Source organism: Brachypodium distachyon, chromosome 1, assembly GCF_000005505.3.
Source record: "Brachypodium distachyon strain Bd21 chromosome 1, Brachypodium_distachyon_v3.0, whole genome shotgun sequence".
NCBI lineage: Eukaryota > Viridiplantae > Streptophyta > Magnoliopsida > Poales > Poaceae > Brachypodium > Brachypodium distachyon.
The window spans coordinates 44,618,211-44,688,571 of record NC_016131.3 but is presented as its reverse complement, the minus strand read 5'-3'; the positions used below and the strand labels follow the sequence as shown (position 1 = coordinate 44,688,571).

The window sequence follows — 70,361 nt, the reverse complement described above, 5'->3', positions numbered from 1 at the left end:
ACAATTTAGTATGAACAACATGAATACATAGTTCCACAATCAAATCACATATTCAATGATACATATCAGATGTTCAAACAAGGACAACTCAATAATATTTATGAATACATTGGGAATTACATCATACATGATTGCCTCTAGGGCATATTCCCAACACTTGGCACTTCGCAGGGAGGTTGCTGTGTGGAAGTCAAAGGCTCGCGCCGCTGCCACCCGAGAGGAATTTCTCCTGGGGGAGTTAGTGTCGATTAGCTCTGATCTGCGTGGTAAGCACTGTCCATTGTGACTACGTGTTATGCATTGCTTTCCGTCTTGAACAAGCTGTTTTGTGTTTGCAGAGATTATCCCCGAGTCCCATGAAAGAGGCTGGTCGTGTTTGTCATCGCCTGAACACGCTTCAACGGGAAGGGCCAACTGTCCCTTCCTTCTAGTTTGATTCCGATAGGGGGTATGTACTGGCGCGTTTGCAGGATCGAGCTGCCCGAGCCAAAGCTTCTCTGAGCTCATGCCGCCAGATTATGACTGATATTCACCTAGCTCTATTTCCGAATACACCATTTCTTGAAGGTCTTCGGGGTTTGGTCCGCTTGTTTACGGATTCGGCTGTTATCAAGAGTTGTATACATGAGAAGCTTGTAATTGGTGCCACCGTTGGCCTGGCTTTTGTTAGGCTTCGATATCCCAGCCTCGATCTGGGGGGACTGCATGTGGTGCCGTTTCTTGAAGATGGCGAGGTCAACATGGAATACTATTATGACGCCGGCGAGTGGCATGCTCGAGAACTGGTCAACCTTGTCGAGATGATATAAACTTGTGCTGCGTTGCTGAGCTTTAGCACTTGAGTTTCTTCTTCTTTGTCGTGTTCTGCAACCAAAATTCTGTTAGTTAAATAATTTGAATACGTACCTTTATCTACTGATCTCGTTTGCGGATGTTGAGTATCTTGTATCGCGACGAAGGGTGATAGATTTGCGCCTGAGTACCGTTCGTTGATGAAGGTGTCGGGCTAGTGGGTTGGAGTTCCCTCCTGGAGGGGTATAATTGTGATTTGTATGATGTTTGTTTTCGCGGGTGCCTCGCGCAGCCCCCGAGTCCTGATTGACTGTCGGGTGAGTGCCGCCCACGGAATTTTAAACACGGCGATGGAGTTGCCGTACTCGAGCGGTATCATATAGATGCATCCCTCAGGTCTTTGGAAAGACGGAGGTTCCTTAATGTAGTAATTCAGCTCATGTGCGTGGGAAAAACTAATCTTTATTCAATGACGTCTGATGAAAATAATATTACTGGATAGGAACTGAAGACGATAAAAAACGAGTCTGTTTGCATAAAGAAAACTAAGCGTAAAAACGCCGTAGCTGTGCGGCGTTCCACGGCGTGCCGAAATCGACGCTGGTGGCTGGATCCTTTCGGATGTAAGCTCCGCCAAGAATTACTTTGGATATGATGTAGGGTCCTTCCCAGGGCGATGCCAATTTGTGGTGACCTTTCTGTTTCAACCGAAGGACTAGGTCGCCTTCAACGAATGAACGACGGCGTAGTCGACGGTCGTGATAATTGCGGAGACTTTGTTGATAGACTGCTGGCCGAGCCAGGGCGATGTCATGTGCCTCGTCTGCCGCGTCGAGTGCATCTTCCATGCCTTCTGTGCAATCTGGTCAAGCGTATGTTGTGAACCGAGGTGCGTTGTACCTTACTTCGGATGGCAGCACTGCTTCTGCTCCATACACCATGAAGAAAAGAGTAAACTGCGTTGAAGAATTAGGTGTAGTCCTCAGGCTCCAGAGTACTGAAGGGAGTTCTTCAACCCAAGCGCCAGTTGCTCTTCGCAAGGGCGTCATCAACCTTTTCCGCATTCCTTCGGTGAGAAGACCGTTGGCCTTTTCGACTTGGCCATTTGTCTGCGGGTGCGCGACTGCAGCATAGTTGATTCGGATCCTCAACTGCGCGCAGAAATCTTGAAAATCGGCAGCTTTGAAGTTGCTCCCATTGTCCGTGATGATACTGTGAGGAACGCCAAAACAGAAGACGATAGACCTGAAGAACTGAATGGTTGTTGCAGATGTAGCACTTGCAATTGGCATGGCTTCGATCCACTTCAAAAATTTGTCGACTGCAACTAGCAGAAAGCGTGTCCTCCATGACGCAACTTCCTCAACGGGCCTACCATGTCGAGTCCCCATTGCGCAAAAGGCCAGGCGATGGGAATTGTCTTGAGTTCGAACGCTGGGGCATGCGGTTTCGTGGCGAACATCTGACATGCCTCACATTTGCTGACAATAGCCTGGGCGTCGAGTAGGGAAGTGGGCCAGTAGAAACCAGCTCTGAAGGCTTTGGCCGCGATTGTCTTGCTTCCGTCGTGGTGCCCACACGTGCCCTGATGGATATCTAGGAGGATATCATGTCCCTTTTCTGGTGAGATACATCTCTGAAAGATACCGGAGATGTTGCGCTTGTATAACTCGCCATTGATTACTGTGAAAGCTTTCAATCACCGCATAACCCTTCTAGCCTCAGTTGTATCCTCTGGCAACTCCTGCCGTAGCATGTATGCGAGTAAAGGCTTCATCCATGTTGGTTCAATTGCCAGAACTTCGACTGCGCCGGCCACTACTTGATCATTTGCGGTACTGTCAGGTGAAACTACTGAATCGAATGTGGGATCTGAGTTGGGCACCTTCTTGACTGAAACTGTCGCACTCTTCTCTTTGATGCTTTGCTGCAGGATGATTTCAATGAAAACGCCGGGCGGAACTGCTACCCGTGTGGATCCCAAGTTAGCCAAATGATCAGCCTCTTCATTACTGGCTCGGCTGACATGCGCGAGTTCACAACCGTCAAAATTGCCCTCCAGTGTGTTGTACATATCTCGCTAGGCAATCATGGTGTCTGATACTGCGTCATAGGTTTTCATTGTTTGCTGCACAACCAAGTTTGAGTCACCATAAATCATCAGGTGAGTGGCGCCGCACACTTTTGCCATCCGCATGCCATGCAACAGGGCTTCATACTCGGCTTCATTGTTGGAGGCATTGTGGAAGTGCATCTGAAAAACATAGCGCATCATGTCTCCTTTTGGTGAGATCGATATTACTCCCGCCCCAGTGCCTTCTGCCCGCTTGGACCCATCAAAGTACATGGTCCAGGCACTCGACAAGTTGGGTGGGCTTGGAGTCTACATCTCTGTCCACTCGGCGATGAAATCTGACAACACCTGCGACTTGATTGCTTTCCGGCGCTCGTATGTGATATTCCTGGGTGAAAGTTTGATTCCCCACTGGGCGACTCTTCATGTTGCCTCTAGGTTGTTGAGAATGTTGGCGAGTGGAGCCTCACTTACTACGACGATCGGGTGTTGTTGAAAATAATGTTCCAGCTTCCGAGCCGTCATGAATACTCCGTATGCCAGCTTCTGATAATGTGGATAACGCTGCTTTGTGAGAGACGGTACCTCACTAACGTAGTACACTGGCCTTTGGACCGGCTGTGCTTTCCCTTCTTCTGCTCTTTCGACTACCAAGGCCGTACTGACCACTTGATTTTTGGCGGCGAGGTATAGCAAGAGAGGCTCATTCTCGAGTGGGGCTACGAGGACCGGTGGAGTTGATAGCATGCGTTTTAAATCGGCGAATGCACTGTTGGCTTCAGGTGTCCACATGAATTTGTCCCCTTTCTTAAGTAGCTGGTAGAATGGTAGGGCTTTTTCTCCCAATCTACTGATGAAACGGCTGAGAGCCGCCACTCGTCCTGTAAGCTTTTGTACTGTATGGATGTTTGTCGGTTCCTTCATCGTTACTATTGCTCTGATCTTGTCTGGATTGGCTTCGATTCCTCTTGCAGAAAGAAAATAGCCCAAAAGCTGACTTGCAGGTACTCCGAAGACGCACTTCGTCGGGTTAAGCTTGATCCGATACTTATCAAGATTCTGGAATGTCTCCTGAATATATCCTCTAATAAAGTATCTTCAGTCTTTGTCTTGATAACGATATCGTCAATGTAGACTTGAACATTTCTGCCAAGCTGCGCCCCAAGACATGCCTGCATGCAACGTTGATACGTAGCGCCTGCGTTTTTCAGTCCGAAACGCATAGTTTTGTAACAGAAAACGCCATAAGGCGTAATGAATGTTGTCTTATCTTTGTCCTCCTTCTTCAATCGAATCTGATTGTATCCAAAATATGCATCAAGGAATGACAACTGGGCGCATCCCGCAGTCGAATCGACGATCTGATCAATTCGAGGCAGGGGAAAATGATCTTTCGGGTAGTGCTTGTTCAACGAGGTGAAGTCCACACACATGCGCAAAACTTCCGTATTCTTCTTCGTGACAAGGACGGGATTCGCCACCCAGGTAGCTTGTTTTATTTCCCGGATAAACATTGCTTCGAGCAAACGATTGACCTCATCGCCAATGGCCTTTTGCTTTGGTTCTGAAAAACGCCGCATCGGATGCCTGATGGGCTTGGCATGCTCGTCCACATGCAAAGAGTGCTCGACGAGTTCCCTGGGGATACCCGACATATCGGATGGTACCCAGGCGGAAATTTTCCAATTCTCGCGCACGAACTCGACGAGCGCACTTTCCTATGCAGGAGGAAGACTCGAGGACACCAGCACTGTTTTACTGGGGTCCGTCAGGTGTACCCGATGCTCCGTCGTGTCGCTCTTCGTGCTGAACTCCATCTGCTGTGGTGCTGTCTTCGTCATGAGAAGTACATCATTATCCATCGTTTCCTTTAAAGACGCGAGTTCTGCCTGCATGCCGAATGACTCAACAAGTTTATGGAATTCTCTGTCACAATTGTCCGATCTTGTAAAGCTTCCCCGGATGGTGATGATGCCATAAGGTCCGGGCATTTTCATCATAAGATATGCATAGTGGGGGATGGCCATAAACCTGGCGATTGTCGGCCGTCCTAGAAGCACGTGGTACTGTGATTTCCAGTCGAGTACTTCAAAATCGATTCGTTCCTTGCGAAAATTAGCGGGGTTGCCAAAGACGACGTCGAGGCTGACCCGGCCCAATGGTACCGTCGGTCTTCCCGGAACAATCCCGTGGAAATATGTGTCTGCAGCTTCAAGATTTGTTACAGATATGTTCATTGCCCGTAGTGTATCCGCAAATATAATGTTAATGCCACTGCCTCCATCTATGAAGACTTTGCTCATCTCGTAGCCTCCCACCTGAGTTTCTAGGACTAGTGCTGACTGTCCTGGTCAGGGGACCTGAGGTGGGTGATCTGCCCGCGAGAATGAAATAGCGACGTCGGACCAGTTGAGGTATTCTGGGGTGGCGGGTGGTGCGGCCACAGCCAGATGAACTTGTCGAGTGATGACCTTTTGATGTCGGTTGGACGGTCTTCCTTTCTGTATCAAGCAGATATTTCCCAAAGGCGTTGGATACGCGTTAGCTGCGGTTGTTGCTTCTGATGGCCGTGGCGCAGGCTGCACGTGATGCACAGATCCAGCGAAATTTGATGGCAATGGAGGGGGAGGTGCTGCATTGTGCACGACCATCCCAGCTCGAGTAGCATGTGGCAGAGCCAAAGTATTGGGATTATACCTCGCTGACTGCTGACCTGGCCCTCTAGGATAGTCCCTGCTTGCCGTTGAATTTTGAAACTGATTGCACGTGTCCTGTAATTCGTGAAAACGGCGACATTCGAGTAGTATATGACCGCACCTTATATTTCCATTGACATCTCTGGTACCATGTAAGGGGTAGGGAGATTGCAACTGCTACGACAACGATAAAGCAGGTTGCGCATCTCGCCGCAACCTTCGAGGCTGCCATTGCTGATTCTTACTGCTATCCCGGTAATTGCCACGGTAATTTCTATCATGCTGCCCTTCATTATTTCCTTCACCTCGTCCCACTGCCGTTACGGTCGAACTCTGCCGCTACGAACTCGGGAGCGTTAGGCTCCCGCTCCTTTCGCTTCTTTCATCTCTCGGTGCTACGGCTGTGTCCTCTCTCGGCTTCTTCATCATCGGGTAGTGCATTGTGCTCGTTCTGGATTGAGTCTTCTCCGTCCTGCTCCGTCCCAGTTCTTCCTTAAAAGTGACGCATTTCAAACCGCGTTTGAAGGCGTCGACTGCACTTTGGTCTGATATTTCTTCTGCTGCGTTTTTAAGGGCTATCCATCGTTGTATGTATGAGTGAATGGACTCACTCGACCTCTGGGTGCATGCTCGGAGCTCCTCCAACGAGACTGGCCTTTTATATGTTGCTTGAAATGTGCGGGTAAAGACTTGACAGAGCTCGTCCCACGAGCCGATTTCACCCTCTGGTAGACTCGCCAGCCATGTGCGAGCGTGCCCCTTGAGCTGCAACTGCAAACACTGCATAGCCGTGTTCTTCGTTCCTCCCTGCAGTCGCACCATGGTAAGGTAATCTTCTAACCAAGCTCGCGGTTCCTGAGATCCGTCAAACTTGATCACACTAGCCGAAACCGAAAAGTTGCTAGGCATCTTCGAATTGTGAACGCGACGGCTAAAGCAGGCCGCGCCGCAAGGTTCATCCTCTTCTTCTGTGATGCGGTCAGCACGGGCTGATCGCACGCGATCGATTCTCTACTGAGTTATAATGTCACAAGCATCTCCTAACACGAGGGTGTTACGGCGGCGATTAGACTGTTCTTCCAGTCCCCGTCGTGGAGGAGTCGTGCGATTGTTTTGCCGTTGGGCGCCGTCGTCCCTATGCCGCCTGGCCTCCATCTGGTTCGGGTTGGGGCCCATGAGGGCATTCCCGCTGAGGCCTAAACTGGCCAGGACCTGCTTGTGAATGGCTGTGTCGTCGCGCGGTGCTCCGACACCGAGGGCGTGCGGCCACGGCCCCCTTTTAGGTTCGGTGGGGGCGTCGGGGTTCGCCCCGGCGATCGCCGGCACGGCTGATGCGGCCCTGTTGGGCCGGCGAGATGAAGCACTAGAGGTGCGCGCTAATCCAAGAACAAACACAAGCACGTTTTTTACCCAGGTTCGGGCCACCCGGAGGTGTAAAACCCTACGTCCTGCTTGTCTGAGCTGGTATTAGTTTAGAATCGGGTGTTTACAAGTTGCCGGGCAAGTTCCCGGGCTTCCTCTCACTGGCTAGGTACTCCTTACTACTCTTTGCTAGTGCTGGAAGCTGACTATGAGTTGGTCGAACTCCGCCCAACCGTCTACTGAAGCCAACTAATCATATGCCGAACCCTTTGACCCTTGGCGAGGGTCCTCCTTTTATACTCAAGGGGTTGCCACAGGTGCCAAGGTGCATGAGCTACAAGTGTCGGGCGGGGAGGCATACAACTCCCCCCGGTGAGCTGGTGGCGCGCATGGATGCCACCTCCGCCGCTAGGGGTCTAAAACCCTATAGTAGGATTGGACAGCCACTATTCCTTTGATCGGACGTGTAACGCCCCGTCGGTCGGCTCATTTAATGAGCCGTGCGCCTTACTCCTTGCCCTGGTGGGACCGCGCATCCCATGCCCGTCACGCGTCCTCGTGGCGCTGTTGATCTGGCTACTGGGCCCCACGCCTGAGGCGGGGGCATGCGCCCGGGAACCCCTTGTCCCGGCAAGTCGACCCCAGGAAGCGTCCGGGCCCAACGCACTCGGGAACCCCCACCCCCCGGGAAGCAGCTTCCCGGGAGGTGCCCAGGCGGGAATATTCTTCGAAGCCCCGCTAGCCCCTTCCGAGCTGGTAGCTTGCCGGGATGCTCATAGACGCTCCCCGGGATGAAACCTTCCCGGGAACTCGGGAACGGGGCCCACGCGTCGCGCGGCGGTGGTACCCCGGGTGCCACTGTTGCGACAGTAGCCCTCGGGCGTGGGCCGGCATCACCTTTTCCCGGAAGAGTCTTCCCCCTGGTCGGTTGCCAGGCTACGCCCTTAACCGACGCGCGGGCCCCAATCTGTCACGAGCCCGTGTCCGTTCGCCGCCCCGTGTACGCCGCCATTACAAACGGAGTAGGGGACACGTGATTTCCGCCCTAACTCCGCCCCTAAATAGGGAAGTTAAGGCCACTCCGCGCATTAATCCTAATGATTAGGAGTTATCCCCGCGCACCCGTAGGGTACGGAACCGGCCGTTACCAAACGGCCGGGCGTTATAAAGCCATCACTGTTGCCAAAAGGGGAACAATACGCTGCCGTACTGCCTTCATCTCCATCCCCTTATGCATCTCGCATCCCTGCGCCCCTGCTAGCTTCCGCCCTCGCTTTCCATGGCGCCCCCCACCACCAGAAAGGGGAAGGAGGTCCAAGTCTGGAAGAAGGCCGCGACAAGCAAGAGCGAGGCGGCAATCAAGGCAGCCGCCGCCAAGGACCAGAAGAGGCGGGACATGCGCGCCACAGTCGACTTCTTCCGCCCCGGATATAATAGCGAGGCGCTGGGGAAGCTCCGGCATGCCGTCGCTTCCAATTTCAACGAACACGGGGAGACGCGGATCTTCCCGACGGGCGTCGAGCACCAGGACAACGACTTCCGGGTGTTCGCGCGCTTCCTCCTCTGCGGCATGGTGCCGCCCTTCTCCCTATTCCTCCATGCATTGATGGAGTCCTACCAGTTGCGGGTGGCGCAGCTCCACCCCACGTCGTTGTTCCTCCTCGCCACCTTCCAGTTCCTCTGCGAGGCGTTCGTGGGGGTGATTCCGTCGGTAGGGCTCTTCCGCCACTACTTCTACCCCCGCATTGACAACGCGAAGGCGATGTCGTCGGGGGTGGTATTCCGTGCCCGCGACCAGATGACGTCCGAGTTCATCGTCCGGTCGGGGAAGATGATTGAAAAGGAGTGGCGGAGCGATTGGTGCTGGGTCCGAGTGGAGGACCCCCAGGAGTTCATCCAGTCGCTGACGGAGTTGCCACTACCCCAGAACGGCTGGCAGGACAGATACCACCGCGACGCCGACCTCTTCCCCATCGTGGAGAAGATCAAGGCGCTGCGGCTAGCGGAGCTCACCGATGTGGACGTGGCACGCACCTTCGTCCATCGACGCATAGCCTCGCTGCAGCTACACTCCCGGCCCGCGTGGATGTACACAGGTCCCGGGGACGGGACACGCCTCCAGGAGGACGGCGTGGACTTTGAGACCCTCAGGACATGGGTGAAGGGGATCTCCGACGAGACCTTCCAATCAACGGAGTTCCCGCCGGGGGTTTCCACTCTCCACGCCGGCGTCCAGGCGCTCAGCGACACCGTCGGTGCCTTCCCGCCCTGCAACGAGTGGGGTTGATGGACGACACCCCCACCCGGGTCCCGCACGCTCCCCTGCAAGCACCCCGTGAGAAGCAGGTGCTCGAGGAGAGCGTGGGCGGGTCCGAGCCCAGCTGGCCCTCCCTCCAGTCGCTGGACGACGAGGCGGGCCAGGTGGCTGCGTCCCCGGAGGTGGTCGCCGTAGACGACGACGACGAAAGCAGCGACAACGCACCCTTGATCATGAGGAGATCGAGGGCGTTTGCAGTGGCCGCAGCCATCTCCTCGACAGCAACGTCCGCCCCGGCAGCGGCCACCAACCTTGCGGCGGCGGCTGCTTCAGGGGCGCCCGTTGGCACCTCGACGGCATCCGCGGCAACAGGGGCCGTGGGTGTCTCAGCGGCGGCCTCCGCCTCAGCGGCAGCCGCCAGCACTATGGCGGCAACCGGTCCCGGGGCGCCCGCCGGTACTCCGGCAGCGCCAGCGCCAGCAGGGATCGCCGGTGCCCGACAACGGCCTTCGCCCCGCTAGCGGGGGCCTCCGCGAGTTCGGCTTCCGGCGCCGCCGCGGCATCACCGTCGACACCCGGGGTTCTCTGGGTCACGACGACCCCGCGGGCGCCCATGGCGCCACCCGCTCGGGGGGTCTTCCGGGGCTTCGCGCTCCGGCGTAACCCCCCGAGGTCCTCATCGCCGGCAGGTGCCAGCAAAAGGGCGAGGAGCGATTCCCCGCCGGGGTACCAAGCAAGAAGGCGCGTGCCGATGCCGGCGGCGCCGCCGGCCCCATCCCCGCAGGGGTCGGCAATGACACGGGCGCGCCCCTTGGCGACCCAGCCCCCATGGAGGCAGGGCCGGCAGGCGGTATGTCTTCTTCACTCCTCTGCAACTGCAATTTCTGTTAGCTAAACTCATGAGCGTACCTTTCCTTTTTCTTTTGCAGTGAGCAGCAGCTCGCCCGCGGCAAGCCTCTTGGACGCTCCCGCCGGCACAGGCGAGGCAGGGGAGGCTTCCCCGGCAAGCTCGGCGGCCGCACAAGGTTACCATGCCGGTCACCCTTGCACGTCTTCAATAGCACCATCCTTCGCCGAAACCGGCTCTCACGTCCAGCCCCGCTGCGGCGGACACAGTGGCAGCAGTGGATACCGCCGCCGTCGTGACTGCACCTGTCGACGCGCCCGCAACTGCGGACGCGGCCGGCGCGGGCTCACCTGTCGCCCAGCGGGGGGCAGCCCCCGCCGGAAGCAGGGAGACTTCTCCAGCCCCAGGGTCCCCGGGTGCAGGCGAAGGGGAAGTTGCCGGGGGAGGACAGCAAGACCCTCGAGAGCAAGTTGGCGACCCCGTGCCCAGCCCCACTTCGGCAGCAGGGGCTTCGTCGTCCTTGGCATCTCTCCCCGGTATCGACCTCGGCACCCTCGCCGGGGTCGCTTGGAACCCCTTTACTTGGGATCCGAGCATCTTCGAGCGGGGGCATCGATTCCTGGACGCCGTCAGGGACCAGCAATTGGCCTTCGTCACCTCCTTCAATGAGGTGAGGGAGTGCCACACCGCCGCCAAGAATCAGCTCCACAAGGTGCGGGAGGCCGTGGAGAGAGAACGGCGCGAACTGTCCCGGCTGCGAGAGGAGACGCGCCTCGCCGAAGAGGAGGCGCGGCTGGCCCGGCAAGCCCTGAGGGCCCCCGGGAGCCGGTGGTCCCGGAGGCCGAGCTCCACCGGCAACTGGAGGCCCAGCACGTGGAGCTCCAAGGGAAGCTCGACTCGATGTCGGCCACCCTCGAGGCGACCAGGAAGGAACACGCCGAGGTGGTCGCGGCGGCCCAAGCCCGGCTGGACGAAAAAAGCGTCCTGATCGCCAACTACCGCGGTGAAATCCAAGGCATCCACGTCATGCTGGAGGTGCAGGTCAAGGCCACCGAGGACGCGGCGGGAGCGGCGGCCCGGCACGAGACCGAGCTCAATTCTGCCAAGGACAAAGCGGCCAGGCTCGAGACCGAGCTGGCCGCCGTCCGGGAGGAGCTTGCCAAGGCCGTCAACGAGATCGCGGCGAAGACCGCGGAGCTCACGGCGATGGAGGGCAACGTCCGCAAGGCTAAAAAGCCTGCGCACGACGCTCGACTCCATCACGGTACGCTGATCGGGCAGCGGCAGATCGAGACGGAGAAGTTGCTGAAGATCGCCCAGTCGCTGCGCGACCTGCTGCCCAAGTTCGAGCTGCAGGCAGCGGAAGTGGACGGACAGACGTCACGACGCTGATCCCCTTCTTCTCCGACTTGGTGGGGAAGCTTGGGGCGCTCGACGTCTGGATCGCCCGGTACGGCGCCAACGAAGTCGCCAACTGCGCCCGGGAGGTTGCCGCGAAAATCCTCCCGCGGATTCATCTCCGGGACCCCGAGTTTCCCTTCGAGTCCCTGCTGGACGCTTGGTCCGACAGCGAGGACGAGCCCACGCACACCCAAGCAGTGCGCAAATTCGTCGACGAGGTCGTCGAGCGGATGCAGATGAAGCCGGAGCCTGATCTCCCCACCGACCCACCGGCCGAAGACGGCGACAACAAGTTGCCGCAGCCCCCAGCTGTGCTCGTTGCTCCCAATGTAGCTTTCTAGTTTGTTTTCCCTGCAAGTATGGCGCTTAGCGCCGTTTGAACAATCATATTTTGGATTAGCCCGTGTAATCGTTCAACTCTTAGTTAATTAAACTTTTTCGATATGTTCATTGTTCCCGGTGCTGTCTAGCAGGGTGGCCCCTTTAGTCTTTGCGTGTTTTGCCTTGTGTTGCGGGGGACTCGCACGCCTCGCCCTTGACCAGACCAGGGACCCGGGACGGACCCGTGGTGCCGACCTGGGGCCAAGCAGCAGCGTGGAGCCACTCCACTTGCGGGGTAACTACTCCAAGCCGTGCCCTTCCGGGACGGACCCGCGAAGCCACACGGGGAGCGCACTCCCCCCGCAAGCATCCTTTTAACACTTCGGCTACGCGCAGGATCTGGGACCACACCCAACGAGACAGTGCTCAATTTCGTTCAGTCCTTAGTGAATTCACCGTTCATGCTCAGACACTTAGCTTTTCCGTTCAGTCCAAAGCCTCGTGACGCTTGGCGGTAAAGTGCAGCTGGGGCGCTGCCTTGGTAGGGACCCACCTCGGATACCTGTTCAAGGAAAACGGTCCCTGAGGGATGCGGCAGGAGCGCGGGGGCAGGATCGCCGCCAGCGGCAACCGTCGACGACGATGCTACCATCACGCTCATGCGGCGACCCTCGCCTTCAGGGGGGAACCCTGGCTTAAGAGGACTCCGCCCTGGGAGTAGCCTCAAGACGGCTATAACGTCCTCGCCGCCGGCTGCGCCCCACCCCGAGCGGCAGGCACGGGTGGCGAGGAAGTTATAGCCTCCACGGCGACAGCCCCTGCAACTGGGAGACCTGGTTTTTCTAGGGAGCTCGTCCCGCGGGGCGTAATAGCTCTTGTTGCCCGGGAGCAAAACTGCTCGAGGGCCGCGGCAGGGACGCGGTGATGGGCAGGAGCGGGCGACGGGCGCCGGCACCGGCGCCATCACAGCGTCCTCGCAACGACCCGCGCCCGAAAAAAGGCTCTCTCAAAGGAATGCAGCCGGGTCTCTATGATAGTGCACCCGTCGGCACAAGGCACGGAGGGCATGCACTACCATAGAGTCTCCGCGGCAGCCCCTGCTCCTTGCGGAGGTGTCTTATGGAGGGGCGCGGCAAGGGCACTGCAGCAATGCACCCCGTCAGCGCCGGACGCTGATGGGATGCACCACCACAGTGCCTCCACGATGACCCTCGCCCAGGAGCGACCCACTTGAGGAAGGCGCGGCAGGAGCACGGCGGCAGTGCACCCATCGGTGCAGGACGCCGATGGCATGCACTACCACCGTGCCTCTGCGACGCCCCTCGGGGCGGGCTCGATGGGGTGATGCGGTAGGGGCGCGATGGCAGCGCACCCGTCGCGCTAAGCGCTGATTGGATGCACCACCATCGCGCCTTCGTGGCACCACCCGCCTTAACAGCCCCGGACCCGGCTTCGCTCTGAGACGTTCCATGGCTGGAGCGCGCCTTTTATAGGCGCGGGAGGGGGGTTTGCCACCGCGCGCGACGGACCCGTGCAGCACCCGTGGCACCCCTTCCTCGAAACGCGGTACAATCTCCGCCGCCATGTTTACCAGGCAACTGTGGCACACGTGGCGGCGTCCTCCCGAGTCAGAAGCCTCGGAGTGCGGTGAGCCCCTTGTGTTGCGGTCATCCCGCACCACAAGGCACCGGTGCATAGCGCGACCCGTGGGCAGCCCACGGGCATCACAGTGCACAAAATTCCACCCTTTCCTGCAGGTTAGATTACCAGGCCCGAGGTGCTGCAAAAAATTTCGAAATTTACGAAAATACACAAAGCAACACAGAGAAACTCTTCCTGCCTCCCAGCCCCCGAGCACAAAGGGGTCGATGTCAGGCTTGGATGTGAGCATTTCCTTTCCCAGGCGCAGCGGCTCCGCGGTGCGCGTTGTGGGGAGCCTAGCAACTGCACGTCCAGTGATGCACGTTGCGAGAAGCCCGACAACCGTATGTCCAGTGATGCACGTTGCGGGAAGCCCGGCAACTGCATGCCCCGTGCCGGAACGGTCCGGCAACGGGTTAACGTTTTCGAGGCTCCAACAGCCCCCCTCCTCACAACCAAGTATGGAAATGACTCCTTTGTGCACTTAAAGCAGGAGACAGAATAGGGAGGAACACGCAAATAAATAGGGCAAATTCAAAGCTCAGGTGCGAAATACTTATCTTTATTCACAATCACTAGTGGTTTACACACGGGGGCTGCCCGGCTACACTAGTTCGAGAGGTATGCATCGGCGGCATCACCTGACGGTCGGGCTCCACTCCTTCACGGGTAGAACTTGCGCAAGTGCTCAATATTCCACCTATTGGGCACCGGCAAGCCGTCTTCGGTTTCAAGCCGGACAGCCCCCGGCCTGGTCACCTGCACTACCCGGAAGGAGCCCTCCCATTTCGGAGTCAACTTGTTCCCGGCCTTCGTTCCTTGTATCCGGCGCAGGACAAGGTCTCTGTTCTCGAGCCCCCGGGGACGCACCCGCCTGTCGTGATAACGATGGAGTCCCAGCTGGTAGCGCGCGGCTCACACAGCACCCCGGCATCAAAGCTCTTCGATGAAGTTTAGATCGTCGACCCTTTGCTCGTGTTGGCTGGTGTCGCCGTACGCGCGTACTCGGGGAGATCCGTGCTTGAGCTTGAGGGGCAGCACCGCTTCCTCCCCGTAGACATGGGCGAATGGAGTTTCGCCCGTTGCCCGACTAGGTGTGGTCCGGATGGACCACAGCACGGGCTGGAGCTCTTCGACCCAGTGTTTCCCATGGCCTTTGAGCTTGTCAAAGGTTCTCGTCTTGAGCCCCCGCAACACTTCTGCGTTGGCTCACTCCGCCTGTCCGTTACTCCTCGGGTGAGCCACGGACACGAAGCGCAGCTTAGTACCCATGCCTTCATAGTAGGCTTGAAACGCCGCGCTCGTGAATTGCGTGCCGTTGTCGGTGATGATGCTGTTAGGCACACCAAACCGGCACACAATGCTTCTGAAAAACTTGATGCCCGCCTGGGCGGTCACCTTCCGCACTGGTTCCACCTCCACCGACTTGGAGAACTTGTCGATGGCCACGAACAAATATTCGTAACCGCCAACCACCCTCGGTAGCTTGCCGACGATGTCGAGCCCCTAGACCGCGACCGGCCATGAGGACGGGATGACATGTAGGGCCTGCGCCGGCTGGTTGCTCTTTTTCGAATGGAATTGGCACGCTTTGCACGTCCTCACCAACCGCTCCGCGTCAGCCAGGGCCGTGGGCCAATAGAAGCCATGCCGAAATGCCTTGCCGGCTAAAGCTTGGGAGGCCACATGGTGTGAACATGTGCCCCAGTGTATGTCCTCCAACAGTGCGCGCCCTTCATCCTGCAACACGCAGATAAGCTTGACACCGTTCGCACGCCTGCGGTAGAGGTTCCCATCCACCACAGTGTACATCCTGGCTTGCCGCGCTACCCGCTCCGCGGCGACGTCATCTTCCGGGAGAGCTTCCCCTTTCAAGTAGTGGGCGATTTCCTCCGCCCAGGGGGGAATCTCCCTGCCAACGCATGCCGCTATATCAACGGCATGGACCCCTGCTGCCGCAGGGGTTCTTTCGGTTGCCGGAGGGGCGTCCCCGGCAGCCGGCTAGGGGGCGACTGAAGGAGCTGCTTGCTTCTGACAGAACACCCTCGGCGGAGGCTTCCAGCGCTCTACTGCCATCTTGGCCAGCTCGTCAGCAGCGAAGTTATCCTTCCGCTTAACGTGCTCAAAGCGCAAACCTTTGAACTTTCGTTCTAGCTTGCGGACCTCCTCCACGTACGGTGTCATTTGAGGGCAGTCGTAGTCCTTGTTCACCTGGTTGATCACGAGCTGTAATCGCCGCGAACAACTAGGCGCTTAATGTCGAGGCGACCGCCGCCCGCAACCCGGCAAGCAGGCCCTCGTACTCCGCCGTGTTGTTGGTGGAGTTAGCGAAGTCGAGTTGGACAGCGAACCTCAGCTGGTCCCCTGTCGGTGACTCGATGACAACTCCAGCGCCTGCTCCTTGAAGACTGAACGCACCGTCGAAGTAGAGGACCCAGTTGTCATCGTCCAGCTTGCCGGGCAGGTTGGTCTCCGGTTCACTTTCTTCTACGCCAGTGGACTTCCATTCCGCGACAAAGTCTGCCAAGGCCATGCTCTTAATGCTTTTAGAGTTGGCGAAGTGGAGGTCGAACTCTGACAACTCCATCCTCCATTCGGCCACTCTCCCGGTGGCTTCACGGTTGGTGAGGGCTCGCTCAAGGCAAAACCCTGACACCATCGTGACGCGGTGCGCCTGAAACTAGTGGCGCAATTTGCGGGACGCAAGGAGAATCCCCAGAAGAAGCTTCTGCACTTGCGGGTACCTCGTCCGCGCGTCGCGCAGCACCGTACTAACGAAGTAAAAACACCGGGTGCTGCACCAACCGCTTCCGCGGCAACAAGGTCACCGACTCGGGGGTGGTCCCCGGGTCCGAGGCGGTTGCCAGGGGCCGCTCAACCCCCTGCCCCGCAGCCCAAGTCCCTGGGACGTCCTCCTCCCTCTCGGCAACCAGCACCGAGCTGACCACCTGGTCAGTCGCCGCTAGGTACAGTAGCAGCGGCTCGCCCAGCTTGGGGGCAACGAGGACGGGCGGCGACCTCAAGTACTGCTTGAGTTCCTGGAACGCCGCCTTGGCCTCGGGAGTCCAGTCGACTGGACCCTTCTTCTTCATTACTTTGAAGAAAGGCAGGGCACGTTAGCCCAGCCTGGAGATGAAACGTCCCAGCCCGGCGACACAGCCGTTGAGGCGCTGGACGTCCTTCACCTTGTGGGGGGCCTCCATCTTCTCGATGGCTTCTATCTTGGTCGGGTTGGCCTGTATACCCCTGTGTGAAACCAAGAAGCCCAGAAGCTGCCCGGAGTTAACACCGAAGGTGCACTTATCAGGGTTCAGCTTGAGCTTGATCCTACGGAGGTTGTCGAACGTCTCCCGCAGGTCATCAATCAGTGAGTCCCCACGCTTCGATTTGATGACGATGTCGTCCATGTAGGCCTCCGTGTTGCGGCCTAGCTGGGGCCCCAAACATTCGTGCAGAGCGCGCTGAAATGTGTAGCCCGCGTTCTTCAACCCGAAAGGCATGCATGTATAACAATAATAGCCAACCGGAGTGATAAACGTTGTCTTTTCCTCATCCTCGACCGCCATCTTGATTTGATGGTAGCCGGAGAAAGCATCCAGAAAACTCAGCAAGTCACAACCAGCCGTAGAATCGACTATTTGATCGATACGGGGTACAGGGAAGGGATCCTTGGGGCATGCGCGATTAAGATCAATAAAATTTACACACATGCGAAGCTTATTTCCTGCTTTAGGCACTACTACAGGGTTAGCCAGCCAAGTGGGGTACAGAACTTCCCTGATTGCCCCGGCATCTTTGAGCTTGTCCACCTCTTGCTTGATGAAATCTTTACGCTCTTGTGCTTGCCGCCGGATCTTCTGCTTGACGGGGTGCACCTCCAGGCGCACCGCAAGCCGATGCTCAATCACCTCCCTGGGAACCCCGGGAAGATCCGACGGTTCCCAAGCGAACACGTCGGCATTGTCCCGGAGGAAGGTGATGAGGGCGCTTTCCTATTCGGCAGTAAGGTTCGCACCGACGGTAACGGTGCGCTCCTTGTCGCCGGCTTGGAGGGGCAGCTTCTTCACCTTGGGGGCCTCCTCCCGGAGCCCCTGCCCCTTGCCGGGACGCGAGCTCGAGCCTGCGCCTCCCACGGCAAGCTCTCGCTGGGTAGCGTGGGCCTTCTTCGTTGCTGGGCATCGCCCGGCAAGCTGTCGTCCCCGACAGCATCCTCGTCGCCAGCGTCAGCTGCGGCAGCGGCCCGGACGACCTCACCAACGCACCAGGCCGCGTCCTTGAGGTCACACCAGATGGAGAGGACTCCATAGACGGACGGCATCTTCATCACGCCATAGGCGCAATGCGTGGCCGCCATGAACTTGATCAGCACGGGCCGACCAAGGATCCCGTTGTAGGGCAACGGGGTATGCACCACGTCGAACACTATGTGCTCGGTCCTGAACGCTTCCCGGGACCCGAAGGTGACCGGCGGCATGATGCGTCCCAGCGGGCGCACGATCCCGGGATTCACCCCCCGGAACGGATCGGTGGGCTTCAGCTGCTCCACCGGCAGCTGGAGCTTTTCCACCAGCCTGGCGGACAGGAGGTTAAGCCCCGCTCCGTTGTCCACCAGCACCTTGGTCACCGTCATATTGCTAATGATCAGCGAGACGACGAAGGGTATTACCCCTGAACCCAACTGTCGTGCTGGGTGATCGTCGGCGCTAAAGGTGATCGGCACGTGCGACCAACTCAGCAGCTGTTGCAGCTCCGCATCCGGCAACAGCGCGCACACGTCGCGGGAGAAGCGCTTCACCACGGCGTGGGATGGGAGAGCGTAAACTCCCCCATGGATGCAGGCGATGCCGCGAGGCTCCTGGAAGCCCGGCTCGTCGCCGCCAGTACAGTCGGACTTGCGCTGCTCCTCAGCGCGTGCCCTGGCGCGTCCCCGGGGAGGGCATTCTCGGCCAGCGCGGGGCTGACCGCGGCCCCCTTGGGGTTCATCCCTGTCCCCGTCTCCTTGGCCTCCCTGAGGAGGGGGAGGGTTCTCCCCCTGTCGTGAGGCGGGTGGCGCGTCCCCACGCTCCGGGTTCTGCCCGTGGCCGGAGCCTACCGGGGCGCCCTCGCCTTGCGGCTGCTGGGCGGCCAGGGCGAGAAGCGCTTCCAACTCCTCGCCCCACGTCTCATTCGTCGGTGTGCCCTGCTGTAGCTCGTACCGCACCATGATGCGCGCGGCGACGATGGCTTCCGCCGGGGTTCGGGCGGGGGCCAACCGGTTTCCCGAGCGCCTGCTTCCCGCCCTGGCCCCGGACGCCTCTGGGCGCTCAGGGTGCGAACCCCCAGGGGTTGCTCGCGACGCGGTGTGCTCCTGGTGCCGCTGCCACAGAGCATCCTCGGCCCGCGACTCGACTCGCTGGCCGGCGCGGGCGGCACCAAGCCTGCTCGCGCGACTGGCCCGGGCACTGGGGGCAGCCGGTCCCCTCGGCCGATTGTCCGTAGATGGCCGAGGAGGCGGGGGAGGCAGCTGTGGTTGCTGCACTCTCGAGGGCTCGGGGTTCTCCTGAGCCCCCGACTCGGGCCGCACGTCGTGCGACCGCGTGTGTGCCACTGGGGCTTCACGCGAGTCTATCCCTGGATCACCAGCCCGCTTGGGGGGCATGGCGACTAGTCCCGTCGGCGAAGAAAGCGAGGCCGACGTCGATGCTAACGCCGCTGCAGGCGGTTACCGAGGAGCTCAACTCCCGCACCCCCTACCTGGCACGCCAGATGTCGTCGTGCGGTGCTTCGACACCGGGGGCGTGCGGCCACGGCCCCCTTTTAGGTTCGGTGGGGGCGTCGGGGTTCGCCACGGCGATCGCCGGCACGGCTGATGGGGCCCTGTTGGGCCGGCGAGATGAAGCACTAGAGGTGCGCGCTAATCCAAGAACAAACACACGCATGTTTTTTACACTGGTTCGAGCCACCCGGAGGTGTAAAACCTACGTCCTGCTTGTCTGAGCTGGTATTAGTTTAGAATCGGGTGTTTACAAGTTGCCGGGCAAGTTCCCGGGCTTCCTCTCACTGGCTAGGTACTCCTTACTACTCTTTGCTAGTGCTGGAAGCTGACTATGAGTTGGTCGAACTCCGCCCAACCGTCTACTGAAGCCAACTAATCATATGCCGAACCCTTTGACCCTTGGCGAGGGTCCTCCTTTTATACTCAAGGGGATGCCACAGGTGCCACGGTGCATGAGCTACAAGTGTCGGGCGGGGAGGCATACAACTCCCCCCGGTGAGCTGGTGGCGCGCATGGATGCCACCTCCGCCGCTAGGGGTCTAAAACCTCTAGAGTAGGATTGCACAGCCACTGTTCCTTTGATCGGACGGGTAATGCCTCGTCGGTCGGCTCATTTAATAAGCCGTGCGCCTTACTCCTTGCCCTAGTGGGACCGCGCATCCCACGCCCGCCACGCGTCCTCGCGGCGTTGTTGATCTGGCTACTGGGCCCCGCGCCTGAGGCGGGGGCATGCGCCCGGAAACCCCCTGTCCCGGCAAGTCGACCCCGGGAAGCGCCCGGGCCCAACGCACCCGGGAACCCCCACCCCCCCTCCCCCCCCGGGGAAGCAGCTTCTCGGGAGGTGCCCAGGCGGGAATATTCCTGGAAGCCCCGCTAGCCCCTTCCGGGTTGGTAGCTTGTTGGGATGCTCATAGACGCTCCCCGAGATGAAACCTTCCCGGGAACTCGGGAACGGGGCCCACGCGTCACGCGGCGGTGGTACCCCGGGTGCCACTGGTGCGACAGGCTGCCCTCGGGTCGTCATCCGGTGGCATAGTAGATAAGAGGTACGTGTTTGCAGCAACCACGGCTCCCTATGGCGTTCGGGGGAGCCTCCCCCTGGGTATTGACTGTCATCAGTTCATCATCTAGACTGCGTGTCATGCCGATGCGATCTCTCTCGGGGATATTGTTCAACCGAGATTGATAGCGCGGCGCTCTATATCTGGGGGCGCTTCGGGAGCACGCACTGCGACTCTGCACTGAGAGCTGTCGGCGGACACTCGAAGCGTCGGCGGTCTCTCGCCGTCGCTATAGCTCCGCCTGCTCATCTCGCAGTCGAGCATGCGTAGTGTTCAACGCATGGTGATATGCCATCATCTCGTTGCGCGTGGCGTCTGCCGGCAGAGGGGCAGTGCCGTTAAGAGCAGCCTCGACCCGCACTTCCTCTTCCGGCGTGAGAATGATTGTTGGGTGATCGGTGGCCTCGCCTCCTGCACGCGCCTCGGCGAAGATGGTTCTACCAGCACGGCGTCTATCTCCACTACTCGCCTACTTCCGCCACGAAAACCTGTGCTAGGGTTTTGTGAGGAATCGCGATTGTATCCTTGGGGTTGATTGCTGCACTCCAACAGGTATTAACGATGTAAGGAGTGGGATCTTTAGCGAGCACCGAGTGATGTGAATCGCACTCGGTGCAAAAAAAATTGGCCAAAATTGGCCCTGCCTCACCCAGCGAACGCATCGGGGGTGAGTGATCCGTCGATGATGCCTTTGAAGAATTGCAGATTTGCCTTGTGGGTGACGGATCTGCGAAGCTGACAATTCCTTCGCGGCTGACTCGGAGGTTAAAGCCTCCGAACGACATGTCCAAAAGACCGTCGAGGTTGCGGAAAGTGGAGCGCAATTCCGGCGGGTGAGCTGAGAAGCTCAAGGACCGGAAGCGGATCGACCCCTCCGTGATTGAATCATTGTGGATTGAGAACAACATGGTCAAAAATATCGTAGATCTGATGCACTTTTTCCCCACAGTCGGCGCCAATGTCGAGGGGCTACCTCGGCAATACCCTGATTCGAGGGTTTTCGACTGAAGGAGAGCACGAGGTGCACCAGCGATCTTGTCGACTAACAAAGACTAGGGGAGCCGCAAGGTTTACCCAGGTTCAGTGCCCTCGGAAGGTAAAACCCCTACGTCATGCTTTTGGTGTATTGTATTGATCGGGATTACAGAGGAGCTATGAAGCTACAATGCACAGATGAATCTGGCGTGAATGTGTAGAGGTTCCCCTTCCCGACTCCCCCTCCTAGCCTTATATACTGGCGGCTAGGTCTCGGGCGTGATAATCGGGAAGGTTACAATCAAATCAGTTTATTCTGGTACGATAAGATCACGTTCCTTGACTTGAACCGCACTTTGAGCACTACTACAAAACACAACATAAGTGACGGGCCTTCTCCGACCGCCACTGATGAACCTCATCAGTAACGGGCCTTTCCCGCCCGCCACTGAAGACCCATCATCAGTGACGGGCGCACAAAACCCGTCACTGATGACCCCTCATCAGTGGCGGGCAGGAAAGACCCGTCACTGATGACCCCTCATCAGTGACGGGCACAGGACACCCGTTACTAATGGTCCAATGCAAAAACTTGTAAAAATCACCAAAACACACATCATTGCCGGCCTTATGTCTGTGCCCGCCACTGATGTCCCCAGTAATGCTGGGCCGAAAAGCCAATTTAAGGCCCAGTCCAGTTCCAGTCCTAGGGTTTTGAGGGAGGGTATAAAAATCCTACAGCAGGGAACTCCCTCCCCAGCCACCGCACATCTCTCCCTCCTCCCTGCTCCCCGCGATTCTCTTCCCCTCCCCGGCCGCACGAATATCTCTCTCTCCTCTTTCCTTCCTCCCGATCCCCTCCACACCAGCTCCTGCCTCTGCCTTCCTCCACACCGGCCGCCGCCCCTCTCCTTTCCTCCATACCAGCCGCCGCCCCTCCACACCAGCCCCAGCCCACACCGGCCGCCGCCCCTCTCCTCTCCGTCTCGCATGGCGTCCAGAGAAGCAACAGTGGCCCGTGGCGCCCAGATCTCTCGGCCCTCTCACTCGCTGAGTCTCTTCCTGCAGCCGTGGAGAGGAGCCACCGCCCTCAAGCCCTCCTGCCGCTGGATCCGCCGGTGGTGCCCGGATCTCTCGGTGAGTCTCTCTCTCTCTCTCTCTCTCTCTCTCTCTCTCTTATTTCTCTCTCCCTCTCACTCGCTGGGTCACTTTCTGCAGCCATGGAGCACCGCCGTGGAGAGGAGCCACCGCCCCCAAGCCCTCCTTCCGCCGGATCCGACCGTGGCGCCCGGATCTCTCGATGAGTCTCTCTCTCTCTCTCTGATTTCTCTCTCCCTCTCACTCGCTGAGTCTCTTCCTGCCGCTGGGTCACTTTCTGCAGCCATGGAGCACCGCCGTGGAGAGGAGCCGCCGCCCCCAAGCCCTCCTGCCGCCGGATCCGCCTCCGTCGATCGGCGCTCGAGTTTGGAAGCAAGTTGATTTTGCGAGCAGATTTGGTATTTGGTTTTGATTTGGTGTTTGCGAGTGGATAACGCCGGTGCGGTGAGGTCGACGGGCTGCTGTGTGGATTTGGGGCTGGCCGGGGGCCGGCCACTTTTTTTTTATTTTCTTCAAATTCACATCAGTGTCGGGCGTTATGGTGTGACCGTCGCTGATGGAGAAAGCATCACTAACGGGCAGCCGGCCCGTCACTAATGGTGCACACATCAGTAACAGTAAGTTAGTAAGGGGCGGCCTGCCCGCCACTGATGTTGTTTTTCGCCCGTTACTAATGAAGGATTCTACAGTAGTGGAGGGACTCACCTGCATATAATTGTTGGGCCTTCGAGTGGACCCCTTGATGGGCTGCATCAGGTATATGAAGGCAGAGTACTCCAAAAGTTATTCCCTCGTCACCCGCCCGAGCAAGGTGGCCGTGCCGAGGCTGGTGTTCCACTGGAGGGCGCCGACTGGGACCTGCCGAGGGAGAGCTACGTGCTTGATTTGCTCGAGGACGAGGACGGCTCCGGCAGCGGGCTGTGCTTGGTGATGAATTCCGCGGGGGATAGCGATCTGACCATCATAGGTAACTTCCAGCAGCAGAACATGCACGTCGCCTACGACCTGGAGAAGAACAAGCTGGTCTTCGTGCCCGCGCGATGTGACAAGATGTAAAATCGTCGTCTAGAGTTCATGCATGCGCCAATGCGCGCGTGTAGAGTTCTACGTACATATACCTACTGGTTCTATAGGTAAAATCGAGCGCATCGATGGAATTACTTACGCGTGTGCTCCGAGACTCCCTCCCATCCAAAAATATTTTCGTGTTTTAGTTCAAAATTCTTGTCGTGATTTTAGTGGTACACAACAAGAATTTTGTATCGGATCAGGGAGTAATTATCGTGGCACCGTGTGGTCGAGGACCTCTGGCATGGAGAGCCCGCAGCCCATGCAGCGTGTAGCAATGTACTCTGTATGTTTCTAAATATAATTTATTGAAATATAGGTTTTGATAGTTTTTTTTTATAAAATTGATCAAAATTTTAAAAAAGTTCAAATAAGAGGTTGATAATTATCTTTAAGAAGTTTGACTTGAGACAAAGGTAGAAAATCTTGTGCTCTCTCCGTCCAACAAAAGATGTCTTGGTTTTGTCAAAATTTGGATGTATCTAGACATGACTTAATATATAGATGCATTCAAATTTAGTTAAAGTTGAGACATCTTTTATTGGACGAAGGAAGTATTTAGAAATGGAGGTAACAGTCGTCTTTATTTTATCTTCTTCTTTTCTCCATGTAATGAAACCGACAGAATGCGCACCTTCCTTTACAATCAAAAAATCAAAAAAATACATGAATAATTTAGTGAAATGTTAGTGCAATTTTTATTTTTATTTTACAACGAAATTTTTGTTTTGTAGGTTATACATGTTGAGTCAATATGAGATTCAGATGGTTTGCAGGAAACTGCACCCGACTAAACAGTCAAAAAATATATGAAGAATTTTGACCTCCAAGCCTCTCCATCCTCGGATGTAAATAACCAATTTTTGTTTCTTCCTCCGTTCAACAAAAGATGTCTCAACTTTGACTAAATTTGAATGCATCTATACATTAAGTCATATTTAGATACTTCAAATTTTAAGAAACTTAAGACATCTTTTGTTAGACGGAGAGAGTATGAAATATGACAGACAACACTGCCAAAATATCAACTTAAAAGCTAAGTACATCTGTACATTGTACATGGAGTGACCGAGTGACAATTAATGGCAGAACAACACCTATGACTAAGTTGTCATTGATCCAATGCAACGCCTTCAAGAAGGAGATCACGCACGCGCGCGTGCCGACTTTGCTGGACAGGACGCTCCCACCCCCGCACCGTCGGACAGCCACTGACATGTCAGCATGAAACGAAATTCCTAGTCGTAGCCACTGACAACTAGATCTACACACCGGTCCTCGGTATATCCAGGGGCGGGTCCAGAGCACAGTGAGTGGGGTCCCGGGCCCCAAGACAATTCTTTTGTTTACACTAAAGAGTAAAACACACCGTTAGTCATCTAACTTGTGTTGACGGTCCAATCTAGTCCTCGTACTCTCAAAACGTTCATCTAGGTCATTAAACTTTAAAATACGGTGCAATACGATTCTATACGATGGAGACGTGCGTATTTTGCTGATGTGGCATGTATCTGACGTACAGGACCCACTAGCTGACATGATGTAAATTGCAATAACCCCCCTAACATCCCCACCCACACAAACCCATCATCTTCATCCTTCAGCTCCGCCTCTTTGCTCTTTTCTTGACTGCGGCAGAGCGGAGCGGAGCAAACATCGTGAATGCCTGCATGACGCGCGCTACAGCCACACGATGTCGCTTCTGGCGTCAAGCACCATGGGTGACGGCATGGCAGGGTTCCCCACCCTGCGGGCCGGTGGCCGAGCTCCGTGCCGCTCTCTCCCTCCTGCTGCAACAGCTGCAGCCGTCGGTGAGGGACTCGGCGAAGAGCGGGCGTCGCAGCCCTTCCTCTCCGATGCCGGCGACGGTGCATACGAAGGACGCGTGGAGCGGGAGGACGTCGTGTACTGCTGCGGCCTCCGCACAGACAGGCCGGCAGGATTGCATCTCGACGATGGTCACCATGAGAGCCATTCTCTCCATCCCCAAGCTCGCCTCGCCGGCTTCCCAATTCCTTGGCCGCCGTCAGGGCCCCATCGTCGATCCTCCTCCGCCACCTTCATGCTGACTCCACAGTCCACACCACCTCCTTCTCAAGCGCCACAAGCCACACTCCTTCATCTCACGCATCCTCCAATCCGAAGAGAACTTGAGGCTGAGCACTGGTATGCAGCAGGATTAGCTCGCTTCTGACCCCGTCCTCGATGAATTCCTCGCCCGCTCGGTCACCGCGCTCCGTCCAACTCCTGCCGCTGCTTTCCACACCCACACCCGCCATGTGCTCGACGAAATGCTCCATCGAGCTGCAATTGCAGACGAAGATGGTATTGTCCACCGAGCCGCTGAACAGGAGCGCCTCGGGCGCCGTGAGGCAGAACACGACCTTCTTGTGGCCCTTCAGTACGCTGCCGTGGACGAGGTGGAGGTTGCCCTGCCAACAGTTGACGAGCAGTCCGACGGGCCGCAGTAGAGCACGGGCGGCAGTGCGCCACGAGTCCACGATGCTCATGCCAACGCGTTCACCGCGTGCTCTGGCTGTCAGAACCATCACTAATGCATGCTGTTTGATGGCCCCACCTGTCAGATACGTGCCACATCATCGAAATACGTATGTCTCCGTCGTATAGGACCGTATTGCACCGTATTTTAAAGTTTGGTGATGTAGATGAGCGTTTTGAGAGTACGAGGACGAGATTGAACCGCCAACACAAGTTAGATGATTAACGGTGCATTTTACTCTACACTAAACAATGCTATATTTCACCTTTAATACCCCACTTAGCCTGTTAAAAGGCCCCCATTCTTCCTCGTATTATCTAGTTTTGCTTTAGTTTTCTTAAGACTGCCCCTGCCATCTTTTGCCCTGGGTCCGCCCCTGGTTATATCCAGATTCCATCCCCTAAAAGCTTGAAAAAAGACCCCACCGTCGATGCCGTCAACCGCAGGTTTCGCCGAATGGTAATTGTCGGTGCCGGCGATGCACTACGTCACGGTAGATTACCGCACGCATTTCAAAGTACGTCAATTTGGCTTCAAAGTGTATCAAATTTATATTCATGGCATTTTAAAAGTGTTGAATATACTCGTGTTGGCAAAATTATTTGACGCACTTTTATGGGCAAAATCTGCGGTTGAAGTGTCAAAAGTGCGGTTAAAAATCAAAATTAACTACATTTGAACAAAGTGCGGCTAGCATAGTGCGGGAAAATATCTACCGTGAGATAGTGATGGGAGGGAGATGGAGGAAGAGGCTATGGTCAAGAAGTGTGTTCTTTAAATTCTTTTGTTTATAATTGTTTAAGTCTCTAGTGGCCATAAAGCACATGCACTCGATCGATCACTGCTCTAAATTAGTTGAAACCGAGCATCATATCTCTTTCCATAGAGCATTGTCGATGAAAAAGGAAATCCATTACCTGGTGACTTAACCATAAGCCTAGCTGAGGCCTAGCGTGCTAGATTGCTGGGTAAGGTTAAGCTCAAAAAGAAAAAGATTGTTGGGTAAGGTCAAGGGATTCCGTGGTGCATGTTTTCTCCTGGGCCCAACAGAACAGGTGCGCACAAGTAAAAGTTTGGGCTCTCTCAAAGAAAAAAAAGAAAAGGTGCGGGCACGCATCTGAGTTCTCAGAGGTGCGGGCACGCATCTGAGTAGGCCGCAGCACGTAGGGACGGTGAAGCCTGAAGTGCTGGTGGAATTTCGGATTGGCGTTGCGTGGTTCTACCCGAATGCGGGGCTTTTGTTTTAGCGAACGAAGTGAGGGCCGAGGGGGCTTTTTTTTTTAGGGGACTGTTGGGCGCCCTTGGAGTCATTGGACGACAATGGGCTGTGGTGGTTGTACTCGAGCTCGGCGCTTAATTGGGCAGCGGATATTCGTCCCAGGCTCGCAGCCCACACACGAAATCTAGCGCGGGATTATTCGAAAAAAAGAAAAGAAAGCTAGCCCGGGAAGCTGTGCGAGCGGCTGTGGGCCGTTATCGAGTTGTTTGGGTGTTTACGTAGTTCGGCTTTCACAGTTCACATTGATAAGCCCCGACGCGTGGAAAAAGGCCTAAAGCGGTGTTTGAAACTCTGGAGATGCATAGGGCTGTATGCTCATCTCACATACTGTATTTGTTCCTCCTCTCTCAAAAAAAAACATACTGTATTTGTTCCCCTCAAAAAAAAACATACTGTATTTGTTCCTCTAAAAAATACTGTATTTGTATTCCTATAAAATAATACTGTATTGTTTTTTTTTGCAGGGTAAAATACTGTATTGTTGATTCTCAACAAAAGAAAAAACGTACAGTATTATTCAAAAAAAAGAAAAAACATATTCCCTCTGTTTCTAAATTCTTGTCGTGGTTTTAATACAAATTAGGAACGGAGAGAGTACTGTATTTGGTGTCAGTTTCGGTTTGGTTCTTATGCTCGCCCCCACATATGTCCCGGCTACAAAGCACGGAAGCAACTGATTGTTGGTGCAGGTCAATTTACGAGTTCTTAACTTGCTATTGACTGAACGTTTTTTTTTTAAACCGAACTGAATGGTTAACGTAAAGCATCTCGCTGCTTCGCTGGTGTGTTCTTTTTGTCCGGCGTGTCGTGATAACAAGAAAACGGAATATACTGACCTGCCCAGCTCACGACCGTTGGGTATCTTCATCCCATCGAACTCAAAGCTCAGTTTGCATGCCCCGTTCTTTTTTTCTTTTCTTTTTTGGCGCGGCAGACACACCGAGCAATTCATTTGCACTTTAACTAGGATCACACGCTTAATGAGCATCGCACGATCTGTCCGTTGAAATCGTACGTGAAATATTTTGCACGTAGGCAGGCCGCCAAATGGAAAATGGTTCACCTCGCTTTCCCTTTCCGTCTTTCACCGGCGGAATCCCCAAACCAGAGTAAAGTTTCCGGCACGGCGCCATTAGCAAATCAGCACTACTCGTGCTGGTTAAATTATTCGGGGACTTGGATGTCAACACTTGCGGCCCTGCCTTCCGGCCGGCAAGGATGCACTTCTCTAGCCAGGTAGTACCTGTTTAGGGAGGAGTAACGAACGTCGACGAGGCCTGCGAACTTGACATTGACTGTAGCGGTGGACTTGGCGGTACCCTACAAAACGGTAGGCTCCAATGTCCGATTCTGCCACTGCAAAGATGCTCCTGTACCGACTCCAACGTACGCAGAGTCCAAATACGTTCTGTCTCCTTTCTTGCCTTCCATCATAAAGAAAACTTTAATTAGGTGGATTTACAGTTTTGCCCCGACCCTGTGGCCTGTGCTGAGGCATGGTTAAGATATCGGTCAATGAAATATCCGACGTACTACTCCATTATTTTGACCAGTACAGATTTAGAAGTCTCGTGCCATTAATCCATTATGCATGCATGGAGCGAGCCGTGAGAGATGAAAAAGACGAACTTGCTCAAGTAGTCATTGGTTCGGTACCCCATCGAACTCGATTTCGCATACCCATTTTCTTTGCAGGCCGGCCGAAAGACACACGAGCGAATCATTTCAGATTAACTAGTGTAAGTCCGTCACTGGCCACGTACGTCCTCATCTATCGAACCATCTTGTCCTACTCGGCGGTGACAGATTTCATTTTCAGTGTTGCTAGATGCTAAGGTGCCAGCGTATGGGTTGCTAGCGGATGGATGGACTCTTCTCCTGACAGCAGTTGGCGGTGTCACACTTGGAAGCTGCGGCTCCGAGTGATCCCATGGTTTCGTATCTGTACTTGTATTATTGTTCAGCTGGTTCGACATGCAATTCGGATATTATTTTTAAAACATGTAACCAGCGTATGCATCGTCAAATTAAAAAAGAGAAGACCAGTTTACAACACCGCGTAGCAGTTGCAACACCACCAAATGGCCAAAACAAAACAAGAAAGAACTAAGAGGCGGCCTCGAGCAATGACCCGCTCTTAAGGTCCTGTTTGTTTGAAATTTTGCTTCAGCTTTTGGTGCTGCTTTTAATTCTCTAAAAAACACTTCTTCCGTTTACACATGAAACTGAGAAGCACATACGGAGGTGCTTCCCCCGTAAACGGGACATGTGTTTTTTAGAGAGCTGGAAGCATCAAAAGCTGAAACAGAAGTCCAAACAAACAGGGTCTAAGAAGCCCGGCACACTCCCACCTTGTCGCCTCCTCACGAACAAAAAGGAGCACCGCCCGAACCGATGGAGAGGCGCCGTTGAAGACCACATCATTTCTGTGACGCCAAATGGCCTAGAGCACAAGGGTGCTCGCCGTCCGATAGCTCTTAATCACCGCTCGAGGTCTCGTAACTCCGGCCCACCACGCTCGAAGGCTAGAATCCGTGCTACGCCTCCAACCTTTGCAGTTCGACGCAACGAGGACGGTTTCTCAGATCTGCCTCGCCACAACACATCCCAGCAGGAGATGAGAGAGGATCTCCGGCACCTGAGCACAGAGCAGATACTGAGGAGGGTGAGGGACCCCCTCCTCTGCAGACGATCAGCCGTCTAGCAACAATCTTTCGACGCCAGCCAAGCAAAGAATTGGCAATTGCCAGGAGCTCTGGTCTTCCAAACTTGAGCCGCAAGTGGGCCAGCGGTCATCCCGGCAAACTAATGCTTGTAAGCCGACTGCGCCGAGTATGTTCCGTCTGCAGTCCAGTTCCACACCATGCTGTCCTCACGTCCCCCTCCACAAGCAGCGCTGAATCCTCGTCCAAAGGTCAAGGAACTCACCGAGAGCCTCCTCTCCCAGGTCCAGAAGGAAAGGAGAGGAGAGGGGCTTTCCACGAGGCCACTCTGTTTCCCACCTTGTCCACCACCGAGCTCAATTGATTGGCTGTGACCTTACGGACATCCAGTGGCAACCCTAAATAAGTGCAAGGGAAGCCGCCCACCTCACAATGAAGCAAGGAGCCAACAAGAGCTTGCTGCTCCGATGAGCAACAGATGAGGTGAGCTGAGCATTTGGAGAAGTTGGTGAAGAACCCGGACGCCACCTCAAAGTCGTTGATGATAGCCGAGCAAGCCTTGAGATCCTTCCGAAACAGTCTCAAGAAGGTAACCACGTCATCCGCAAAGATGGAGGTACGGTGACGAAAACCACACTCCGCGAGGCGGAAAAGTAGCCCCTCCTCCCCTGCAATTCGGATATCCACGATGCAGCCTTAGTACCACCACTGCTCAACAGGTGCTGTCGGTTGAATTATAGTCCTTTGACATGGAAATGTAGGTGATCAAAAAGGTGTAAACCGCTGTTGCGTGACTTGAGTGCTAAATACTCAAAGTAAAGCAAACAGTGAACTTCTTGATTGCTTAGTAAGAAGTTCCAAACGAGCGACAACGACAACTTGACCGAAATGGCAAATGAAAGAGCAGACCAAAGAAGAGAGGGGATCTGGCGGAACGATAAAGAAACATTTATTCATGGAGAAACTAACCTTTATACTGTACATGACTTGTCATCCTGATTTATGAATGAAACCAAAGCAAATCACCTATGATTAGCTACTCATTTGAGAATAGCTAGCTAGTGGGAGCACACACGCTTTTGGTTTGGTTTGCTGACTGTGCGGTTTCCGGTGTGGATTAAGACGCTTCCACCTCCAGGTAGTTGGCGAAAACTACTTGGTACTGGTAATTTTATTGCAACAAAAGCAGTGGTCATGTCAGGACTAATTGAACCAGATTTAAATAAAATACGACTTTTATTGATCCTTCCAGTTTAGACGTAAACGACGATGTACACAGTCAAATTGAAGAGTGCCTCGTGAAGATTATGACCTTCTCGTGTCGGATCAATGCTTACGGCGTGTTCATATCAGTTTTCAGGAAATTCATATGTTCTCACCCGCCAACCTGTAGAGCTGTGTGCTTTCAGTTTCTCACTTCACCGTCGCACGGATTCAACAGACAACAGGCCAGCCGAAGTGCACATCAGTTAATTTGCACTGCAATGCAGTGGAGGAGGCGTCAACAAAGTCAAACCACAAGCGTCCCGTTGCCGTCCTTGGCTGACTTATGTTTGACACCACACTTAATCCGAGCAGCAGCGAAAGGCGTTGCAGGCTTTTTTTTGGTTATCAAGCGATCTTATTTTAAGAATGTTGTTACTACTGGTTTCTGCCAAGAAGTAGCCATCGGTAAGCACACCAGTCACCCAACTACTGGCCCCGTGCTGTGTTATCCAATTATACGACTGCTTAAGTTAGCAGTCCCTAATGGAGCATAAATAAGCAGAGCGATCGCAGTACTGGCTGTCAGTGCCCGCAAGGACGACCAACGGACCAACCAAAGCATGAAGTGGCAGCTCGCGGCGCTGCTGCTCCTCCTGATCGCGCTACTACCAGCGTCCGGCGCCTTGTCTGTCCCGGCTGGCGCCGGGATCGTGGCGCGGCTCACGCACGTCGACGCGGGGCGCGGGCTCGCGAGGCCCGAGCTCGTCCGGCGGATGGCACAGCGGAGCAGGGCGCGGCGAAGGCTGCTGTCTCACGACGAGAAAGAGGAAGCGGCGGACCGGCCGGTGCGCGCGCGGGTGCGCACCGCGGGCGCCGGGGGCGGCATCGTGACGAACGAGTACCTGGTGCACCTGTCCGTGGGCACGCCGCCGCGGCCCGTGGCGCTGACGCTGGACACGGGCAGCGACCTGGTCTGGACGCAGTGCGCGCCCTGCCTAAACTGCTTCGACCAGGGGGCCATCCCGGTGCTGGACCCGGCCGCGTCCTCCACCCACGCCGCGGTGCGCTGCGACGCGCCCGTGTGCCGCGCGCTGCCGTTCACGTCGTGCGGGCGCGGGGGCAGTAGCTGGGGGGAACGGAGCTGCGTCTACGTCTACCACTACGGCGACAAGTCGATCACCGTCGGCAAGCTCGCGTCCGACCGCTTCACATTCGGGCCCGGCGACAATGCCGACGGCGGCGGCGTGTCGGAGCGGCGCTTGACATTTGGCTGCGGCCACTTCAACAAGGGCATCTTCCAGGCGAACGAGACCGGCATTGCCGGGTTCGGGCGGGGACGGTGGTCGCTGCCGTCGCAGCTGGGCGTCACCAGCTTCTCCTACTGCTTCACCTCTATGTTCGAGTCCACGAGCAGTCTCGTCACGCTCGGCGTCGCCCCGGCCGAGCTCCACCTTACCGGCCAAGTCCAGTCCACCCCGCTGCTCAGGGACCCCTCGCAGCCATCGCTCTACTTCCTCTCGCTCAAGGCCATCACGGTAGGAGCCACGCGGATCCCTATACCAGAACGTCGGCAGCGGCTCCGGGAGGCGTCGGCCATCATCGACTCTGGCGCGTCCATCACGACGCTGCCGGAGGACGTGTACGAGGCGGTGAAGGCGGAGTTCGTGGCGCAGGTCGGGCTCCCCGTGAGCGCCGTGGAAGGGTCGGCGCTGGACCTCTGCTTCGCGCTGCCGTCGGCGGCGGCGCCGAAGTCGGCGTTCGGCTGGCGCTGGCGGGGACGGGGTCGGGCTATGCCGGTCCGCGTGCCGAGGCTGGTGTTCCACCTGGGCGGCGGCGCCGACTGGGAGCTGCCGCGGGAGAACTACGTGTTCGAGGACTACGGCGCGCGGGTCATGTGCCTGGTGCTGGACGCGGCCACCGGGGGCGGCGACCAGACCGTCGTCATCGGAAACTACCAGCAGCAGAACACGCACGTCGTCTACGACCTCGAAAACGACGTGCTGTCTTTCGCGCCGGCGCGGTGCGAGTGCGACAAGCTCGTAGCCTCAGTCTAGTCTTTGTACAGGGGAAACGGCGCCGGATGTGGTGGCAGAGAATTGAAGCGGTAGGGGTAGATTTTGCGTCCTTTCACGTCAGGCGCGACGCGGTGCTTCATCCGATCCTGCGTGTGATCTCGACCGTCTGCCTAGATGATCTGACGGTGTACACGCATGTGCCATTACCGTAGATGGCCAGGCACTTCAATTGTACAGAGGTTGGAAGTGCTGGAAAAATATTGCCCATTTTGGTCCACACGATTTGACTTTATTTATCCAATGAACAGCAAAAAAAAAAAAAAAAAAAACTCCCACCCACAATAAGTGTTGGGAATTCAAGACAATTATTTTGAATAGGAGGGAATAGATAACAACAAAGATTTCAGATAAACAAAAAGTTACGCAAAAAACTTTGAAGCCAACTTCTTTAACCGCACCATTTTATCTTGATATTTTCCCAATCTCCGGTGACAAAACATTGGAAGACCAAACTTGCACAAATTAGACTAACCTCATATGTTTTATAAAGTCTCATTAGTCGTTCACCTCAGCTGGTGACCTGAGATAATTGAAGCCATGGCGACTGAAGACACACCCCTCACAAAGTAGGTTCTATAACCGCTGAACCATCGCCGAACCGATTAGAACGGCGAAAACTATAAAATTACGAGCCGTGGGATCCGTAAACTCCATGTAGTAAATATAATAACCATACTAGAACGAAGATGGGGCTAGAAAAACTTTTAATCTGTACATCGCCGTCATCACTGTCAGGACAGCGTCGTAAAGGACGCACAAAACTTACAACGAATGTACTGCTAGACGTTGATCCATGGTTGCACTCGCGTCATGCCGAATAGAATAACATACTTTAGCATATGAAAATTATGGTCCACACCTGGCCTTCTTAGTGAGAGTGCTGAACGAACTATGGGCAAATTGATTAGAGCATCTTCACTTGCACCCGCTAAAGGCCCCCAAACATCATATGGGGTGCCGGCGCTGAAAAATCCACCACCCTGCCTTCTAAAATCAAAAAGTAGCCGGCGTGGTCCATTAATTCATGCGGCGCCTCCGGTCCGAACTCAACTCGCAAGGCTATCAAGGGTGCCGGATGAATCAGCGGGAGACTTGGATCCCCTGAGTTATGTCAGTGACCATAAAGTCACTGACTTTAAGTCAGGAGATCTCTCTCGATCAGCTCGATCAGCGGGCCACTTGTAACCATGTGAGTAATATGAAGTTCTAGAAAACAGAGAGTAACGTCTAACACTGACGCTAAGGTGTACGGACATATTTCCATGTGCAGGAGATGGGAACAGGCTCTCCATGCTGCTCCGACTGCATTTGACTCGGAGCAGATGCAATTCGCTTTCCGCGGCATAGTCGCCAGGTCAATATTGCTTTTTCACAAATTGTCAAAAAAATGCGACCTAATTTTGTCGACTGCCACAAGTCGCAGATTCATTTAAACACACTGCAGAAAACCAAACGTGTCCATTCTAATGCATGCGATTTGGGATCATAATCAAAGGACGCAGACGTTGACATGCCAAAACAAGGTGAGTTCATGACATATGGCATCAAAGTCGCTCCACCAAATCAGAACTAGGAGTACAGTGCATAGGGATCTACGACCTTTTGGCTTATATATGTGATGAATAAATAATCTAGGAGGTTGGAGACGTTGACATACCAATGTATGGTGAAACGGTACATAAATACTGCATATAAGTCCAGGGTTGCAGATGCCGCCATGCCTGCTAAATCATGACATTTGGAACCACTGAACCAGCATGTGTGGCATAAAAATTCGTCGCTGAGGCGACTACAAGTCATTACGCAAAAAGATAACCGTTTGGAAGGAAGCTGAACCAGTACAAACATCAAGTTGCTCTATCAAAATGTTGTCATTGTTTCAACTCATAGGTCAGTAGTCAAAGCCACAAACTAATGTTAGACGAGCCACACATACAGCCACACACACGCACGCAGATAAACCAAACAGGCAAATTCATGTGTACAATTGGACCTACATATGCTACTTCTGTTGTACAGAGATGATTCATGTGCAGGTGGCCTAACGGTTGTCCGATACACAAGTCAATTGTCAACTACAGATCTAAGTCAGCGACGACTCTCTACCCTCTTCTCTCTCACCATCCACTAATGGTAGCTACTTGCTCTCTTTTACAGAACTAAACTAAGAACTGCAAACATGACAATGTACAGAGCATATTTCACACACCTGCCCTCAAGTAACTAAAGTTAGCGAACGAATTCGCCCATATCACCACTGTCTTCCAAGTGGCATAAGCTTGAAGGGATCAAACCGTCAGGCCAGAAGATCAAATAATTCTTAGGGACTGGTTTGCACCATTGTGTAACCTTGGCCTGTCAATGACCCTATGGCTGTGTGCTGGTAACGTTTGGCCAGCCCCGCTTGCTGCATCTGCTTTCCAGACGCCGAGAGTGAAACACGACGTTCCCTGGCTATCAACGTAGAAGCCGTCTTGATTTGTTGCTGCTATCCACCCACAGGCAGGAGCCACATTGATTTTCAGCTTTTATCCGCCCCCAGGCACTTGTACATCTTGAATCCGTTCCTTCTTTTTAGACGAGCTACGGCGAGTATAAACAAGTCTCTTTGGAGGGTGTTGTTTCTGAGTCATGTCTTGGTCAGATGTCTTAACGAGCTCCTTTTGAAATGTTTCTTCATGCTGAAATGTATTTCAAATATCAGCAATGAGGACTGAGGTAAAGGAATACAAATCTACACAAAGGAAAGGAATAACCAAAACCTTTTTATCCACTGATTTCGTTTCTCCTTCTGATTTCTCGGAGGCAATGGCACCTCCTTCTTGAAGATCCTTGTCAGCAAGTGATTCCCCGTCATCCAATTTGCGCTTATATGATATTGTTGATGTCGAGCTGTCAGCTGTGTTCCTATCAGTCTCCCGACTATGCACTGAAAACCTGACGGTATGTTTCCTGGTAATAGTACTATCCACCGTGACATCATCGGATCTCACTGTGACATTTTCTTCATCTGATCTTTGCCTTTTTCCACTATATGAATTGTTGTTAACAGAAGTAGTGGCAGATTCTGAACTTGCTCCGCCAGGTCCAGATGTATAATACAAAGACCGTGTTGAGAGGGCAATGTGGTCTCTTCTTGCAGCAAGTATATCATGTTCACATACAACCACCTCTTTCTGGTACAAAACGAGGGTAGGCATGTAAAAACTGCATAACTTTTACAGCTAAAGTAAATCCAGCAATGATATTGGCAGCATATAACACAGCCAATTAATCTGTATCTTAGTGGTATACGAGGAGCTTCCAGACCTAGTGTTTACTTATGAACATGACCTAGAGAGTTTTAACTACAAGAAACAAGGATTCAGTACTTTCACGCAGATATGTAGAATGTGAAATATATATAAAAAAACAAACTGTTAAGATGCTCAATAGTGAACAGTTCAATTATAAGTTATAAAAACTGCGATCAACCGATCATGGATACAATCAACTCTTTGATGTGTACTCCTTTATTGGATCTCAAATGTATATTTAATAGTGTCTATAATTCATACACTTGGTTTAGTAATGGGTGGCCATCATTATCACCCACTAACTTCGAAATCCACTAGTCAGTCGGTGTTCAGAGCCTTGTTGATTTGATGATACTCATGGAGGCAGCTGCAACCAGTAAGGGATGCGGTCAGGCGGTACCATTGAAAACGCAGTCAAAGGCAGCCTATGTTGCGTTCTTTGCAGACCAAATGGCACCTGAAAAACAGATACTGGTTTCTAGAATTCAGGGGACAGGGGGTAATTTCGGGGGGTTTAGGAGTTTGGGTGTATTTTGGACTTCTTTGCCAAACCAAAAGGTTAAAATTTCAGAGGTGAGTGGTAAGTGCTGATTAAAATAGAAAGAGATCCGCTCTTAACAATCTAAAAGATTTATATCCTCGGATTTTTTAAATTTATTGGTCTCAAAATTGGCTTCAGGGTAAACATTTATGCCTTGCACTAGGTCTGATTAGTTAAGACTTTTGACAATCTTTCCATTGTCTTGTGTAGAGTGTCTACTGGTTTCCTTGTCCAGGTGTGCTGAGGCTGGTACCATGGCTGTGAGATCTTGGAGGTATGCACGTCTAAGCTTGTGGAAATTTCTGCGACCGCACCGCAGCAATTACCCTGACCACCAACACCATGGCGTTCATGTGGGCCCTCTCAGCATGTAGCTTCTCCGTGCTGATTTACTTGGCCCTGTTCATGTCCCGGCGCTGGAACCATTTGCCAATTGATTATCAGCGCCGCTGCTGATGGCCGAGGAGGAATGCGCACCTGTGCCGTTGGGATGAGCGGGGAGGATGGGTTTGAGGGGTAGGCGGTGGTGAGGACGCTGCTCATGTTCGTGCTTCACATCCGCATCACGCCCTGTAGAATCGCAGCCTGGAGCAGTGGCCGCCATGGGCAACTGCCGCAAAATATCCTCTAAGGTTCGTGCGGGGTGGAGTTAAGGTGAACAGACAGCTTAAAGTGGCTCAGGGGGCTCCAGTGGATGGTTTGCGTTAATGGGGGGTAAATTCAATGGTTTTAAAGTTCAGGGTGTATTCTGGACTTCCGTAACGAAGGACTTCTTTGCCAAACCATCAAGTTAAAATTACAGATGACAAGTGGTAGATATGAATAAAATAGAAACACATTGATTCTCTAAGCAATCTACTGATAACGAAAAGTCAAGGATCAATTCTGATAATTTCTGCTCAAACAACTCTGTTTCGCAGTTCTTATTTTGAGATTGAAGGGATAGTTCAAGTTCAATAGAATCTTGTCCACAAGTGTGGACTGAAAAAAAATGCACTTCAGCAAAATTAACTCAGCACCAGAAAGAATGAAGCAAGTAATTCTGAAAGAGAATGTTTCATTTTCTGAGCAACCAAAAGGTATATATAACAAGTGAATGCAATTAACAGACAAGGTACCTTCTCTTTTTCTCTTTTAACAATCCTCTCACAAATGAGGCGTAATCTTTCCAATTCAACCTGCCACAGAAGGGAAAATATTGTGTCAGCATAAAGCAGATTTCCCCCTGACGGCTAGTTCGGTTCTACCCTTCCCGGTTGGGATCGACAGGGAATAATGGAATTTTTTCAATACCCCCCCAAAAAAAAATCCCTGAACCCAAGGAGTTCATAAGTTACTGCACAAGTCTTATATTAGTGACTAGCACCACACCACTTTGTTGCTACGACCTAAAAAAATACGATAGGATGTTTCAAGAGAACGTTGTACTGTCATTTTGTGTCTCAGATCAAATAATTTATACACACAACATGGTTTTTGTTAGATCAATAGGGGGCATGCAAGGTCCGAATGTGACAGACCGTGGCCACCAATTGAGTCTTTTATAGTAGAATTTTGCAGTTTACACTCCTAATAAGATGGATTTCACACTAATGACAGTACTGTAGAAATGAGCAAGGAACTATCATGACTGCAGCTTATGCCCCACAAATTAAGGTCCACGACCAATGTAGAGCTGACTGACTACAGTGTTTAAGGCTTCAATGAATGCCGGAATGGAGCGAGATAAAAGGCAGGGAATTCAGAAATTATTAACTTGATATTGCCCTAGTTATTAAAAGAAAGAGAACTGTATCGTTCACATGATTGCACAACTTTGGCCCCCTTTAACAGATAATGTAACAGGCACACTTACCCTCATTTGCTTCATGATCTTGACCTCTGCAGGTCCATACTGCTGAGAGTCAACCTGTGAAAGTTTTTGAAGAGATAAGAAGAATAAGATATTGTTGACAGAACAGCTATAGAGAATTTCCATATCGACGGTAGAAACAGATCTATATAAAAGCACATTTCGAGGAGAGGCTGTTCCATGTGTTTACATATAAAAGAATTCCATCTCCCTCTAAACAATTTGAAGTAACATTTAGTCATTTACCTTTCTTTGCTCTATACTGTGATTGCCACAATATGCTTTGTGTCGCCACAAACTACCAACTTTTTTTGTGTTCATGTAGAGACCAGCATCTCTAGCACATGCAGGATGGAAAGCTACTTGACAGCCTACAGTACCACACTGCAAGGTTGGAAAAGTTTAGCAAGAATAAATCGGTGTCTTTTCATTGGAGATTAGAAGGTCCAAATGATAATTTAGAGGTCCAGACCTTCAAGCATGTGCCAACACTGTGGTGGCAGATCGAGCATGTGTCTTTACCCTTGAGAAGGCTCTCCTTGAATAGAACCATATAATTGAATAGTCAGAATGTTATAATAAGGTGATTAACAAAAATTAATAATTTCGATGGCTTCAAGTGGTACAAACATATAAACAATGAATAATTATGGGCATAAATGCAGGGAGAGATTATTACCGTTCCACCTACTGCGTTATATTGTCCCCTTTTAAAGGTGTTCTCCAACAGCCACTACAGAAATTTGATAAATTTAAGAACGTAGACAAGCTGAAGAAAGCAGCCACGTGAAAAATAAAGATGCCAGTCAAAGTACCTCAGCACAAAAAGCATGAACCCATTTCCCCTTTGTAGTCTTTCGGAAAGCCCCTGATGTACCATCGCACAAACAACATTGCACCAGAAATGATTTTGCACCACTGCAATCTGATTGCATGCCAGAGATGACAGCATCTGATAGCGTCTCTTCGCAAAGTTCACACTTCCAGGGTCCTGTGGGATTTGTCCGACTCCGGTAACAATCTAAGTGGACAGCAGCCTGCTAAACATTCATGGTTGATATTTTACTCAAGTGCGACATGGGAGAGAAGTGAAATACAAAACAGTGAAATACAAAGCACCTTGCAGCTTGAGCAAAGAAATATTCGGTTCAATACAGTCTCACTACGCATGCATACATCACACGGAAGTCCATTTTTCTTGGAAAACTTTGCCAGATCAAAAAAGCCAAAATTAGTATCTGCTGAGACTTTACTATTAGAAAATGATGGATCCTTTGTTTGTGGTAACGAAGCCAATTGGCTAACTCTTAAAGATCCAGCATTGACTTTTGGAATAATCTGCAACAAGGACAAATATTAATATCCTAAGTAACACATGATCAATAAAACAAGCAAAAGAATAGTATGAACCTCTTGTTTGGCAGGCGCTACATCATTTTCTGCCTCTTTAATAACTGTTACATTCCTCGGGTTGTGTGCAACATAAGGTGCAGCTGCAGCTAGGATAGCCTGAGCTTCTTTGTGTCTCCTCTCTGTATTCCCACGTTTCTTAGCTTCCCTTATATCACGAAGGAACTGGTTCACAATGATATGGTCCCATTTTCTTTTATTGAAAGAATCCAGTTCATGAGAAAGATTCTGGACAACCTTGAACCTAATATCGTCTGCAAGATATAAGAAGGACTGAAACATCGATTCAGAAAGCAGAAGAAATAACTCCACTATTGAGTTCATTTTGCACAACCAGTGACGGTACTGCAGCGGCAGGAGCATTAAAATAAAACAGGACAGCAACCAAAACGGACTGGTATTTCTGTAAATAAATAACTTAAGACTTAACACAAAAAACTTAACAGAGAAAGAGAGCGTGCCCTTACCATATCTCCGGTTCATTGCAACAACATCGTCGAGTAGCCTGGATTGTAAATAAACTATCTCTCCCTCTATTTCATCATGGGGAGAATACTCCAGAATACCTGATGATTCTGCTTTAGAAGCTTGATCAGCTGCTGCTATGTCTGTTAATTGCTCGAGTTTCATTGATGAACCACCAAGGTCTGCGCCACGACGAGGGCACAATAGTCCTTCTACTTAAATTGGAGAAAAGAAAGTAGATTCTAAATCTCTAACATGATTAGAAACATGGTAACTGGTATTATTCAATTGACAGGGAGAAGTTAAGAGGAATACCATCATAATATACAGCCTGATCTTTTTTATTCTTAATCTGATCCCTCAAACTCCGCAACTTTTTCTCGACGGATGGATGAATATAGCAGCGGTAACCATCAATGCTACATGGAGCAAGCACGGGATTAGGTTGTCTAGGAGATCAAAGGCGTGTGTGCAGAGTGGGCAAGGTAAGACATAAACAGAAATGGAGTTGTGAAACATACTTGAAAATACATTGGCCAGAAATATGGTCGTCATCAAAATCAGGACAATTCTGTGAGCAATTTTCTACTGAATCAGCCGAGTCCTTAGCTTTATAACCCTCAGGAAAACAATAATCAAATGAAGAGATGCCTTCCTCCAGTTCTGATCCAAGCTGTGAATCAGTTAAGTTCTTGCTTTCAATTCTAGGCAATGTACCTGTTGATAATACAAAATATATATCATTTGAGCCTACATCAAAACAGATACCCGTAGTTGAGAAGATTTTTTATGATTTCAGATTTCAGAATCGGCCTTCCAATCCTCGGGGACTAGTTATATGCTCTGACAACCGAGTTCGAAAACAAGCCCAACTATCAAGGAATTTACAAAAGTTAAAACAAGCAGAACTGTTGGATTTTTATTTGTGGCATGTCAAATATCATAGTCTACAGGTTATACACCTGACGATACAATTTTTGTGAAATATTAGCACACTGGGTGTAGATAGTTACACACCATACTGATTGCAACTCATGAAAAAGTGAAATTTCTGTATAATTACTATTCTGTGTGCTTGTATTGTAAGGCCTATAGTCTTTCCAGCATCGTTCCAGAATATAAGGCACTTTCAGTCAAAAAAGAAAACAAGGCACACTAGCGCAATTGTTGAGCTTTTTCATCGTTTGTCATCAACTATCACATTTTATATGATCAAAACACAAACTAATCTCTCTTCCATTTCCAACGTATTTAAAGAAAGATATGAAGATCCTTTTGTTTTTTCTCTTGGTTTTATACACTATCCTTGTCCCAACTCAAACTATGCCTTATATTTTGAAGTGGAAGGAATACACCTCATGATAGCATGTCACAGTCCCAGATAGCAATTTTTAATACCTTATCCAGATAAAAGAAAATAAATAGCACAGCATTAGTATTGCGAACAATAAGTTTTCGTAGTTCATTTGGCAGTCAACCAGAGAAGAGCAGTGATACATCATGGAGTTCAGAATTAACCAGGTGAAAAACATCAAAGTTAGTTAGAAGCAGTCATACACACAAATGCATACAATTTGTTACCTTGTGGTGTCATAGAACCCTCTTTAAGAGATTTCACTTGAACAGAAGGCACATGAACAGAATTTTGCAGCAACTTGATGATTTTCAATTTCAGGCCAGGGGAGGTGGTCGTTGTTTCAGGCTGCCAAGGAATAAATTTCTTATATAGAAGGACTAGGGAGTCAAGAACACAACAGTATAGCATGTGAAATACAAAGACAGTACAAACTACACACTACACAGACGTAGCTAGACATACTTAAAAGATACAAATACAGAGATGTGAACTGTTATCTTTCTTATTTGTATGCCAAAGATAAGGTTTTACTCACTTTAGAAAGCCTGTTATGAATATCAAATATGAATATATCGCAATTGCAAATTGACGTGTTATATGTTAAAAGAAAAATGGACTAGGAAAGATGAAGTATACACTATGGTAAGCATATTATATCAAATTAAACGATGCCCCGTGAGTTGTGGCGGAACATTAGTCAGAAATAGCCATTGAAGAGATGTGCAAAATGCACAAGAGGTAAAAAGATGATGATTGGTGCCTCCAAGAAAATCCTACGCATGCATGGCCTCTTATAGCATTAATTAAGATGGCTTGGATGACAATGTGGATCAAAGAGAAGACAAGAGAAATAATTATCGTGGAGTAATTTTATATGTATGTAGGATTTACCAATATCATGTATATAAAAAAGTTCAATAATGTAAATTGACAGGTTGATCAAAATTTTGTATGCGAGGGACAGGACCCTGGTGATTGTATATATATTCCAAAGATTAGCAAGGAAAACACCTAGAAGAAACGCCCGTGAAACCTAGAGAAATAATTTATGAAGTACACCGTATTTAAACTACAAATTACCACAAGAGCAGCTTCCAAGGATTCTGAGGAGAGACCCAATTCTGATTCTATATCACCAACACTAACCTTTCCTTGGTCAATTAGCTGCGAAGTCGGTATAAAGATAACAAAACAGGTTATAGAATAATTACTGAATATCTGTACTAGAATTAGGCTTTGTAAGATTAATAGTTACCTTTCTAAGGACTGTAGAAACATCACCAGAATTGCTCACAAGTTTCTCATCCCGTGTAGTCCGATCAACAACCATGTCTGAGTGTTGAATTTGTTGACTTTCAACACTTCGAACTTGTGAGCTAACCACCTCCGTTGTTTGCACTTTGTTTAGGCTGGACAAACTAGAGCTCACAAATGTGTCGTTCAGGAGTTTTTCCTTACTCTTGCGTGTAAATCTCATTTGTTGCTTCTCATCTGAAGTAAGGTTTTCATCAGCCAGACCAACTTGTGGGGTATCATGTTCAGCAACACCATTGACATTGTGTAAGGAGTTGATGCTTCTGGCTGCAGAATGCTTTGCACAAAATGCTCGCATCTCAACCTACAAATATGTAGACAAGAAAACAATTAACAGGCAAACTAACTACAGCAAACATCATTTACGAGAGAAGAAATAGTCTAACATTCGTATGCCCAGATTTTCCCCATATCTCCATATGATGCTTTGCCTCTCTTGCGCATATAGGATGGAAGCAAGCTCGGCATGTTCCTGAAAAACAAACGTTGCCAAAAAACTTAAGCATTTTACACATGGATTGTAAAATAAGATATACATCCACATGAAGAAAATTGAAAATTGCCCACTTATTGTTCAATTCAAATTAATTGTTGCAAAAAAAGAGTTCTGTTATTTAGAGGTGACAGGTAGCATTGCGGAAAAATTGTTTGTTAACTTGGTAATTATAAACAACATGGAAACTGTATTCTACTTCAGTTTACAAGGGTACATCAGACAGCTCACAACAGCCAATTATGCATCTTTGCAGAATTGACACCTGCAACTATATAGTAGTACAGTACTGATCTTGAGTCTCCAGAAAACAAGTTCATTCTTTATATTACAACCCCAGAGGAAAAATAATAAGAACTCTTATAATTGGAAATTTCTAGCACCACAGGAACGGATTACAATTGATAATCACAGAAAGATGATAACAAGTTGTATCATCAAACCAACCTGAAAAACAAGTCAAATCGACTTGACATACTAACTTAAATAATGAAATACGAAGGACTTATCATATGACATCACAGGGGGGTTAATAAATATAAAAGGAAATCAATGCTTTCTGTGGTCATACAACCAGTACCATACAGGTATAGGTATGATTGTCAAATAACACAGATCACTAATTCCGAAGGCATTGAAGGAAAGGTGAACTAATTTCATCAATCATTGTGCTTCTTGTCTTTCAATCATTGTTCCCTTCTATTAAAAAATTTAGGTTGTATTCCACTCCATCATCAAAAAAAGGATTGGAATAGATTGCAATGCCAAAAGGCAGCAAAATCAAATCATCAGATACCACAGTTCAAGCTGAAAACTTAATCGCAAAACCATCAAGCTTGCTCAGCTACTGCAGATAGAATAGGGTGATTAATAATTCAGCATGGAACATCTTATTTGGGTTGACTTATAAATTTGCTTCTGCTGTTGCTCTCTGTCCCACTTGTACTTCTGACTCTTATATCACCACTTACTGGCCAGAGCAAAAAATGCTATGTCCCTGGCTGTTCTGTTTGGTGTGAATTTTGCAGCGATCATTTCAAACATGTGGTACGTTTATGATAGACCTTCACAATTACTAGATAAACTGTAATTTATAATTCAGATCTGAATTTATAAACAGTGAAAGAAAAAACATGGGAAGGGGGTATCATGTAAGTGGGACAAAGCACCGTAAGAAAAGGAAAGGTAAAATATTTAGAAGAAGAATTACACTGTACATAGTACATGAAAGGTTACTGGTAATGTCGTGATCCCGTAATAATAGGTTTTCTTCTGTACAGAAGGACTACAATTCTTGATGCAGGAGGCTAGAAGACCTTATTTTCATAATATAAAGAATGAGGGTGAAAACACATACCATGGCTACATCGGAGACATGCACCATGCATAATCTTGCAAACACCGCACACCATTTTTGTCCGATTCTCTTGGATATCTCCTACATTAGTGATAGGTTCCATAGAGTCCATGTCCTCTACAAGAACCTCTGGTGCCCAGAGACTACAAAACAAGTGTGCAAAATTAATGTTGCCCCCATCTGCAGTTCGACCAGGCTCCCACTTTACAGGTTTCAAAGCACCTTTATCCTTTGGACAAAGCACACAAGGCATAAAGACAGTCGTGCCGGCATCACTCCGTGTCAACCTCCGTGCCAGCCAGCTACTATTACACCAGGCACACATCCAATAGCCATCCGGCACAACCTGCACACCATAACACTTCTGGTGCACCGACACCTCACAGCTATTGCACTTAAGCAGCCTATTCGATGCCGTATCACTTTCTCCTAAGGAACACACATCACATCTTGAACCAGCCTCACCTTCCAAGGATGGCAGCAGAACAAGACGGTCAAGTCCCGCATCTGCACCCAACAGCTTCCTCTTCTTGTTCGGGCGCTCTGAAGTGAGCACAAACCGGTCCTTTGCTCCTAGGAGCCAATTCAATGAACCGTCCAAATTCGGTTTGCAGCCTGGTAAAACAACAGCGTGTCCCTTTCCTTGATCTAATTCAATTTCCCCAGGCTGCTCCTCTTGCTGCAAAATAACCTCCTGCATATCCTGTTCACAGTGCCCTTCGTTGATCCCATTGTTATTGACTACCTCGACGTTGCACCCAACAGAACATGAGCCCTCCTGTGTATCAAGATTGCTATGCACCATGTCATTCTTATTCTGCATCTCCTCGTTCTCCTTGCCCAAAATCAAGTTCGAGTCTGAGTTTTCAGCAATCACGGCCACGTCAGATGGATCAGAATATTCTCCTAACTTCTTGCCGCCGACCACAAATGGTAAAAGGAGGCACGGATCGAGCCAGTTGGGGCCGAAAAGAGGTTTCGGCTCTAACGCTTGAAAGTCATCCAGTGTAAACTCCCGGAAGTAAGCCTCCATGAGATCCCACAAGGTATTGGATCTCACTTTTGCCTGCTCCACAGCAGCGGCCGCTTCGTGTGGCTGAGACTTCTTGTGCTTCTTCCGCACGTCGCCGACCGCCGCCCATCTGGCGACCCGAGCGGGCAGCCATGGATCCCGGGCAGCCGCCTCCTCGCCATCGAACGGCGAACGCAGCGACAGTGCCTTCCTAGCCTGCTCGGACGGGCCGACGCCGGCCACCTCCGGTGAGGCTCCGGCGAGAGCGTCGCCGGTGGGCGGCGCATGGTCGCCGGCGCCCCGGGAGGAGGAGGCGGCGTCGGCGGCGGCCCGAGCTCTCCGGCGAGGCGCCACGGCGGTTGTAGGGGGCGGAAAACCTCTGGAGGCTGGAGCTAGGGTTTCTCTCTGGTCACGATTTTTTTGGGAGGAGTTCAGATCCGCGAGCGAGAGAGGGAGAAAGGAAGAGAGAGAGAAGGGGAGATACTTCCTGTAAAAAAAAATGCAACGCCCGTTTGTCTGTCCCGTCTCTCCGTGGTGGGCCGGGCCTGGCAGCGTCGTCGTGCTCGTGATTCGTGAAAGGCTCCTTTCCACATAAGACGCTACGCGCACCAAGATGATTTGCAGACGCTCCCTCTGGTCACGGGGGCCCGGCCTGTCAGAGACACAGAATGTGTGGCCCTAGCGATTTCTTCGAGGGGATTATGCGCTGCCCGGTGCCGCCCTGCTCTGCGTGGTCGGTCTCACTGGCTTCGGTTCTAACGGGACTGCAGCATGGCTGACATGTGGCCCCGAGAGCCTCTACGTGTTCGCGGAACGGGTGTTTCAGTTACCCCGCGGGGAGGCGACGGGACGCGTGGTTTCCAATAGCGAGAGGTGGGGCTCACGTGGTGGCCGCTGGGCGGTCGACGACGCCACTCCCGTACGCTGCACGCCCGCCGATTAGGAAACGGTTGGGACCTCCCTTTCACGTGGATGCGGGTGGATGGCAAGGCAAGTGGGGCCAGTGTGTCAGGCTTTCTGGGAGCCGTTGAACTCTTTTGGTCCCGCCCGGCTTAGCGGACCGCGCGTTTCGTCCTCGATGCGTACAACGGATGATGGGCCGTTAAGGCTGTAGTTTAAGTGTTTAACCATCGAATACTTGTACCCGGTGGGCCGTGCTGTCGCGGCAGCTATTTTGGATTATTGGTCTATCCTGTTGCGCTGCGGCCCATTTAGAAATTTATTGTTGTTTCTTCTGTTGCATCGCCCATTTTCGCAAAAAATAAATACTTCTTCCGTCCAACAAAAAATGTCTCAACTTTGATCAAATTTGAATGCATCTATACGCTAAGTCATGTATAGATACATTCAAATGTTGACAAACTTGAGACATCTTTTGTTGGACGGAGAAAGTATACATAAAACAATTTTGGACACAGAGAAACGTTTCTTTTTTTTCTGCAAAAAGGGAGATTTCATTAACCAAAGAAGGGTTACATCAGCATCCACGATCGGATTGCACCAAAACCAACAAGGCGTGCGACGACTCGATCTTGCGTTGCGTAGCCCTCAAAGTCCTGGCTAACCCTATTATAAGATCTATAAACTTTACTGACCTTAATCTCCCTTGGCGATATCAGGAACCTGTTATTTTAGTATTTTTGTTGTGAGGTTTTGTGCATTATTGATGGTAGATGTCTTGGTGGTGGAGGTGCCGCACGGATTAAAACTTCATGCTTGTTTTGGTGTAAGTATGGTTTTTACATGTAGCTTTTGGGTCTCACAGCTTGTAATTTCAGTTTTTTTCTCATCGATTTGGTGATGACTCGATTGTTTCAAAATTTCGGATTCTCATCCATTAGGGTGCATGGATCATGCGATTTTGTAAAACTATCAAGATTTATGATTTAATCACCAGAGATTTGGAAAAAAATATCAAGATGTGAATGATGCAATTAAAAAGGTTGGCTTCGAAGATTGTTTTTGTATAACTTTTGTTTTATCCATAATCTTTGTCAAGCCTTTTCGACATTTGTAGTAATCAGTAAATAATGGTAGATCTTTATATAAAAAAACAACCGTGTCTGGAAATTTGTACTCCATATTTGGTTTTACCTGTAGTTACAGAGTATGTGCAATGCATGTACTAACCAATGCAAGCACAAATTTTGCTTGGAGGGCCTTTCCAAACAACTATAGTAAAAGTACTACTCCATCCGTTTCATAATTCTTGTCGAAATATAACATGTATCTAGACATTTTTTAGGAATAGATATAATCATTTTTGTCAAATTTGAGACAAGAATTATGAAACGAAGAGAGTAATTCACTTGGCTTCTGAAAAAATGAAAAAGGATGATTTCCGAATTAATCGTGTTATGATGAATACGCAGTAACATTATTGGAGAAACAAGATACGTCAAGTGGGGATAGTCGAATCCTACTCATCTCGCCTTTTTTTATGAGGACTGTCTATTTCTCAGTTGTCTAAGAAATAGTTATTTCTTAGTCGACCATCGTAGCCATCCAATGAAGATTTTCTTATCCATCGAACCTACATTAATATTGCATGGATCTCAATGATTGAATCAAAAGATTGTTATTGTCAACTAAGAAATAGTTAATTTCTCGGTCGGCGAAAAAATAGCAAAACCGTCGTTTTTTATAACCGTCGAGATGAATACGAGATTGAAAACGAAGAGAGACGTGTACACACGGACCAACCATGCATACACGTTTGTTGGTCAACCGAATACTGAGCATTACAAGTAGCTCAACTTGCTAACTTTATAATGGAGCGACAGTGATCGATGGATCGATAAGACGGTACCGTATGCACAACGAAACGCAAGCAGTAGGTGGGATCGCAGAGAAGCAGAGCAGCGTGTATACGAGACGAGCCGACGATGATTCCGGCGGCGCGGACGATGATGGTGTTGGTGCTGCTCTGCTCGGCGGTCGTACGAGGTGCAGCAGCAGCAGCAGGGCCGCCGAGCTGCCCGACCAGCTGCGGCGGCGTGAGCGTGCCGTACCCGTTCGGCATCGCCGACGGCTGCTACTGGCCGGGCTTCAACCTCACCTGCGACCGGACGCGCGGCCAGCCGCCGCGGCTCCTCGTGGGCGACGGCACCCTCCAGGTCACGGAGATCTCCCTGGCCAACTCCACGGTGCGCGTCCTGGACACCGCGGGCGCCGTGAACCTCACCTTCGACGGGGTCGCCGACGGCAACGGCACGTGGGGCGGCGGCCTGGGCGCGGGCGGCCCTTTCGTGGTGTCGGAGCGGCACAGCCAGCTCGTCGTCACGGGCTGCAACGTCCAGGCCACGCTGGTCGGGGGCTCCCGCGGCGGCGTGGGCGGGGGCGGGAACGTCATCAGCGGCTGCTCGTCCTTCTGCTCCATCAACGACATGTGGACGGGCGCCGTCACGAGCAGCTCCCCGGCGGAGTCCGGCTCAGGCGCGTGCTCCGGGATCGGGTGCTGCGAGACGCCCATCCCCATCGGCCGTCCGTCCTACCGCGTGCGGTTCAAGTGGCTGGACCCGGACCACGAGTACGACGACCAGCTGCCCATCGCGGTGCGTGTCGCCGAGCGCGGCTGGTTCGAGGGCGCCTCCGCCGCGCTTCTCAACGGCACGCCCGGGTACTCCGCCACGCGCCGGGCGCCGCCGGCGGTGCCCGTGGTGCTGGAGTGGGCGGTGGACTCGAAGCCCGTGGTGCTGCCGGGGGTGGCCACGTCTGGCTGCCCCGTGGACGCGGCGAGGGGGAGCGCGTGCCGCAGCGGCCACAGCTCCTGCCGCAACGTCACCGGCAACTACCGCAGCGGCTACGTCTGCCGGTGCCAGGACGGGTACCAAGGGAATCCTTATCTCGTCGGCGGCTGCCAAGACGTCGACGAGTGCGCGCTGCCGGGCATGTGTTTCGGCGACTGCACCAACACGGACGGAGCATACCTGTGCCGGTGCCCACGCGGCGCTCGCGGCAACCCCCGCATCAAGGATGGCTGTGTCAAATCGTCGCTAGGTGAGCACACACCACGTGCAGCGCTGGATCGGCATTGATTCAATGCAGGTTTTTACATAAGTGATTGCTCTGTCTTGCACAGTTCTTCCTGGAAGAAACATTTTTCTTTCATATTTTTCAGGTTTAAGTGTCGGCATAGGGGTTGGCAGTGGCGCTGGCATTTTACTGCTGGCACTCAGCGCCATGTTTCTGACCCGGAAGCTGAAGCATCGGAGGGCAAAATTGCTGAGGCAGAAATTCTTCAAGCAGAATCGTGGGCATTTGTTGCAACAATTGGTGAATCAAAATGCGGACATCGCTGAGAGGATGATCATCCCCTTGGCAGAACTCGAGAAGGCCACCAATCATTTTGATAAAGCTCGTGAGATCGGCGGAGGAGGGCATGGTACAGTCTACAAGGGGATCCTGTCGGACCTGCACGTCGTGGCGATCAAGAAGTCCAAGCTCGCGATTAAAAGGGAGATTGATGAGTTCATCAACGAGGTGGCCATCCTCTCGCAGATCAACCACCGAAATGTAGTGAAGCTCTTTGGGTGCTGCCTCGAGACGGAGGTGCCGCTTCTGGTGTATGAGTTTATTCCCAACGGAACCCTTTACCATCATCTTCACGTTGAAGAATACGCGACGTCACTGTCATGGGAGAACCGGCTGAGAATTGCTACCGAAACCGCGAGAGCCCTCGCGTACCTTCACTCGGCCGTGTTACTCCCTATAGTCCATAGGGATATCAAATCCCAAAACATTCTATTGGATGGTACTCTGATTGCAAAGGTATCAGATTTTGGGGCTTCGCGAGGCATTCCAGTCGATCAAACAGGGGTGGTTGCTACCGCTATCCAAGGGACACTAGGGTACCTAGACCCCATGTATTGCCGCACAGGGCGCCTCACTGACAAGAGTGACGTCTATAGCTTCGGCGTCCTCCTCATGGAGTTGCTTACTAGGAAGAAACCGTATTTGTACCGGACATCAGAGGAGGACAACCTCGTCACGCATTTCACCACCCTACTTGCGGAAGGCGAAATAGCTGGCATGCTAGATCCCCAAGTCACGGAGGAAGGAGGCAAAGAGGTTGAAGAGGTAGCTTTGTTGGCGGTGGCATGTGTGCGTTTGCAAGGAGAGCACCGGCCCACCATGAGGCAGGTGGAAATGACACTAGAGAGCCTACGAGCACCGCATGAGAACGTTGTGATGCCTGACATGGACGCACCAAGAGACGTAGTGGTTGATTGTACAATTAAGGAGGAGACGAGACAATATAGCTTAGAAGAAGAGTATTTGTTGTCATCGAGGTACCCCCGGTAGTAAGGAAGTCTTTAATCTTATGTGAGTTCATTTCAGTTAGAATTTTGGACTTGATGCTTCTAAGTCCTCTCAGAAATAATCATTCATCATTTGATAGCATAATTTCTAAAACACTCTTACTAAAGTTCTATTGGAAGAGAAAAATGGGTCTAGTTCACTTAACAGAACATGGTGACGAGCTTCCTTTTTCCCTTTTTGACAATTGTTTCTGGGCTCTTCCATTTAGCGCTAGGACAAAAAAAAAAGGAACACAGAGTGGCCATGCTCTTGAGCTAAATTGCCATCACATCACGTGCTACAAAATGTTATGCAAATGAAACTCTTGTTCTTTTTTCCTCTTTGAGTCACAGGAAGTTCGTAATGCATGAATAGAAAAGGCACAAGATTGAAATGTTATTCTGACTTCTTATGTCGTATATATAGTTCTTTGGATGCTTCGTAGAAAAATTGTGACAATCTGAGGAGAGAGATGATGCATGCAAGAAACAAAGAAAGTTGATATGAGGCCCGACCTTTTGCTATGAATCCTATGGAATTGAGACATATGAGATATTAATATGAATTACACTAGTCCGTTCCTTTGATCCAAAGGGCCTTATGGGAAAAAAATCTATGAATTTCGTTTGATCCAAAGAGATCCTAAATGAAATGACTATTTTCCCGATGAATCGGTACAAGCAACTTCATTCAGTTTAGAAGAAACGAAGTGTGAGAGGCAAAAGTAACACACAAAGTGTAGATTATTCATTGAGTAGTGATGTATGTTGGGACTCTTTTGCAACCTCGCAACATGTTTGTGTTGTTTCATTGAAAACTAGGCGGTTCTTTCCTTCCAAATGTGCCACATGTCATAAATTAGACGATAATCTCACCCTGTTCCTGCTCAGGTGACGCGGTCGCCGGTAAAACCTTCCACTGGTTTTCGGTTTGGGTTCACACGACAACATGCGAATAGGGGTAATCCAATCTTGGCATTTACTAGCTTTCACACTCTTTGAGAGAACGAGCATTCCACGCATGGGTGATGCACGACTCAGCCTCCATAAACACGTGTGACGGGTTGGGTTGTGGGGCCATCCTCTCAAGGCAATACTTTTGGCCGTGAAGACTCTTCGGTGGAGGACCAATCTTGCAAATAATTCACATTTAGGGATTATCCAGTCCTCCAAATCTTAATCAGACGAAAGCTATATATGCAATGTCTACGTGGTGGTTTCCTTTTTTGTCCGAAAAACTTTGTGAGGCAAAGTTGATATGAATATTTTCACTCGTTCGGAACAAAATTGGCGAAAAGGGTTTTCCTCTTGAAGCATCCATCGAAAGATTGCAAAAGAGACCCCAAAACCAAGAACTACAGTTAAAATGCAAAATTAGATTATTACAAAATATTATATTGACTTTGTCGGTTCACGTATCAAGCTTGCCCAGGGTAGGTCCGTACGAGATCAATCCCGCGCTTGAATCCCGCGCTTGAGATCTGACCACCAAGAATCCCAAAACGTCAAGAACAATCGTATATTATGTAGTGAAAAAAAAATGAAGTCAATACAAGCTCATGGATTGTGAATAAATGTAAAATGTTGTGCCGTTTAGTTTTACTCAAACAGTTTACTCATGCCCGATAGTTAGCATATGAAATGCTAAGAGTATCCGCACTTCTTAAAAAAAAACTACCTCTATAAACACCTCTAAGGCTTGGAGACTGCCTCCAAACAATACAGACATATGCCTCTAAGCAAAAAAGTTAGGAACTGCCTCGTCATCAAGAGGCAATCGCTAAGGAATAAAAGACTATGTCATGCTTGGCCGAGGACTAGTGTTTGGCTGTGAACTGCAAGGTGGGACCCATCTTAGAGGTGAGAAAGATGATAAACACTTCAACATCCCGTGACAAGTGTAGAAGCACTGCGTGGGTTAGAGACAAAATTGCCTCTAAAGACCGTGGAATGGATCATCCTGAAAGATCCCTTTAGTGCTTGTTTGGTGTTAGTGTATTTTTTAGTTACTAGTGTTTTGATATTTTAGAGGTTTGGGTGTTCATCCAAAACTCCCCAAAACCCAAAACACTAAGAGAAGTGTTTTAATTTGAAACAATAATGGAGTGTCTCGTGAGAAAAAATTAGAAATAATCTTTTCTAAATCTTTATACCAAACAATCATTTGAATTTTTTAATGTTTTTCAATTTGAAGTGGATATTACACTAAAACAACCCAAAACTCTAGTACCTTTTTCGAGAATCTACAAGCTTTGCAGCCGCGAGTCCAGCTAAATCACGACTCAGAATTTCTTCGCCAACAGCGTGGATTTCACTTTACATCACTGCGGTGCTTTGCTAGGGAGGCTGTGGACATGGAAACGAAGAACAGCACGCGGCCGGCACCTTCATCCGCGGCTTGACGTGCAGCACGTGCTTTCATAGTTTCATACACCAGCAGGACCACCAGCCGCGCGCTGACTTTATTCTCTCGGGGCGCGCCGTGACCGCGGCCGTATGATTCTCTCGGGGGCGCCCACGGTAAACGAAACCCGCAGGAAAAACCGCAGGCATTGCCACAGCAGAAGCAGCCTGCCGCTCCGACGCCGCATTCCTTCCCGAGTACTCTTCCTTCCTTCCCCTTCCGCTTCGCCCCACTCCGATTCCCAATTTCCCCAAACCCCCAAAATTCGAAACGCGCGCCTCCCCGTCCCCCCCTCGCCTTCCCCCCGCGCCGCCCATGCCGTCCTCCAAGCGGCCGTCGCGCGCCGCGATGGACGACGACGCCGCCGCCGCCGACGGCCTCCACCCATCCTCGCCCCGCTCCAAGAAGCGCTCGTCCCGCTCCAAGGCCCGCTCCGGCGACCGCCGCTCGCCGAACCCTAACCCTAGGCGCCGCGCCGACTACCACGGCTCGGAGCCCTCCCGCAAGAGCGAGCGCAAGCGCAAGCCGCGCTCCTTCCCGGACTCCGCGCCGCTCGCGCTGGCCGTCGCCGCGCCCGCCTCTTCCTCCGTCGGCGGCCACGGCGCCGCCCAGAAGCTGTGGACCGAGGCCGACGAGGTCGCGCTGCTCAACGGCGCCATCTCCTTCCGGGCGCGCAACGGCGGGCCCCCGCGGCTCCCCGACATGGGGGCGCTTTTCGAGTCCATCAGGAACTCGCTCTCGCCGCACCTTGACCAGGCCAAGATGTATTACAAGCTCAAGCGGCTTAAGAGCAAGTTCTTTAACTCGGCCCCGGCGGGCACCAGCAACCCGCACGAGCTCCTGGTGCGCGGTCTCTCCGCTGACCTTTGGGACACCGAGCTCGCACCTCCAGTAGAGGATGACGTGGTTGCTGAGGAGGAGGAGGACCCTGAGGAGGGATACACTGGTGCGGATGTGGTGGGGGCTGCGAGCTTGCCTCTGGTGAGCGGGCTGCTTGGTGAATACTGGAGGAGGAACGGGAGCGCCCTGTCAGGGGTGTCGCTGGAGAAGGGTCTGGCGCTGCTTGGGGCAGAAGAAGGCAGGGTAGCTGAGGCCAAGTGGAGGCGTCAGCTTGATGCAGAGATGCGCACACAGGTCCGCCGGCATGATTTGGCGAAGGAGGTATTCGGCTTGCTCATCGACGCCGTCAAAGGCCTAGGGCCTTAACTGGGGGTACAAATCCCACCATCCTATGTGCTCTGTAAAAATGAGTGATTTCCTTCTGCAGTTTAACTTGCCTTGAACTCATTTGCTTATATTTTCTGCTTATCATCGGTTTAATATTGGATTAAGCTACAATATTTTGTTGAAACTAAGTCAGGAAACTGCCATGTTGTGATAAATACTTAGCTATTTGCCATGGGGATTTAATTTTGAAAACAAGCATGCTTGTATGGTTATGTATAATTGTATTGGTAGTTTGGTTTGGTTTCTTTTCCATCCTTCCCCATACTTAATGGTTAAATAGCCCATTTTCTATTCTAAGATCATCGCATTAGGAAGTTTTGGCATATTCTAGACGAGCTAGTAGATTTGTAAATATTGAAGCCAGTATTTTCTAACACGATATTTGCCCATGGCATTGTGAGCTGTTTCCTTTTAGAGTGTAACTTGCCTTGGACTAACTAGGTTACCTTTTTCGTTCATCATCATTTTAGTATTAACTAAACTACGATATTATGTTGATAAATTCAGAAATTAGCATGCTGTGTTTCACTGTTGAGGTTCAGTTGTCCAGAGTGATAGCTTGCATGCCTGCTTTACTCTGCTAGCAAGTAGAATTGCATTGTCAATCTGGTTTCTTCCTGTTCTATCTCTAGCATCAGTGTTTAACTATTCCACTTTCGAAACACTAAGTTTGCACATCCTGATGCGCTAGGGTAGGTTTCCTGTAATGATGCTGGTCTGTTGAAAGGTGAGTGGTTTCCTTCTGGTGTTCAGCTTACCTTTGGATTAATTAGGTTATGTTACCTGCTCACTGTCAGTTTAGCATTGTTAAGGTACAACACAGTTATGTGCTAGTCTAGTTCAGTCTACTTGCAGTGCAGAACTGTGCTGTCAGTTTGTTTTCTCTCCCTTCCAATCTCTAGCTTCCCATCCTAACTAGCCAATGGTAAATTAGTGCATTTTCATTTCTGTGAGTGCTAAATTAGCAATTTTGCTTAGTCTTGATGTGCTAGGCTTAGGCATTTGGATTAAGTGCCAGTTTGTGTAAATCTTCTTAGAAATATGCATATTGTGTTAAAAGTATTGAGGTTTAGGTTTTCAAAACTATGGCATGCTTTTCATGATCAGTCTACTTGCAAAGGAGAACTGTGTTTGCAGTTTGGTTTACACTAATGGTAAATTGGACCATTTTCTTTTCAGAAAGAACCATACTAAAGGTAAATGGAGTGCATTTTACTGTTATTGATTGGCTAGGTTAATGCTTGGATTTCAAGTTTTAACTATTGCTATTGAAGGCACTGCTCTGCAGCAGTATATTGATTCTCAACTTATTGCTAGCCTTTGGCAACATGGACGATAATATGTAATACAAATAAAGAAATTACTCGAAGCAAAGTTAAAAGAGAGTTAATATGAATGTATCACTTGCTCCACATGTTGCTCATGATATCGTGAGCTCATGTTATCCTTCACGTTGGTAAAATTTACCCTTTAGGCAACTTAGGATGTCTTAAAATGTTGTCCAAGGACAACATTAGATTAAGATACGTGGCATTGCTAAATGCAAGAAAGCTGTATCTTTACATTTATAACTAGATATTTAACAAAGTGGTCTCCACGTATCAACTAGTTGATATTGGTGATATTGTTTGATTTAGTTTTCGTAGCCAGAAATCAATTTAGTGATGTTGAACAGTCGATGGTCTTTTATGCACTTTGTGCATCCATACTCTATGGTTTAGGTTAAGGCTTTGAACTTTTTGCAAGAGTAGTGCTGCAGCGATGGACACCTGAAGAGAAAATTGACTTTTGGACTTGGATTTAATGGCTCGATGGATAATATGGATTGTAAAGTATTCAAGTATGAATGTATAATGTGTTGCATATGCATTGCTTCTATACATCTGTGTGCCAGCTCAAGAAAATTAGCGCAAGTCATTTGAATAGAAAAGATTGCCCAACTGCATCGTGTTCTTTCAGTGCCAAACTGCAAGATGATAAGTTATTCTATAGGCATGGGGAGGATCTGCCTGGCCCGAGCATACTTGAAACCTTAATGGACCTGCGACCTTACGTTTTTTTGTACCTTGACATTCGTCTTGCTGGGTCACTTTGATCTCACCCAAATAGGCAGTCATAGCTTACCTTGTCGAACTTGAATGCATGACATGTAGTCACGTAAGTCTTGTAAGATGGTCATCCAGATTAAAGAGTTTACCACGTGAACAGTTGCACCGTGTGATCTACTTCACGGCCATCTTTCATCCCTATTGTGTCTCATCTGCAGCTGTGCCATCTATCTCTTTAGCTGTCTCCACATGGGGCATACTTGAAACCTTCATGAACCTGAGACCCCACTTGTTTTGTACCTTCGAGGATTTGACATCGCTGGGTCACTTTGGTCTCACCCAAACAGGTAGTCCTAGCTTAGCTAGTCGAACTTGAATGCATGACACGAACGATGGTTATCCATGTTTACCACGTCAGCAGTTGCATTCCGGGATCTACTATGTGGCCATCTTCCATCCCTATCGTTCCTCATCTGCAGCTGTGTCATCTAAATCTCCTTAGTTGTCAGCACATAGAATCCATCTTGTGGGATGTTACCTTGTGGTTTCTGTCATATGGGCCACCATCGCACTTCAAGGTTTGCCATGCGTGGAGTTGTGCGCTCCTGAGAGCAGCTACAATCCTTTGATTTTCCTCATGTTTAGCATGCCGCCTGTCATGTGGACTCTTGCGGTGATCAACCTTTCTTGGTTTTACATGGGATTTGTATAATAATATCAACTGGATCAATTACGTTAGTTCCCATTTATTTTTCATAAAGTGACTTTCAATTTTATGCTTTCTTCCATTCTTAGTGTGCATATTTTTTTTCGTCATCGATATTTTACATCAAGGAAACTCTTCATATCAACGAAATATTGTATGTCTTGCAACCAAATTGAACTATGCAGAAACAAAATCAACATCTTTAGTTTATAAAAATATATGGTAGTATGCAGTAAATACCATCTCTTCGGTAAACGACTCTTGTACATTGAAAATCTACACGCGAAATGCTTGTTGTTTGTATCCTTTTTTAAAGCACCCCTTCAAATTCTAACACAAGGCCCTCTTTTTTTGAAAGAAAACTGTAAGGGAGACCCCTACACTGTAAATAGGAACCTAAATTCGCATCCGTGAGGATTTGAATCCAGGTTGTGGGATTGTACATCCACTCCCCCAACCAAGTGGGCTAGGCACACTTCCTTTACACAAGGCCCTCTAAAGCCAAATGACAACTCATAAACCAATGACCATAGCAACCACAATTCGTTAATGGGGATTGTGGCCTCACATGGTTTCATGCCCTCATGGAAACTAAATGAACTTATGTGAATTGAAAAGACCAATATGCACTAGCCAACAACAGCCACACTAAATCGTTTTGGTGTTGGATGTATCCTGGATTATCCTCACGTCTCGTGTCATCGTGCTTAATCAAGTCCCATACCATCATATTAGTGTGGCCTGCACTCTAGTTCTTACTTCATAACACCATCAAATCTGCTTGTACTGCCTCCCATCACACGAATTATCCATGCTTGATGTGGGTAATACCTAGGCAACACTAGACAGCCACCATGCTAGTCTTGAGTTGGCCACCCGAAGTTGAGGCCTACCTGTTTGGGGCCGCCTATAGTGGGCCTGTGGGCCATAAGTCAATTTCTATTTTTTGGTCATTCTTCACACCAAGTTGAATTTCACACAAACCTCCTAGTCTGACAAACTTGTGACATGTGTATCTAGACAAAGTTGCGACACTTAATATGGGACGGAGGGAGTATAAGATATGTGGCATTCTAACTCAAATAACCATTTCGAGGAGATGTTTGGGAGGTCTTAGGAGATCTTTTGAGAATTCAGCTTGTTGAAGAAATTAGTGAAGAGGTACTTCTTAGTAACTCTTGAGCCTTGTTTTGGGAAGATTTGGCTTTAAATTGGGCAAAACTAAAGCTTCCAGAAACGAGGTGCAACTTCTTTATCTACTAGTTAAAGCTTAAGTCGTCTATGTTTTTTCTTAAGGGAAAGCTTTAAGTCGTCTATGTTTATGATATGTTGATATGAATGCTGTAAGAACTCATGTTTGGTCACTCCATAAGTCGCAACTCTATGATTTGCCACCCTTATAGCGCAGTTCATGAATTGCCAGTTTGCCACTATAGAGGTGTTTATATCTAGGACTGCCAGTTTTGTTGTATGTGTACTCTCCCTTCTTCCTGTTGTTTAAATCCAGAAAAAGTAACTGGATTGACGATGCACCTATTCCAAAATGATCGAGCCAGTTCACTTCTGTTTTTTGGATACAATTGGAAAGGAAACAGAAGAATATGCCCTATAGACACAATTTTATCGGCAAATCATAAATTACATGCACATTCCATGTACTCCATAGAATACGTCCCACGGACACAATCTGGCGCCGCATACTTCGGTGCTGTGTGAGTGTGTGTTTGTTGCAAACGTAGTCCCCCATGGGCAATAGAACCGTGTTCATGTTTCAATCCATGAATTGTATAAAGCTTTTTAAGTGCAAATTGTAGTACTCCCTCCGGCTGGAATTACTTGTCGAAATATTACATGTATCTAGACGCTTTTAAACATAGATACATCCATATTTGGGCAGATTTGAGACAAGTAATATGGGTCGGAGGGAGTATCACTTAAATGAATGCATCAAACAAGACATCAAGAAGCTAACCGTTATCAAATTACATCCATTACTATACTTGACATTTTTTAACCAAAAAGTCATTTTCCGGTACTTCAACTTTACAACTCAATTTTCTTGGCACTAGTTTTTTCCAGTCCATCTTGTGATTTCTGTCCAGTTCTTTGTTTGTTCTCTATTACTCCCTCCGTTCCTAAATGCTTGACATTTTTTTAGTCTGCACTTAACCAATACACCTGTAGAAAAGAGTGCATTATTCCTCTTGATTAGGTTACTTATTACTCTTGGATGGCGTGTTTTACTCTCGTGATGGTGATAAATAACTTTGGAAATGACCAATAGAGGGGTATACAAAAGAAAATTAAGTTCAAACTTATCTGGAAATAGCAGAATGACATGTATGTAGGAACACAATTGACCTTCTACCTTGAATTGCTGTGTTGTTGTTTTAGTGATGCTGCCTTGTTAGATGAGCTACTACTGAATGCAGGTTATGATAAAAAATTTCCTCTACCTGTGTTTTGCTTGGATATATGAGCCAACTAAAATTTTGTTTGCGGTGCATGTTACTTTGCTTTAGACATAATATAGTTCAAGTAGTGACATAATACGGTTAGAACAAATGGTTGGTAAAAAAGGGTTAATGCTGTCTGGCAGTGACTACTATGTGGACATGTTATGATCAGTTGATCACTAGGTTTGGCCTTTGTGTTCACAGTTGTGGTTAATGAATAAAATTTTGCTATGAATAATTTCATTGTCGTCTTTGTGGTGTTATTTCCCAAATCCCAATTTGCATATCTGCAGTGTTGGAACTATTCCCTTAGAATATGTGCAATCCTTTTCTTGATAAACAGCCCCAAGTTAATTCAGCTTTAGCATTCTGGAAAGGTTTCAAATCTTAGCTTTTATAAATGGATCCATGTTAGCTCACTTTACGTAACAGTACCTCATGTCAATGCTTAAATCCATGTGCCCATACCATGCGTATATTGTTTCTATTTGCTGTAATGCCGTCTACCACTGTTTGCTTAGTTTGCCATTCTACTAAAACGATTGGTCGAATGTTTGTGAACTTCATTCTGTGCTGTTGCGGTAATGTAAATATGCCAATACATTATCTTGCACCATATTTACCATTAGAAAAAATAACCGATGCTGGGGTCATACAACTTCATGATTTCATACCAAATCAAGATGCTGTATAACTTCCTCACTGTCAATATTCGGAGTTCTACAGGTTATGTAGAGTTCAGTGTATTTTTTTTATCCAACTTGTGTACATGTTGCTAAAATGCTGATAGCTCTACATCTCAGTAACGATTCATCTGATTCCCCTCATTTCAAGTTTATCCTCATCTTAGTAGTGATAATGCACTCAATTATGCCTTAACGTGTGAACAAGATCTTTGCAAACGTGTAGTGGCGAACCTGCTTACTGTACTTTGAATGTTTCTACAGTTTCCATCCGAAAGTGAATTGCTGCTAAATCTAATTTCTTTTTGCAGGTGCGTTTGGTGGAGTAAATAGCTGGATACGTAGGTACAATGTCTATTTTGTAGGCTGATCAACTGTTGCGTACTTGGTTGCCGACCACGAGGCCCTAACACGGTGTCTGCTGTCTCAATTCATGCCTAGTTAAGTGAAACTAGTTACCATTTTGCAGGACATGACAGTTATTTTGCTAATCTGCTCGCCTGATGTTCTTGATATGCTAAGGAAGCTTGGTACACGAGCTGTCATATTAATGTTACATACGCTGTAAATCATTTGCTAACTATTGTTGCGATGATGCTAGATGTGTTTGGAGTGCAAGGATGTGGCATATTGGTATCGCTGTTTGATTACCAACCGTCTGGACTCATGATATAGCACTGGTTAATGATACTCCCTCCGTTTCATAATTCTTGTCGAAATATTACATGTATCCAGACACTTTTTAGGAATAGATACATCCATATTTGGGCAATTTTGAGACAAGAATTATGGAACGGAAGGAATACTTGATTGCATTTTTCTGTCATGGATGCAGCAAACTTTTTAGGCAGAAACAGGTCTTTCTCCATCGTGTTGCACTTGTTGGGCACCGGTCGCCCCCTTAGTATCTGTCGAATTCATAAGTTGCTGTGCGTCCAGTCGCATTGCAAGTACCTCGAACTTTACCTATAGGAAAGTAGCAAACCATGTATACATTTGAAAGCTGAAATTGGGGCTTCAAAAAAGAAAGCTGAAATTGGTGTCAATGCCCTATCTGGGAAGCAACTTATAATACAGTAGAATTTTCACACGATTGTTCTTAATCAAAAGCTTGTTCATAGTTTTGAAATGCTACCTTTGCCATTTCTATTATATCTATTGCTGAATCCTTGGAACGCGATCCAGAGAAGTCAGATTGTAGTGACATCCTGTCCAGTCCAGATACCGGCTACCACTGTCGCATTGTATTATTCTGTCCCCGACGGCCGGTCGTCGCCTAGTCAGCGACCATGTCCCTTTGAAAATCCCATGGCGGATAACTGGATGTGCACCGAAGGAGACAACAACTGGTCCACGGCCACTAGCTCAACAGAGATCAGAGTCTCGTGGTTACACATTATAACTTGCTGCTGCAACCGGATGCTGAAGTATTATCACACTGACAGCATCGATCATACACTTGGATCCGAAATGTTAATCATGGTGAACGCAGAAAACATGCTTTGTCTGCCATCAGTGTGTGTATATATGTCCACTGCAAGACTAGCTTGGAATATAGCACTACATGCAAGTGTGTGTGTGTTGGCGCGCGGTCACTTCCACACACTGACCACGTAAGTGTGTCTGCAACGAATTTTCTGGTGCAGATACGCTTTCGCGATCTGCAAGAGGTCGCAAATGGTTGCACGATCAGTCGGCAGTACGTACATTTTGTGACCAATACCATTATTGGATCATTGATGGATGCTACTCTTGGAAAAAAAAGGAAAATTTGTTCCATGGTTGAATCATCGTCGGTAGTGATCCACCGTGTCCCATTTTCCGTATGAGGAAATTCGCTTTTGCCGATTTGTAATTCTTTATTTTACTGTTTGGCTAACCATTTTTTCCCTACTTTATGTGTCCACTTTTGTTTTTAGTAGGCTATAAAATAAGTTCAACACAATAAAATTTAACAACCATAAATTGAGTCTTATATTGATTGGTAGAACTTGTCTTTTACATGTAAATAAATGTTAAACGCAGGCATTACATTAGCTTGTAGGCTTGGCAAGATTGCCAGCCACTAGATCAAGTAAGTCGTTGAAAACGAGTCATACCACGATACATGATTGGTATGATCACCTGCCTCCTGCCCCAGGACTCGCGAGCATATCAGCTTGCTTATTACATGCACGGGGCAAAACACCTCCTGGGAATCAGAAAAATCAAGGTTCGGTACAAACTTAATTGAGGGTAATTCGATACGACCCCCCGGCGTAAGTCATCGGGTTTCCAAGATCCCGCAACTTAAGTCAGGCCCCTGTAGGTATAGCCTACCGTAATCCCATATCCAAGCCCTGTATAACCCCGTAGTCGCGCAACCTGCCCGCGAATGTAAATAGGAAAAAAGAAAAGAAAAGGAAATGAAAACAAAAACAGAAACGGCCGGATCAACGCCACGAATCGCGCACGTGATACATTCTCGGCTGGCGGTTTCCAAAAATAAATAAATCATGCGGCGGCCGCCATCTGCGATTCGATTCTGTCCGACGGAAGTGACCCGGCACCACCTCGCCATCCTTTTAAACATATCTCCGTGAAAACTTCGGCGGCCGGACACATATCTCGACGAAGTGGTCTCGTTCGACCAACCCTGCCGTGGTTCCCGCCTCCTCCGTTCGTCCGAAGGTAATGCCGTGGTTTCATGCTATTGGCGTCCACGCCAACCTCATGTAGGTTAGCCCAGCTAGCGCTATAGTTTAGCTCCGCCACCCTGGTAGCCACCTATACATTCTGGCTTTTCAATAACATCACAAGTTCATGTGGTTGTGTAGTGCTGAGGTATGGAGGACGACAACGGATACGCGGGCGGGGATTCTAGTTCGGATAATGAATCCACGTCGTCTAGTCCTAGGAACGGGCCATTTGGTGGCGAAGGAACCGACGACGGAAACGTGAGGCTTGAGCACGAATTAGGTGTTGATCATGAGCAGGCCGATCCTGCAGATTCGGACTACATGAGAGTTGTACACCTCGTTTCCTATTCATACCTGAAGCGATGATAAATACAAGGAACGTGACGCCAAGTTATGACTGAAAGATCGGTATGGTCGACTAGAGGGGGGGGGGGAATAGGCGACTAACAATTTTACTTTTTCTTTTCACTTTTAAGGATAGAAGCATCAATACAAGGGTTCACTAAAACGTCTAAATGATGAACACTCCTAGTATGATGCGATAGCCGAAGCACAAGATAAACAATTAAGTTTTGCGAGTAAAGGAGCAAGAATGATACCACACGGGAAGACGAAGATTTCATCGGAGTTCCACCTATTGGGGTCGGTGTACGTCTCCGTTTGGAGGAGTGCTCTACCACAAATGTAGAGGCGCCATAAAGGCTCACTCTATTCTCCAACTCACCACACCACAAAGGTGGGATGAGCTCTCACAACACCACAAAGGTGAGGTGAGTTCCACTAGTGGCTTTCTTGAGGGCGAACGCCGAACCCTTACAAACAAGGAGAAGGGCACAACTCCACAACTTAATTGGAGGCTCCTTCCCGAATCCTCAAGCACCTCCTCACAAGATTGGATGCCTTGAAGAGACACCTTCTGGCTAGGGATCCCAAAATCTCAAGAGTAACAAAATCCACAAAGGAAACAAGGGAAATCAACGTTTTGCTTTGGTGAAACCCTAGATCTAGATCTCCTCCTCCAATCCTCAAAGAATCAACAAGGGGGGAGCTCTATGGAGGGAGATATAGCACTTTGAAGCTTTAGAAATGGTGTGGAGAGAGTTGGGCTTCGGATGATTTCATCCCGAGGTAGGGGATGACTATTTATGGGGGTCCCGAAATCTAACCGTTATGCACTAAGTCTGCCAGGGGAGGAAGTTCTGGTCATACCCTGGAAGTTCCGGAACCCCGAAACTTCCGCCCTTGTTCCGGTCCAACCTTCGCCAAACACAAATGAATTCCAGTAGCATCACGGAGGTAGGCCGGAAGTCCGGGCCTGGAACAAACCTGGCAACACAGTTAGACTTTGGATGGCTCTCTCTCGCACGGGTAGGCTTTATGTGGGTGCAAATATGGTAGTTTGTGTACGTGAAGTGGATTCACCCATTACCTTCCCATGTGGACTCCCTCTTTATAGTACGGAGTTCCTACGACTCAATATAAATAAAAAGCCGCTAAACACCACTACGCTTCTTTCCTTTTTGAGGGCAACGAACCGTCTTGTGCCATATGATCTCAAATCTGAAACACTCGAGCACACGGTTAGTCCACGAGTCATGTTGTCATTAACACCAAAACACTTAGGGATCGAAATGCCCTTTCAATGACGCGTATGGTTTCTTTTCTTTTTACAGTCCATGATGGGCTCCGGTGATGAATATGAATACATTGGGGATTCGGACATTGACATGGGGCATGAAGAAGAACCGGAAGAATCGGAGGTTATTATGAGGTCCTACTCGGGAAGCACGAGTGAGGTACGTTGATCAGCGTGGATTCGTTACATGATTTAATGATATCAAGACTTATATATGTATTTCACATTGTGTAGTTGCAAGACCATCTTCAGGACGAAGAAGCAGGAGACTGCAGTTTTAACATGAACATTGAACTTGACGAAGATCGGCGTGGTAGATACCGTCAAATAATGGAGATGTTTTTTTATTCGGAAGATGCTGCTTACAATTTCTACAACAAGTATGCTAAAGAAAATGGATTCAGCATAAGAAGAGACAAGGTGAAACGAACCAAGACTGCTTCCGGACAAGTACGCTTAAGACGTTTTGTCTGTTTGAGGGAAGGAAAACGTCATAAGAGGTACTTTGCCAACCTAGGAGGCCGCTCGCAAAGGCTAAGGGCTGAATCTCGCTGCAACTGCAAAGCGCATCTCGTTGTGAAGCTCGATCGTCAGCGTGGGGTTGGGGTTGTTGCAAGGTTCGACGACCTCCACAACCATATATTGGCCAAAGCGGATGAAGTCCCATTTCTTCGGTCGCATAGGAAAATCAAAGATTTTTAGAAAGCAGAAATTTTAGCATTGGGAGCTGCTGGGTCCTAAAGCACATGATCATGTGTAGCTTCATAAGCAAATACAGGAGATACAACGAAGTGGGATTCGTGAGACGGGACGTGTATAACATGTGTGCCAGAGAGAAGAGAAAACTGGTTGCGAATGGTGACGCGTCCACCTCACTCGGCATTATGCTCAGCAGGAGGGAGAATGATCCTGATTTTTTTTTCGAGTACCAGGCAGATGAGATGGGACGTCTGCGAAGCATGTTCTGGTGTGATTCGCAGTCACATCAGGACTATCAGGATTTCGGCGTCATCGTCGTGTTTGATAGTACCTACAAGATGAACCGGTTTGGCATGCCATTCATTTCCTTTGTTGGTCTGAACAATCACCGTAAGACCATAGTTTTTGGGTGCGCCATCGTTTCAGACGAGACTGATAAAACATACGTATGGCTGCTCCAAACATTCTTGAGAGCCATGTGTCAGAAGAAACCGAAGGCTGTGATCACTGATGGTGACGCTTCTACGATCAGGGCTATTGGGGCCGTCCTCACAGGCGTATGGCACCGTCTATGTTCTTGGCATATAGAGAAAAACATGAAGAAGCACCTTAGTTTCAAATCAACAAAAGAGTTCCGGTCTCTCTTATAATACACCACTTCAGAAGACACATTCGAAGACAGGTGGAACGCGTTTGTTCAGAAATGGCGGACAGATAGAACAGAACCATGGCTGAGGAGGATGTACAGAAAGAAAAGACTGTGGGCCGCGTCTATCTCTCGGGAGGATTTTTTCTAGGTATGAAAAGCAATCAGAGAAGTGAAAGTCCGAACTCATGCCTCCACCTTCACTTTGACTTCGGAATGATTCTCGTCGATTTGATAGTGCACTATGAGAATGCAATTGTTCGTATCCGCGAGGCAGAGACAAGTGATGGCTGCAGCTGTTCTCAGACACTAGCTGTGGCAGTTACAAACTGTAAGGCGATCGAGGTGGGCGCTTCACGTGTGTTCACTCCGACAAACTTTTATATGGTGCATAAAGATCTCAAGAATATTGGCGGCCTACAAGTGTTTGATGTACACGACGGAGATCCTCGCCGTTTCATCGTTGGATGGAAAAATAACAAGAGGTACAGGTTCGCCATGGACTACACACCTGGAAGTTCTGAAGAAACTGTCAAGTGCAGCTGTCGTAGGATGGCTCGTAAGGGTCTCCCTTGCAAGCATATCCTCTACATACTAAAGGTATTGAAATTGGAAGAAATTTCTCAGTGTTGTGTTTTTCCACGCTTCTCGAAAAGGGCCAGGCATGGAGTGCCCACGAGGCGAAACAACGATCTGTTTGCATGGGGATGGTCCGGAACAGGGGAGCGGAAATGATACAGTGAGCTTAGCGTATTAGGCTCGGAGGCTTTCCACGTCGCGTGCAATGATCGGGTCCTGTTCGGTGAGATGAAAGGATTCTTGAAGAACATGATATCGAAGAAACAAGCTGGGGGCAACAGATTCTTCGACGAAGAAGATGGTAAGAAAACAGAAATCACACACCCATTGATTGGCGATCCCGTCAAAGTTTGTACCAAAGGAGTGCCCAAGTAGAAGACTAAATTTCGGCCCGGTCAAAACTCGTCCGTAACGAAAAATGGCCGGCCACTAGCATACGACGAGCGAACAAAACCGTAGGTGTGCAGCGCCTGCAAGCTTCCAGGCCATAACATACGCAGCAAAGTTTGCAAACTATATCCATCGTGAGGGCCTTCAGACATCACTAATCGTCAATACATTTTGTACTGAATTACTTTGTTGCTAAAGTTTTGCCGTATCTTTTTGTGCAGCAAGGCGGACGGGAACTAAAAGGGCAGTGCTGGCATTCATCTTTTTAAAAAATAAATTCAATGATGTATATTTTATGAACTTTATTGTACTCTTATATTTCGAGCGGTAATTTAGACTGTCAAGAGCGGATAAGAATGTAGCATAATGTAGCATACTTAGTTAATTGGGGCGCCATTTTATGCCGGTCAGGCCACCCCTAAACTGGCGAGTGGGACTAAATGACGCCATCTCCCTCGTCGCGGCCCAAACACGCGCGACCCGCAGACAGGCAACGCGTGCGGCCCACAAGCGCGCGCGCAGGGAGATGCCGTCGTTTAGTCCCACCTCGCCAGTTTAGGGGCGGCATGACCGGCATAAAAGGGTCCGTCGTCACGAACGCGTTACGATCAATGCCGTCGACTGCAGTTTAAATCGGCTATGTAGTTTACGTAAAAAAAAAATTAAATAAAAATTAAAATATTTGTTCTCCAATGCGGCCATTTTTTTTTGATTTCATATACGTTTAAATCTCCGACGCGACATTTAAACGGCAATGAAAATAGGAATTTAAATGACAATGGAAATGGAAATACGAATTTTATTCAAACATTTTGGATTTATTACATGTTCGAACGAAATTACGAAATTAAACCTAATCTAGGAAACTCCAACTAAAGTCGCTACTGTCGAAGATCGGCTCGTCCTTCACCGGGACGAACCAGGCACTGCTACTGGCGCCGTCGCCGTCGCCGCCGCGTCCCGCTGACTGCATCTGCACCCAGTCGCGCGGCGACCAAGCGAGCGCCTCTTCCTCGGTCATCCGAGGCGGCTCCACCGCCGAGAGCGTCGCCGGGAACTCCTCGGGATCCCCGGGAGCTGTCAGTGACGTCTGCACGCCGCGCTCCTGCGCCCACCATGGTGCCTGCTCCTCCTGGGCGGGCGCGCCAGGCGACGGCGGTGGCGGCGGTCGCCCGTCGCGGATGACGATGCCGCGGGCCAGGCATGCCGCAGGCCGCTTCTTCACGGCCATCTTCTTGCGCCGCGGGGAGAGGCTGCTGGACCTCGGGGAGAGCGTCGGGGAGGGGCACGCCGGTGTCGAGGTGGTCGAGGACGGCGGCGAGCGTGCGGCCGGGCACGCCCCACCAAGCCCTGCGCCCGACGACGTTGTGCCGTCCAGACGGGGGGCTGGCGGGATAGAACTGGGCGAGCTCGGCCGCCCGCTCGCCCTGGAACAGCGCCTCCCAGTACGCCGTGTTGTCGGCGGCGTATCGGGGGGTCTTCTGGTCATCCTCCGACATGAGTTGCCGGCGACGGGCGACGTCGGCGCGCCACCGAGGGCTTTCAACGGGCGGCACCCCCACCCCGCCGATGCTGAGATGCCACCCCGAAGGGAGGCGCGTGTCCGGCGGCGTAGGGTAGCCGGCCTGGTACAGCGCCACCGCCTGGTCGGACAACAGCGTGTGCGGGAAAATCCCGTTCGCCGCTGCGTCGTCCGTCCGGCGGCTGCTACCGCCGCGTCCCACCCGCCGCCACTGCCGCTGCCGAACATGGTCGCGAGGGAGAGAGAGGCGAGAGGGAGAGATAGTGGCGAGATGGTGGTGTGGGGATCAGTGAGGGAGGCGGGGGGTTTATAACGACGAGGGAGGCGACTGGCCGGGGAGACGAGAGGGCTAGTGGGCGCAATAACGCCGGCGTGGGAAACACGCGACGGGACGGCTCGCTGGCGTCTGGGAACCCGCGCGGCGACTGGCAGGGCGGCTACGTGGGAAACCGGTGCATACCACGACCGCTTTAACTCACCCACCGATCGCGCGGTTATAAGGTACGTGATTGCATGCATGCAAAAATGTACGTACCCTTTTGTCTTCCTTTTGTCTTTTCATTTGCAAATTTTAATAATTTGGTCAGAATTCGGCGGCTTTGGCTGTTTTCGTATCCGAATTTTTCTCGAAAACATGAAACCAAGTGGCCGGTCGTTGTTCATAGGGGTACGCCAGCATGGAAATTAAATTTGGTCCGATTCCGAGGATGTCGAAAAATCGGACCCCCCTTCCGAAATGACGTTTGATGTAACCCAAACGCCCTCTCTCCGAAGCAACTCCGTTTTTTCGACTCTCTCCGAATGTCCTCGTTGTTTTACACGGAATCTAGGACACCAAAGATGACACTTGAACACGGTTTCCGGATTTTTCCAATTTTTTTGAATTTTGTACGGTTTTTACGAGTTTGGCAGAATTCAGCGGTTTTGGCTGATTTCGTATTCGAATTTTTTCGAAAAACACGAAACCAAGTTGCCGGTCGTGGTTCATAGGGGTACGCTAGCATGGAAATCAAATTTGGTCTGATTCCGAGAATGTCGAAAAATCAGACCCCCCTTCCGAAATGACGTTTGATGTAACCCAAACGCCCGCTCTTTCGTGGCAGAATAGTGAAAGGGGATTGGAGCACAGTCAAAACCTTACGCTTGCGCTTTCCAAGAACTTCAGTCTTCGCCACCGACTTGCACTTGGCATTTAGACTTCCGGAGTCCTCAGACGGAA

General features: G+C 50.1%; 5 protein-coding genes across 7 annotated transcripts; 4 read left to right on the top strand and 1 right to left on the bottom strand.

Moving 5' to 3' along the window:
* The first annotated feature begins 22,172 nt into the window (after nt 1–22,172).
* Nucleotides 22,173–23,336, top strand: LOC106865671. Its single transcript, XM_014896259.1, has 2 exons — nt 22,173–22,319; nt 23,037–23,336. Exons 1-2 carry the CDS (start codon nt 22,173–22,175, stop codon nt 23,334–23,336), a joined length of 447 nt encoding a protein of 148 aa, XP_014751745.1.
* An 8,090-nt stretch (nt 23,337–31,426) lies between these two features.
* On the top strand, nt 31,427–33,303 carry LOC100828368 (aspartic proteinase nepenthesin-1). The gene has a single exon (XM_003564067.4). It carries the CDS (start codon nt 31,617–31,619, stop codon nt 33,048–33,050), a length of 1,434 nt encoding a protein of 477 aa, XP_003564115.1. The 5' UTR covers nt 31,427–31,616; the 3' UTR covers nt 33,051–33,303.
* Nucleotides 33,304–34,902: 1,599 nt separating this feature from the next.
* Nucleotides 34,903–46,336, bottom strand: LOC100828066. 3 transcript variants are annotated; one of them, XM_010229566.3, is made up of 18 exons: nt 45,157–46,336; nt 43,693–43,778; nt 43,248–43,610; nt 43,073–43,156; nt 42,217–42,337; nt 41,157–41,352; nt 40,951–41,054; nt 40,638–40,847; nt 40,171–40,424; nt 39,880–40,098; nt 39,576–39,800; nt 39,440–39,493; nt 39,233–39,298; nt 39,007–39,144; nt 38,764–38,817; nt 38,027–38,086; nt 35,834–36,247; nt 34,903–35,752 (listed from the first exon to the last, which is right to left on the bottom strand). In XM_010229566.3, exons 1-18 carry the CDS (start codon nt 46,187–46,189, stop codon nt 35,600–35,602), a joined length of 3,834 nt encoding a protein of 1,277 aa, XP_010227868.1. In that variant the 5' UTR covers nt 46,190–46,336; the 3' UTR covers nt 34,903–35,599. The 3 variants fall into 3 exon arrangements, with proteins under 3 accessions (XP_010227868.1, XP_003564114.2, XP_010227869.1); XM_003564066.4 differs by having other exon boundaries at nt 39,576–39,797; nt 40,638–40,850; nt 45,157–46,335; XM_010229567.3 differs by lacking the exon at nt 43,073–43,156 and having other exon boundaries at nt 40,638–40,850.
* A 2,582-nt stretch (nt 46,337–48,918) lies between these two features.
* LOC100829759 (wall-associated receptor kinase 2) lies at nt 48,919–51,616 on the top strand. The gene is made up of 2 exons (XM_003560892.4): nt 48,919–50,167; nt 50,289–51,616. Exons 1-2 carry the CDS (start codon nt 49,054–49,056, stop codon nt 51,470–51,472), a joined length of 2,298 nt encoding a protein of 765 aa, XP_003560940.1. The 5' UTR covers nt 48,919–49,053; the 3' UTR covers nt 51,473–51,616.
* A 2,350-nt stretch (nt 51,617–53,966) lies between these two features.
* Nucleotides 53,967–61,657, top strand: LOC100827453 (STOREKEEPER protein). Its single transcript, XM_003564064.4, has 2 exons — nt 53,967–55,084; nt 61,304–61,657. Exon 1 carries the CDS (start codon nt 54,188–54,190, stop codon nt 55,076–55,078), a length of 891 nt encoding a protein of 296 aa, XP_003564112.1. The 5' UTR covers nt 53,967–54,187; the 3' UTR covers nt 55,079–55,084; nt 61,304–61,657.
* The last annotated feature ends 8,704 nt before the right edge of the window (nt 61,658–70,361 follow it).

Excerpts from the sequence above, each read along its gene's own strand:
- LOC100829759 (XM_003560892.4), top strand. The coding sequence starts at position 49,054 with ATGATTCCGGCGGCGCGGACGATGATGGTGTTGGTGCTGCTCTGCTCG. Across the intron at positions 50,168-50,288 it reads CTGTGTCAAATCGTCGCTAG|GTTTAAGTGTCGGCATAGGG; the intron begins GTGAGCACACAC and ends CATATTTTTCAG.
- LOC100827453 (XM_003564064.4), top strand. The coding sequence starts at position 54,188 with ATGCCGTCCTCCAAGCGGCCGTCGCGCGCCGCGATGGACGACGACGCC.
- LOC100828066 (XM_010229566.3), bottom strand. The coding sequence starts at position 46,189 with ATGGAGGCTTACTTCCGGGAGTTTACACTGGATGACTTTCAAGCGTTA. Across the intron at positions 39,494-39,575 it reads TTCATGCTTTTTGTGCTGAG|TGGCTGTTGGAGAACACCTT; the intron begins GTACTTTGACTG and ends AAATTTCTGTAG. Across the intron at positions 35,753-35,833 it reads CGAAATCAGTGGATAAAAAG|CATGAAGAAACATTTCAAAA; the intron begins GTTTTGGTTATT and ends AATACATTTCAG.
- LOC106865671 (XM_014896259.1), top strand. The coding sequence starts at position 22,173 with ATGGCGTCCAGAGAAGCAACAGTGGCCCGTGGCGCCCAGATCTCTCGG. Across the intron at positions 22,320-23,036 it reads GGTGGTGCCCGGATCTCTCG|GTATATGAAGGCAGAGTACT; the intron begins GTGAGTCTCTCT and ends GGGCTGCATCAG.
- LOC100828368 (XM_003564067.4), top strand. The coding sequence starts at position 31,617 with ATGAAGTGGCAGCTCGCGGCGCTGCTGCTCCTCCTGATCGCGCTACTA.